The sequence below is a fragment of the Balaenoptera borealis genome, assembly GCF_965194805.1.
Source record: "Balaenoptera borealis genome assembly, chromosome: 3".
Lineage (NCBI taxonomy): Eukaryota > Metazoa > Chordata > Mammalia > Artiodactyla > Balaenopteridae > Balaenoptera > Balaenoptera borealis.
In genome coordinates, this window is record NC_138866.1 from 24,720,504 (window position 1) to 24,784,427 (window position 63,924).

The 63,924-nt window shown below is 43.5% G+C and overlaps 1 protein-coding gene across 2 annotated transcripts; it reads right to left on the reverse strand.

Moving 5' to 3' along the window:
• Positions 1 to 13,124: 13,124 nt before the first annotated feature.
• Positions 13,125 to 35,279, reverse strand: LOC309625347 (uncharacterized protein). Of its 2 annotated transcripts, none has more exons than XM_082384769.1 (4): positions 33,215 to 35,279; positions 23,892 to 24,001; positions 22,513 to 22,572; positions 13,125 to 21,742 (listed from the first exon to the last, which is right to left on the reverse strand). In XM_082384769.1, exons 1-4 carry the CDS (start codon positions 33,372 to 33,374, stop codon positions 21,734 to 21,736), a joined length of 339 nt encoding a protein of 112 aa, XP_082240895.1. In that variant the 5' UTR covers positions 33,375 to 35,279; the 3' UTR covers positions 13,125 to 21,733. The 2 variants fall into 2 exon arrangements, with proteins under 2 accessions (XP_082240895.1, XP_082240894.1); XM_082384768.1 differs by adding an exon at positions 22,694 to 22,824 and having other exon boundaries at positions 13,125 to 22,572.
• Positions 35,280 to 63,924: the final 28,645 nt, after the last annotated feature.

A 63,924-nucleotide genomic window follows, 5' to 3' on the forward strand; every position in this document is an offset into this window, starting at 1 on the left:
GTGAAGGAGGGAGGAAGGGAGGGAGAGATAGAGGGAGGAAAGGATGCTTTTATCCTCTCCCTTCTAACGGCAAAGAGAGTCCCAAGACAATATCTGTGTCCCCAGAGAGCCCAGAAGCATTTTATCCCTCACTGCTCACATCAAGCATCTCAAAGAACCCACTGCCCACCCAGCTCATGCTCCATCAAGGTAGACAGTCTCTAAGCATATGTAAACTTCCTTCATGGATCCCCTACTCCTCTGCCTCCTCTAATTCCAAAATCAGCAATAACAAAATGGACAGAATTCAATCTCCAAATTTCTAAAGAACATTGCCTTCTCAGCCCATACCCTGTAGACCAATGGAGGATGGGCATAGCCATGTTTCTGGGCTTTTCCTGATAGCTCCCACTTGGGAAGGCCTCCGGCAGGATGCTTTGGTGTTTTGAAGGATCCAAGGTCCTGACAGAAGCAGGAAACGTGATTATGGCCACTCTCTCCAGCCGATTCCTGGCTCGGGCACTCTAACAGCTCTTAGCAGAAATTACCTCTCCATCATGATGAAGACAGAAAGAGCAGGCCACTTCTGTTGCACATGGCCTGCAGAGTTAACCCTTGGGAGCCCACAGACTCTGACCCAGACCTCTAATAGGTGGAGAACCCCAGGGTCCTGAAAGGTGTTGGTATCCCCACCCCAGAGGATGCTCCCACAACCCTCACAGAAGAGCTGTGCACGTTCACTTGGGTCACTACCTCTGGTGTCCCTTCTAAAGCCACTCCTCCTCAGGCCAATTCCATGACCACAGGTTGAGGATCAGTTTTCCACTTACACTATAATTAAAACCCAAGGGGGTGTTTGAATCTACTTGGCACGCCCCACCTCCTTCTCCAGAATCAAAACATGTCCCCTATGCTCAGCTAGATTTTGTCCCAAGAAAGACACTCGCCTGCATTTTGGTTTATGGGACAAACATGAAATTAATCTGATACACACAGAGAGCAGGGAGCATATTAGTGGGGCGTGTTCAAACTGGAAGGTTTTTGCTCGAGTTGTAAGAGAAGGGGTTAAATGCTTAAATGACCCAAATTTGCATTGAAATGACCTCCAACACACAATCCCCAGCCCCAAGGCATGTGCACCACTGGTGTCCTGGAATCTCCAGCCAAGAGAGGCAGTATAGAGGAGTGGTTAAGAGCAGGTCTCTGGAATCAGGCAAACCCAGGTCCAGATGCTGACTCCGTCCCTTAATAGCTGTGGGTCTTGGGAGAGGATTTCTCCAAGCCTGATTACTCATCTGTCAGGTGTCTCTCTTTTTAGCCTCCCTCACCAGGAGTGGTAAATGATACGACATATAAATCACCCAGTGCCTTTTGTAGTAGCCATTATGGCTCCTGCCCCTAATGAATGGTTTTTGTGATCAGTCCAGAGGAACAATAAAAGCTGAGCCCAGAGCTTGCATTAACAACAGGATTGATCTGTGCCAGGTATTGTTCAGATGCTATACGTACACTGTATTAAATCATGTAATCCTCATAATAATCTTAAAACTATTATGCCTTCCATTTTATAGATGACCAAACCAAAGCACCATGATTTTAACATATTTTGCTCAAGGTCACACAGCTAATAAGCAATGGAATCAGGATTCAAATTCAGGTCACCTGGCTCCAAAATCCAGCTCTTAACTGCCACACCACTACCTCTAGTAGAATATACCAGCAACCTGTGTTTTCACAGTCATGTGGATATACACCCCGTACTCCTATCCCACAGATCGTTTGGTGGAAACAAGCTCACCAGCCAATGAACAGGTCTCCCTATATGGTCTCGCTACCGAGAAGTCAGGACTGGTTGGCATTTTTCTTGTTTTTTATGATGTGTGAGCCTACAGGACTCACTCTAACGTCTGGACCTTCCATAAGCTGTTCCCTTCCTGGCCTGCTCCTTCTGGGAAATTCCTTCAAGGCTTCAGGATTTAGCTCAAACGTCAGTCTCTTCTGAAAGCCTTTCCCAATTAACACCCTGACTCTGTGCTTTCCCAACACCCTGAACAAATATCTAACAAGAAGCATTTATTGCACAGCATTGTCATGCTTGGGGGATGTCTCTGTCATCCCTCTGAGATGCATGTCCCATGAGGATGGGGCCAGTGTCTTACCTCACCCAGTGATCCAGCCAACATGCTCTCCTTCCTCTAGCAGCACACAGTAAGCGCTCAAGAAACGTTGCATGATCAAATGAGAACTTTATCCTCCAGGGTCCCTAGTGTAGGGACTTCAGAAACACTGTGTTGATGGTAATTTTGCTGTATCATCCAGTCCAATATTTTAAAAACAAATCTTGATTGAGATCAACAATCAAATCTTTCTGTGTTCCTCACCAGATTAAAAGTGTACCTCTCCCCTCAGCTCCTCAAGAAGAGAGAAAGGTTAAAGGAAAAGGAGGAGAAATGTGGGAGAGGTATGTTACAATGTGTCAAATGTGAGTTCAGATACTTCATTTTAAAAGAAACCAGATATGAAAAGGAATGAAGTATCGTTACATGCTATAACATGCATGAACCTCAAAACTGTGCTCCAAAGAGTGACAGAAGCCAGACACTGTATGATTCCTTTTATATGAAATATCCAGAATAAGCAAATCCATAGAGACACAAAGAAGATTAGTGGTTTCCAGAGGCTGGAGGTAGGGGTGGGGAATGAGGAATGATTACTTAAGGGGTATGAAAAAGCTTTGAAACCAGAGAAAGAACATGGTGAATGCACAAAATGCCTCTGAATCGTACACTTTAAAGTGGTTAATTGTATGTTATATGAATTTCACCTCAATTTTTAAAAAATAAAAGAAATAGGGACTTCCCTGGTGGCGCAGTGGTTGAGAATCTGCCTGCCAATGCAGGGGACACGTGTTCGAGCCCTGGTCCGGGAAGATCCCACATGCCACGGAGCAACTAAGCCCGTGCGCCACAACTACTGAGGCTGCACTCTAGAGCCCACGTGCCACAACTACTGAAGCCTGCACGCTCTAGGGCCTGCATGCCGCAACTACTGAGCACGCTTTCTGCAACTACTGAAGCCCGCACACCTAGAGCCCGTGCAACAAGAGAAGCCACCGCAATGAGAAGCCCGCGCACCGCAACGAAGAGTAGCCCCCGCTCGCCGCAACTAGAGAAAGCCCGCACACAGCAACCAAGACCCAACGCAGCCAAAAATAATTAATTTTTTTTAAAAAAAGAAGCATTATCATCATTAAAAAAAAAAAGAAACAAATTATCTCTAGACCCACCCTGAGGAGGTTGTCCATACGACGGTCAGCTGTTGAGTACAGAGAGCCCGCCCTGTGCCTCATCACAGCCACAGTGTCTGGGGGAAGAGACAACACAGCACAACACTGGCACGGGAGAGAGAACAAGCCTGCAGTTTGCTAGCCCACAATCTATCTATGCCCAAGAGATAGGTTCAGAGACCCTCCGAAAGATATTTTCAAGGACTCCCATCTGGGATATGATCACCACAGCTGAGTAGAAGCATTATGTGTGGGAAGAACAGGGCCAGGGACAAAGCATTCTAAGTGCCCCAGCTTAATACAGACTTTGCTCAAGAATCTTAAAATCAATACAGCTGTCACTTAGCTCGCGAAGGATCACGCTCCTGGGACAAGACACATTCCTATGGGCCTAACACACCAGAAAGGAGAAGGGATTGCACCCAAGATATTTCAAAAAGATGCACTTCTCTGAATCTGTCCTGCCTTCCTTTCTTCACTCCTCTGACCCGAGAGACCCCAGCCCAGTGGGGACATGCCAACTTCTCCAAAGCCAGGAGCTTATATTGCAACTTAAAGACAGTGGTCTTGATTTCTCTTTCTGAGAACCTTCCAGAATGATCTGTTGTCACCGGCAAACCCCGTTAACAATTCATGGGAAATAAAAATAGAATCTGGGTAATAAGATAAAGTCTCACCTTTTTTTCCCCTTGGTGCTTAGTCTAGTTTCACTTGCTTATACGGTGCGGCGTGCAGAGACCTCCAATCCAGCGTTTCAGACCAGAGTTCCCCGTGAGAAGCGCCTGCCCCGACACCTCAGCTCAGGAGGGCCGTGTGCAGAAGCGCTGCACACGACACTGCGATTCAGGATGGTGGCTGCGGGCCGTGTGCAGAGACGCTGAGCCCGGCGCGGTGATCTGGAGCCACAGGCAGCACAGCTGTGCCCACCGGCGAGAACTCTGCCCCCCTCCCCGCTGCGGAAATCCCTATACAGCAGCCCCACTCATGGTCTGTAAGGAAAGGGGAGAGCATGTGCTCTAGAGCACAGAAAGAATAAAGCTTTCCTTGGCTTCCAAACTGAACTCGGTCTCATTCTATCGGCTTGAACGACACCAAGCAGGAGGACCCTTGTTGGGAACCTACTTGGGAGGGCTGGTAACACTGTGTCCCCGAGAGTCCAATATAATTCAAGGTCTTCTCCTACTTAGATGCCATTTAAGCTAGGGAGTTGGGAAAAGCGGGAAGAATGATTACAGACCCTAGAGGCCGGGACATCTACAGTGGATACTTGTTGTTTGTCCACAGTTGAACCACCAGACTCCTCTTTTCTCCCCCACCCTCAGTCCACATGACAGTAGTGGACTCCCAGTGTTCAACTAAAACTACCCTGGCCACAGTTGATTGAACCAAGGGTGAGCACATGACTTAAGCTAGTCCATCAGAGACCTTCCCGTGAGAAATACAGAACTGGGGCCATGAGAAAGAACTGGATCACTCCATGAAGCTGCGCATGTATGTATAAATGTGAGAACACAGGGACAGCGGTGCTTCCCGGCCTGGGATCTGGTCTGTGGTCAGCTACTCCTAAAATGGCTCCCAGTGGTCTACACCTCCTGGTATTCATGCCCATATATAATCCACCCCCCCACCCCCCGACTGTGGGCTGGAACTAGTGACTTGTTTCTAACAAATAGAATATGGAAAAAGTGATGTCACTTCTGAGATTAGGTTATAAAAAGCTGTGATTTCCATTTTGCTCCCTTTCACTCTGGGCCTTCACACTTGCTTGCTCTGATAAAGCACACTGCCACATATTGTGAGCTGCCCTATGGTGCAGCACACATGGCCAGGAACTAAGGATGGCTTCCCACCAAGAGCTAGCAAGGAATTGTGGCCCAGCACCTGTCCAGGAACTGAATCCTGCCAACAACCATGTGCTAGGTTAGAAAAATATCCTTTCCCAGTTGAGCCTTGAGGTGACTGCAGCTCTGGCTGACATCTTTGATTGTATCCTATGAGAAGAAGAAGGCCCCGCTAAGATGCACCAGGATGCCTGACCTGAAACTGTGATATAATAAATGATGTTTTAGGTCATTAAGTTTTGGGGTAATTTGTTACACAGCAATGTAATACATGGTGTGAGGAGAAGGAGAAAGGAAAGCCAGACTGAAGAAAGAGGAGAATGAAGCAGATACACATAGAGAAGGAGAAATGACAGAGGGAAACTTGGTAGTCAGAGATCCCCATGGATTGGAGTGGATGTGGGGAGAGCAATTAGAGGCAATTGGTGTTGTTCAGGCAAGAGGTGATGGTAGCTTAAAGTAGTGTGGATGCAGTGTCCTCTTCTGTGATGGAGGAAAACGTTCAGGGAGAAAATCACGAGATCAGTTTTCTTTTAACATACAATTAATATATGAGCTCATGACATAATTCAACTCAGCAAACACATATTGAACTGTGTTGGTGCTCTTCCAACGCTACAAACATGAGAAAGATGAGTCAAAGTGCTCAAAGGTGCTCAAGCGTCCCCAGGGTGCTCAAAGTTTGGGGGAGGAACGACAAGCATAATACAATGTATACAGTGTATATATTTGGCCTGTGAGCAGAGAGCTATATGTTGAAGAGGAAAGGGAGTGATTATTTGTGTCTGAGAAGACAGAGAGGCTCCTCAGAGGGGACATCAACATGTGCACTGATCACACCTATAGGAAAATGCATTTCTGTGCAGGAACAAGGACATAAAAAGAATTCAAAGTAATAAAAAGAATACATTTCTATGTTCCCTGTATTCCTCCTTGTCTTGAGGGTATAATAAAACAAGGCTTTCTTCCAGTTAGGGGAACATAAAGGACTTAGATCAAGGAGTGAAGGAGACGGTGTGAGGCACTTTGGGTGGTTCCTCTGCCTCACAGATGGTAGCCTCTGCCCACTTTGAAAAAACAGATCAAGGCACGAGCTTTTATGGAGAAAACAGTAGCCTTAACTTAGTCACAGTTATGAGTGGAGGCTCTGGAGATAGACAGACTTAGCTGATCTCAGTGTACCCAGACCCTGCCATTTATCAGCTATGAGACTGTGGCCAAGTTAATTAACCTCTCTCTCTAAGCCTCAGTTTCCTCATTGTGAAGTGAAGATAAGGATTAAATTAAATAATATTGCAGTGCTTCTCAAATGGGGATCCACAAATACATTTTCTGAGTCTAAAGAGTTTTCTAAAACTATATTTTGTAGTTCTCGATTGGATAGTAAGCAGAAAACTATAATATCAACATATTCCAGATTATCTGGTTGACTACCTCATAATTAAGTCCTGCTGGGAAAGCTCAGTATCCAAGTTTTTGATGCCATTTGCACAAGTGTTGGCACCAGTGACTACTATTGTAATGACTTTAGGCTGGTAAAGAAAGAGAGAGAGACAGAGAGAGACAGATAGACAGATGCAGAGACACTTAATATGTAAATGCTGCTTTGAGTTAAAGATGGGCCAAATGATGTCACATCACATTGTACACGTGGAAGCTTCAGGGTGGTGCAGTGGTTAAATAGAGAAATTCGTGGGAGAACTGAGTCATCACTCAGCACAAGGGAACAGTGATGTGACTAAAGAACCTGCACCAAAGTCATCCACTACAGTTCACAGTATGAACAGCTATTTAGTTTCAACAAACATCGTCATCTGTCACATTAAATAAATGATGTTGATTTAAATTATTGTGTTGTACTTTTGTTTGCATTTAATTTATAAATTTCATTTTGTTGGGCTTCTCTGGTGGCGCAGTGGTTGAGAATCTGCCTGCCAATGCAGGGGACACGGGTTCGAGCCCTGGTCTGGGAAGATCCCACATGCCGCGGAGCAACTGGGCCCGTGAGCCACAACTACTGAGCCTGTGCGTCTGGAGCCTGTGCTCCGCAACGGGAGAGGCCGTGACAGTGAGAGGCCCGCGCACCGCGATGAAGAGTGGCCCCCACTCGCCGCAACTGGAGAAAGCCCTCACACAGAAACGAAGACCCAACACAGCCAAAAATAAACATAATAAATAAATAATAAATAAAAAAATTTAAAAAAAAAAATTTCATTTTGTTTTATAGTTGCTTAAACACTGTAAGCCTAAGGATCTGAGACCTAGTTGTGTGTCAATACATATTTATGGAGCAAAATGATAAAAATAGCTTATTAACTCTAGGAGCCCATGAAAGAATATTTTTCCTTTAAAAGGAGGCCATCCGTTAGCCAGATTGTTAAAATGCAAAACAAGTGATGTGAGGTATTTAGCATGGTGTGTAGAAATGGTAATTATTATTAAATCTGAAAGAGAATACCGGGGTTCCAGTTCCAGGTAAGATGGAGTAAGTGCACTTAACCCTGTTTCTCCCATTGAAGGCAGCTGTAAATCTTGGGCAGAATGCATGGAGCAGCTATTTGAGAACTCTCAAAATTAAATAGTGTGTTTACCATTTTTTCCATCTGGTATCCACCAGTCTGAACTCAATGCAGCCCAAAACCCAGAAGGGGCACTGGGGCACATAGAGTAAGTTCCAGAAGAAGCCTCTAGCTCTGGCTTGGGGAACTCCTAAAGCTCAGAGAGAGTGCAAAAATCTCCTAGATTTTTTTTCTTCTTTTCCTCAATTCTCTCACACTCTAGCTCCCAAACAATGCTCTGGTAGCAATGAATCCCACAGGAGCAAAAACTCAGAAAGAGGGGAAACTTCCTCTATGACTGGAGGAGCTACGGTCCCAAAAGAATGGAGTGAACCTCTATTGCTTTTTTTCTCTTTGTCTTTCTACTCCTTGGACCCTGACATGGGCACGCTTGTGACAGTGGGTGGCAAAATTGTATAAATAAAATCTTAGATTTCTGACCGAAGAACAGAAAAACCCAAGGACCCAGAAAATAATAGGGAGATCATGGAGAGGAAGCAGCTTAGGAAAGTGACCCCATCTAACCGATTATGGGGTTGCCTCCAAGCTGTGCCTGCATGGATCTGATCCCAAACAGCATACCAAAGACTATGAGCAATGAACTAACATATAAATCACCCCCCAGGTCCCAGAGTAGCCACTGGGTGGCACACACATGGGAGAGATTCAAGTAGCATATATAAAGGATTTAGAAACCAAATTGACATGGAAACAGCCCACAGAAAGTGAATTAGAACTTGCAGCCTAAACCTGACCAGATCAGTTGCCTACTTGAATAAAAATATTAACATTATCCATAAGACTTTAAAAAGACCCTGAATCTCATAACAAAATATGAAAAGCATTCAGGGTACAACTCAAAATTACTTGACATGTGAAGAATCAGAAAATTTTCAGCTCACTTGGGAAAAGACAATCAACAGATGTCAACACCTAGACAACACAAAAGTTGGAATTAGCAGGTAAAGTATTTAAAGCAGCTACTATTAAAATGCTCCAATAAATAATTCCTAACACTCTGGAAATTAATGTAAATATAGAAACTCTGAGCAAAGAAATGGAAAAGGTCAAGAAGAACCAAAAGGAAAGTATAGAACTGAAGAATACAGTATGAGTTCAACGGCAGAATAGAGATTACATAGGAAGGAGTCAACCAACTGGTAGAGAATAAAATTATCCAAAATGAACAACAAAGATAAAGAAAATGAGAGGAAAAAAAAAAAAAGAACAGAGCCTTACCTGTGGGACACTAATTGAAGGTCTAATATTTGTGTTAATAGAGTCCCAGAGAGGGGCTTCCCTGGTGGCACAGTGGTTAAGAATCAGCCTGTCAATGCAGGGGACATGGGTTTGAGCCCTGGTCTGGGAAGATTCCACATGCTGCAGAGCAACTAAGCCCGTGCGCCACAACTACCGAGCCTGTGTGTCACAACTACTGAAGCCCGTGCACCTAGAGTCTATGCTCCACAACAATAGAAGCCACCGCAATGAGAAGCCAGCACCCCAACAAAGAGTAGCCCCTGCTGGCCACTACTAGAGAAAGCCTGCATGCAGCAACCAACACCCAGTGCAGCCATAAATAAATAAATAAATTTTTTTTTTTAAAAAATAGAGTCCCAGAGAGAAAAAACAGTACATTGCTGAAAATTTTTTGAAGAAATAATAGCTGAAAACCCTCCAAACCTGGAAAAAGAAATAAACATACAAATTCAAGAAGCTCAGCAAATCCAAAAAAAAGGATAAACCCAAAGAAACCCATGCCCAAATGCATCATAATCAAATTGCTATAAACTAAATACAAAATAAAAGTCATGAAAGCAACCAGAGAAAAACAACACATTAGCTATAGGAGAACAGTGATTCAGATGACTGTGGATTTGTCATGAGAAACCATGGAGACCAGAAGAAGTGGCACACCATTTTTAAGGTGCTGAAAATAAAGCACTATCAACCAGGATTTCATACTCGTCAAAAATATCCTTCAGAATTTAAGATAAAATAAAGACCTCCTCAGATGAAGAAAAACTAAGATGCCAGCAGACCTGCTCTAAAAGAATTGTTAAAAGAAATTCTTCAGACAGAAGGGAAATAATACCAGAAGAAAATCTGGAACAACAGAATGAAGGAAGAGCATCAGAAAGGGTAAATATCTGGTTAGGTATAATAAACTATTCTCATCTCTTAAGTTATTTAAAATGTGTTTGATGACTAAAAGCAGAATTATAACATCATCTGGTGAAGTTTTCAATGTATGCAGGTACACTATGTAAGATAATTACAACCTCAAATGGGACAATAGAGAGATTGATGTGGCAAGATTTCTCCATTCCACCTGAAGTGGGAAAATATTGACTCTAAGTAGTTTGTGAAAAGTTAAGATATATATTGTAATACCTATAGCAACCACTAAAAAAAAATGTACAAAGAGATAGACTCAAAAAATAAAGAAACGTGAGTGAAACACTAAAAATGATTTAAATAGTCTAAATAGAAAAAGAAATAAACATACACATTGAAGAAGCTCAGCAAATCCGAAAAAGAATAAACCCAAAGAAACCCATGCCCAAATGCATCATAATCAAATTGCTGTAAACTAGATACAAAATAAAACTACAAAAAAACATACTAAATAAAATAGAAAGGGGAATCAGAGGAACAAAAAGAGAGTACAACCTAGAAAACAAGTAATAAAATGGTAGACCTAAATCAAAACTTATTAATAATTACATTAAGTGAAAATGATCTAAACACACCAATTAAAAGACAAATGTTGTCAGAATACATTTTTTTAAACCACTGACACAACTATGTGCTGTTTACAAGAAACTTATTAAAAATAAAAAGAGGGGGAAAGGCATACAATGCAAACACTAAAAATAAAGTCACAGTGGCTATATTAATATCAGACCAAAAAGATTTCAGAAATGAGAAAATTACTGAGTCATTCACCAGAAGAAATAGCAATCCTAATTGTGTACCTAACAACAGAGCTTCAAAACACATGAAGCAAAAACTGATAAGAACTGAAAGGAGAAGCAGGCAACTCTATAATTATAGCTGGAGACTTCGACACTCTTAATAATTAGAACTAGTAAACAGAAAATCAGCAAGAATATAGAAGAACTAAACAACATCCTCAAACAACTGGATCTAATTGACATTTACACAGCATTTCACCCAACAACAGAAGAATACACATCGTTCTCAACACTGCACTCCATTCAAGAATAGCAGAATACGTGTTCTCGGAACATTCACAAAGATAGATCAAATAGTGGGTGAAAAAATAAACCAACAAGTTTAAAAGAACTGAAACCATGCAAAGAATGTTCTCTGACCATAATGGAATTAAACTAGATCAGTAACAGAAAAATAACAGAAAAATCTCCAAATACTTGGAAATTAAACAACAAACTTCTAAATAATTCATAGGCCAAAGAAGAGTCTCAAGGGAAATTAGGAAATATTTTTAACTAAACAAAAATGAAAATACAACACATCAAAATTTGTGAGATGTAGCTAAGGCCATAATTCTAGAGAAATATATAGCATTAAGTGATTATATTAGAAGACAATGAAGGTTTCAAGTCAATAATCCAAGTTTCCACTGTAAGAAAGTAAAAGAGAAGAACAAAGTAAACAGAGAGCAAGCAAATGGAAAGAAATAATAAAAATTGAAGAAATCAATGAAATTGAAAGCAGAAAAAAAAAAGGAAATCAATACAACCAAAAGCTAGTTATATGAAAAGATAAATAAAATTGAAATTTTTCTAGAAAGAAAAAGAAAAAAAAAGAAGAAATACAAAGTTTCAATAACAGGATTGAAAGAAGGGCTATCACTATAAACCCCACAGACATTAAAATGATAGTAAGGGAATACTATAAACAATTCTACACATGTAAATTTGGCAACTTAGATAAAATGACCACTTCTTCAAAAACCACAAACTACTCAAACTCTCACAGGATGAAATAGGTAACCCAAATAGTGCTACAACTATTAAATTATAGTTTAAAAATCTTCCCCCCAAAATAATCCCCAGGACTTTACTGGCAAATTCTACCATTTAAAGAAGAAATAATACAATTCTAGACAATCTCTTCCAGAAAATAGGAGGGAACGCTTAGTCTCAATTTATGAAGTTAGCATTACCCTAATGCCAAAAATCAAAGACAGTACTCCCCACCCAAAAAAAAAGAGAAAAGAAAGAAAGAAGTGAGAAGAAAAAAGAAAAGAAAACTGGAGACCAATATCCCTGATGAAAATAGATGCAAAATCTTCTAAATATATTAGCAAATTAAGTCCAGGAGAACATAGAAAGAATAATACACTACAAACAAGTGAAGTTTACTCTGGAAATTCAAGGATGGATCGATATTGGAAAATCAATCTATGCAAACCACTATATCAACAATCTAAAGAGAAAAACCTCATATCAGTTGATACAGAAAAGCATTGGACAAAATTCAATATATAATCACTTTTTTAAATCCCAGAAAACTAGGAATACAAGGGAATTTCCTCAACCTAACAAAAGACATCTATAAAAACCCTACAGCTAGCATCATACTTAATGGTGAAAGATTGAATTATTTTCCCCTAAGATTAGGAAGGAGGAGAACTAATTTCAAGATGGTGGAGGAGTGAGATGTGGAGATCACCTTCCTCCCAATAAATACATCAAAAATACATCTCCATATGGAACAACTCCTACAGAACACCTACTGAACACTGGCAGAAGACCTCAGACTTCCCAAAAGGTAAGAAACTCCCCCACGTACCTGGGTAGGGCAAAAGAAAAAACAGAGACAAAAGAATAGGGACAGGACTTGCACCTCTGGGAAGGAGCTGTGAAGGAGGAAAAGTTTCCACACACTAGGGAGTCCCTTCACTGGTGGGGATGGGGTGTGGGCAGGGGGGAAGCTTCAGAGCCATGAAGGAGAGTGCAGCAACAGGGGTGCAGAGGGCAAAGTGGAGAGATTCCAGCACAGAGGATCGGTGCCGACCAGCACTCACCAGCCTGAGAGGCTTCTCTGCTCACCCACCAGGATGGGTGGGGGCTGGGAGCTGAGGCTCGGGCTTTGGAAGTCAGACCCCAAGGAGAGGTCTGGGGTTGGCTGCGTGAACACAGCCTGAAGGGGGTTAGTGAGCCACAGCTAGCCGGGAGGGAGTCTGGGAAAAAGTCTGGACCTGCCAGAGAGGCAAGAGACCATCGTTTCTGGGTGTGCGAAGAGAGGGGATTCCTTCCCTGTGTGCCCACAGAAGGCAGAGCACTGCCTAAATGAGCTCCAGAGACAGGCGCGAGCAGCGGCTATCAGCACGGACACCAGAGACGGGAATGAAATGCTAAGGCTGCTGCTGCAGCCACCAAGAAGCCTGTGTGCAAGCACAGGTCACTATCCACACCTCCCCTCCCGGAAGCCTGTGCAGCCTGCCACTGCCAGGGTCCCGTGATCCAGGGACAACTTCCCTGGGAGAACACAGGGTGTGCCTCAGGCTGTCGCAATGTCAAGCCAGGCTCTGTCGCCTCAGGCTCACCCCGTATTCCAATTATGATTACTGTACCCCTCCCTCCCCCTGGCATGAGTGAGCAAGAGAGCCCTAATCAGCTGCTGCTTTAACCCCCTCCTGTCTGGGTGGGGAACAGACTCCTGAGGGTGGCCTACAGGCAGAGGTGGGGCCAAAACCAAAGCTGAACCCTGGGAGCTGTGCAAACAAAGAAGAGAAGGGAAATTTCTCCCAGCAGCCTCAGGAGCAGCAGATTAAATCCCCACAATCAACTTGATAAACCCTGCATCTGAAGAATACCTGAAGAGACAATGAATGTTCCCAAAATTGAGGTGGTGGACTTTGGGAGCAACTGTAGACTTGGGGCTTGCTTTCTGTGTCTAATTTGTTTCTGCTTTTATGCTTACCTTAGTTTAGTATTTAGTGCTTATTATCATTGGTGGATTTGTTTAGGGTTTGGTTGCTCTCTTCCTTTTTTCTTTTTATATACATTTTTTTTCCTCTTTTTGTGAGTGTCTATGTGTATGCTTCTTTGTGTGATTTTGTCTGTATAGCTTTGCTTTTACCATTTGTCGTAGGGCTCTGTCTGCTCATTTTGGTTTTGTTTTGTTTTGTTTCTTTCTTCTTTTTCTTCTGAGCTGTGTGGCTGTCAGGGTCTTGGTGCTCTGGCCACATATCGGGCCTGAGCCTCCAAGGTGGGAGAGCTGAGTCCAGGACACTGGACCACAAGAAACCACCCAGCCCCATGTAATATCAATCAGCAAGAGCTCTCCCAGAGATCTGCATCTCAACACTAAGACCCAGCTCCACCCAATGGCCAGCAAGCTCCAGTGCTGGACACCCCATGCCAAACAACTAGCAAGATAGGAGCACAACCCACCCATTAGCAGAGAGGCTGCCTAAAGTCATACTAAGTTCAAGACACTCCAAAACACAGCACTGGATGCAGCCCTGCCCACCAGAAGGAAAAGATACAGCCCCACCCACCAGAACACAGGCACCAGTCCCCTCCACCAGGAAGCCTACACAAGCCACTGAACCAACCTCACCTACTAGGGACAGACACCAAAAACAATGGGAGCTACGAACCTGCAGCCTGTGAAAAGGAGACCCTAAACAAAGTAAGTTAAACAAAATGAGAAGACAGAGAAATATGCAGCAGATGAAGGAGCAAGATGAAAACCCACCAGACCAAACAAATGAAGAGGAAATAAGCAGTCTACCTAAAAAAGAATTCAGAGTAATGACAGTAAAAATGATCCAAAATCATGGAAATAGAATGGAGAAAATACAAGAAACGTTTAACAAGGACCTAGAAGAACTAAAGAACAAACAAACAATGATGAACAACACAATAAATGAAATTTAAAATTCTCTAGAAGGAATCAATAGCACAATAACTGAAGCAGAAGAATGGATAAGTGACCTGGAAGATAAAATAGTGGAAATAACTGCCACAGAGCAGAATAAAGAAAAAAGAATGAAAAGAATTGAGAACAGTCTCAGAGACCACTGAGACAACATTAAATGCACCAACATTCGAATTATAGGGCTCCCAGAAGAAGAAGAGAAAAAGAAAGGGACTGAGAAAATATTTGAAGAGATTATAGTTGAAAACTTACCTAACATGGGAAAGGAAATAGTCAATCAAGTCCAGGAAGTGCAGGGAGTCCCATACAGGATAAATCCAAGGAGAAACACACCGACACATATTAATAAAATTATCAAAAATTAAATTCAAAGTAAAAAGATTAAAAGCAGCAAGGGAAAAGCAACAAATGACATACAAGGGAAACCCCATAAGGTAAAGAGCTGATCATTCAGCAGAAACTCTGCAAGCCAGAAGGGAGAGGCAGGACATATTTAAAGTGATGAAAGGGAAAAACCTACAACCAAGATTACTCTACCCAGCAAGGATCTCATTTGGATTCGATGGAGAAATTAAAACTTTTACAGGCAAGCAAAAGTTAAGAGAACTCAGCACCACCAAACCAGCTTTACAACAAATGCTAAAGGAACTTCTCTAGGCAGGAAACACAAGAGAAGGAAAAGAACTACGATAACAAACCCCAAACCATTAAGAAAATGGCAATAGGAGCATAAATATCAATAATTACCTTAAACGTAAATGGATTAAACATTCCAACCAAAAGACACAGACTGGCTGAATGGATACAAAAACAAGTCCCATATATATGCTCTCTACAAGAGACCCACTTCAGACCTAGGGACACATACAGACTGAAAGTGAGGGGATGGAAAAAGATATTCCATGCAAATGGAAATCAAAAGAAAGCTGGAGTACCAATACTCATATCAGACAAAATAGACTTTAAAATAAAGACTATTATAAGAGACAAAGAAGGACACTACATAATGATCAAGGGATCAATACAAGAAGAAGATATAACAATTGTAAATATTTATGCACCCAACAGAGGAGCACCTCAATACATAAGGCAAATGCTAACAGCCATAAAATGGAAAATCGACAGTGACACAATCATAGTAGGGGACTTTAACACCCCACTTTCACCAATGGACAGATCATCCAAAATGAAAATAAATAAGGAAACACAAGCTTAGACGACACATTAGACCAGATAGACTTAATTGATATTTATAGGACATTTTATCCAAAAACAACAGAATACACTTTCTTCTCAAATGCTCATGGAACATTCTCCAGGATAGATCATATCTTGGGTCACAAATCAAGCCTCGGTAAATTTAAGAAAATTGAAATCATATCAAGTATCTTTTCCGACCACAATGCTATGAGACTAGATATCAATTACAGGAAAAAAATCTGTAAAAAATACAAACACATGGAGGCTAAACAATATACTACTTAATAACCAAGAGATCACTGAAGAAATCAAAGAGGAAATCAAAAAATACCTAGAAACAAATGACAATGAAAACACGATGACTCAAAACCTATGGGATGCAGCAAAAGCAGTTCTAAGAAGGAAGTTTACAGCAATACAATCCTACATCAAGAAACAAGAAACATCTCAAATAAACAACCTAACCTTACACCTAAAGCAATTAGAGAAAGAAGAAAAAAAAACACCCCAAAGTTAGCAGAAAGAAAGAAATCATAAGGATCAGATCAGAAATAAATGAAAAAGAAATGAAGAAAGCAATAACAAAGATCAATAAAACTAAAAGCTGGTTCTTTGAGAATATAAACAAAACTGATAAACCATTAAACAGACTCACCAAGAAAAAAAGGGAGAAGACTCAAATCAATAAAACTAGAAATGAAAAAGGAGAAGTAACAAGTGACACTGCAGAAATACAAAGGATCATGAGAGATTACTACAAGCAACTATATGCCAATAAAATGGACAACCTGGAAGAAATGGACAAATTCTTAGAAAAGCACAACCTTCCAAAACTGAACCAGGAAGAAAGAGAAAATATAAGCTGACCAATCATAAGCATGGAAATTGAGACTGATTAAAAATCTTCCAACAAACAAAAGCCCAGGACCAAATGGCTTCACAGGTAAATTCTATCATTTAGAGAAGAGCTAATCCCTATCCTTCTCAAACTCTTCCAAAACATAGCAGAGGGAGGAACGTTCCCAAACTCAGTCTATGAAGCCACCATCACCCTGATACCAAAACCAGACAGAGATGTCACAAAAAAATTACAGACCAATATCACTGATGAACATACATGCAAAAATCTTCAACAAAATACTAGCAAACAGAATCCAACAGCACATTAAAAGGATCATACACCATGATCAAGTGGGGTTTATCCCAGGAATGCAAGGATTCTTCAATATACGCAAATCAATCAATGTGATACACCATATAAACAAACTGAAGGATAAAAACCATATGATCATCTCAATAGATGCAGAAAAAGCTTTTGACAAAATTCAACACCCATTTATGATAAAAACCCTCCAGAAAGTGGGCAGAGAGAGAACCTACCTCAATATGATAAAGGCCATATATGACAAACCCACAGCCAACATCGTTCTCAATGGTGAAAAACTGAAACCATTTCCTCTAAGATCAGGACCAAGACAAGGTTTCCCACTCTCACCGCTATTATTCAACATAGTTTTGGAAGTTTTAGCCACAGCAATCAGAGAAGAAAAAGAAATAAAAGGAATCCAAATCGGAAAAGAAGAAGTAAAGCTGTCTCTCTTTGCAGATGACATGATACTATACATAGAGAATCCTAAAGATGTTACCAGAAAACTACTAGAGCTAATCAATGAGTTTGGTAAAGTGGCAGGATACAAAATTAATGCACAGAAATCTCTTGAATTCTTATACACTAATAATGAAAAATCTGAAAGAGAAATTAAGGAAACAATCCTATTTACAATTGCAACAAAAAGAATAACATACCTAGGAATAAACCTACCTAAGGAGACAAAAGACCTGTATGCAGAAAACTATAAGACTCTGATGAAAGAAATTAAAGACGATACAAACAGATGGAGAGATATACCATGTTCTTGGATTGGAAGAATCAACATTGTGAAAATGACTATACTACCCAAAGCAATCTACAGATTCAATGCAATCCCCATCAAACTACTAATGTCATTTTTCACAGAACTAGAACAAAAAATTTTACAATTTGTATAGAAACACAAAAGACCCTGAACACCCAAAGCAATCTTGAGAAAGAAAAATGGAGCTGGAGGAATCAGACTCCCTGACTTCAGACTATACTACAAAGCTACAGTAATCAAGACAGTATGGTACTGGCACAAAAACAGAAATATAGATCAATGGAACAGGATAGAAAGCCCAGAGATAAACCCATGCACCTATGGTCAGCTAATCTATGACAAAGGAGGCAAGGATATACAATGGAGAAAAGACAGTCTCTTCAATAAGTGGTGCTGGGAAAACTGGACAGCTACATGAAAAAGAATGAAATTAGAACACTCCCTAACACCATGCACAAAAATAAACTCAAAATGGATTAAAGACCTAAATATAAGGCCAGACACTATAAAACTCTTAGAGGAAAACATAGGCAGAACACTCTATGACATAAATCACAGCAAGATCCTTTTTGACCCAACTCCTAGAGAAATGGAAATAAAAACAAAAATAAACAAATGGGACCTAAATGAAACTTAAAAGCTTTGGCACAGCAAAGGAAACCATAAACAAGATGAAAAGACAACCCTCAGAATGGGAGAAAATATTTGCAAATGAAGCAACTGACAAAGGCTTAATCTCCAAAATAAACAAGCAGCTCATGCAGCTCAATATAAAAAAAACAAACAACCCAATCCAAAAATGGGCAGAACACCTAAATAGACATTTCTCCAAAGAAGATATACAGCATGCCAACAAACACATGAAAGGATGCTCAACATCACTAATCACTAGAGAAATGCAAATCAAAACCACAGTGAGGTATCACCTCACATGGGTCAGAATGGCCATCAGCAAAATATTTACAAACAATAAATGCTAGAGAGGGTGTGGAGAAAAGGGAACCTTCTTGCACTGTTGGTGTGAATGTAAATTGGTACAGCCACTATGGAGAACAGTATGGAGTTTCCTTAAAAAAACTAAAAATAGAACTACCATACGACCCAGCAATCCCACTACTGGGCATATACCCTGAGAAAACCATAATTCATAAAGAGACATGTACCACAATGTTCACTGCAGTACTATTTACAGTAGCCAGGACATGGAAGCAACCTAAGTGTCCATCGACAGATGAATGGATAAAGAAGATGGGGCACATATATACAATGGAATATTACTCGGCCATAAAAACAAGTGAAATTTTGTTATTTGTAGTGAGGTGGATGGACCTAGAGTCTGTCATACAGAGAGAAGTAAGTCAGAAAGAGAAAAACAAATACCGTATGCTAACACATATATATGGAATCTAAAAAAAAAAAAAATGGTTCTGAAGAACCTAGGGGCAGGACAGGAATAAAGATGCAGATGTAGAGAATGGACTTGAGGACACAGAGAGGGGGAAGGGTAAGATGGGACGAAGTGAGAGAGTGGCACGGACATATATACACCACCAAATGTAAAATAGAAAGCTAGTGGGAAGCAGCCGCATAGCACAGGGAGATCAGCTCCGTGCTTTGCAATGACCTAGAGAGGTGGGATAGAGAGGGTGGGAGGGAAGTGCAAGAGGGAGGGGATATGGGGATATATGTATACATATAACTGATTCACTTTGTTATACAGCAGAAACTAACACAACATTGTAAAGCAATTATACTCCAATAAAGATGTTAAAAAAAAAAAAAGGAAGAAGACATACTCTCACTAGTCCAATCAACATCATACTGGAAATTGTAGTTAATGTAACTAGGCAAGAAAAAGAAATAAAATACCTACAGATTGGAAAGGAAGAAATAAAAATGTCTTTATTCACAAACATAATTTTCTAAATATACAGTCCTGAAAAATCAACAACAATAACAACAACAGCAAAATTCACAGGAACAGTAAGTGAGTTTAACAAGGTCACAGGCCTCCAGTTCAACGTTCAACACACAAAAATCAATCGTAGTTTTTTGTTTGTTTGTTTTTGGCTGTGTTGGGTCTTCATTGCTGTGCGCGGGCTTCCTCCAGTTGTGGCGAGCGGGGGCTACTCTTCATTGTGGTGTGCGGGCTTCTCATTGTGGTGGCTTCTCTTGTTGCGGAGCACAGGCTCTCGGCACGTGGGCTTCAGTAGTTGTGGCTAGCGGGGTCAGTAGTTGTGGCTCACAGGCTCTAGAGCACAGGCTCAGTAGTTGTGGTGCATGGGCTTTGTTGCTCCACGGCATGTGGGATTTTCCCGACCAGGGCTCAAACCCATTTCCCCTGCATTGGCAGGCAGATTCTTAACCACTGCGCCACCAGGGAAGCCCCAATCATAGTTTTAGACACTAGTAAAAATACATACCATTTTCATATTTCATATCCAAGAAAAATAAAATACTATGTATAAACCTAACAAAATATGCATGGGACCTGTGAGTTGAAAAACTACAAAATGCTGATGAAAGAATTCAAATTTGGCCTAAATAAATGACAAAACATACCATGCTCATAGACTGGAAAACTCAGTATAGTAAAGATATTCATTTTTCCCAGAGTGATCTATAGATTCATATAATTTCAATCAAAGTTCCAGCAGGATTTTTTTTTATGGAATTGGGCAAACTAATTCTAAAATTTATATGGAAAAGGAAAGAAACTAGAATAGTGCTACGGACTGAATGTTTGTGTACCCCTAAAATTCATATGCTGAAACCCTAATCCTCAGTGTGATGGTATTTGGAGATGGAGCTTTGGGGAGGTCATGAGAGTGCAGCCCTCATAATGGAATTACTGCCCTTATAAGAACAGGCAAGAGAGTTTGCTTCCTCTCTCTTTCTTTCATGTGAAGAATAGAGCAAGAAGGCAGCCAACTATGAACTAATAGGAGGGCTCTCACCAGAACCCAGCCATGTTGACACCCTGATCTCAAACTTCCTACCTCCAGAACTGAAAAATAAATGTTTGTTGTTTAAGTCACTCAGTCTGTGGCATTCTGTTTTAGCAGCCCAAACTGATGAAGACAAATAGCTAAACCAATCTTGGAAAATGAAGAGTAAGGTTGGAGAAGTCACACTACCCGAATTTTAATACTCTCTATAAAGCTACAGTAGTCAAGACATGGAATTAGCAAAGAAATAGACATGCACATATCAATGAAACAGAATAGAGTCCAAAAAGCCCCATACAAACATGACCAACTCATTTTTTTTTTTTTACAAAAGTGCAAAAGCCATTCAATGGGGAAAGGACAGTCTTTTCAGCAAATGGTACTGGAACAACTGGACATCCATACATATGCTAAAAAAAAACACCTGAACTTCAACTTAAATTTCACACCATATACAAAAATTAACTCAACTGGATCATATATCTAAATATAAAATATAAAACTACAAAACTTGTGGAAGACATGGGCAAAATCTTTGAGATCTAAAGTTAGGCAAAACATTCTTAGATATGACACGAAGTATAATGCATAAAAGAAAAAAACTGAAAATCACATTTCTTCAAAACTAGAAACTTTGGTCTGCAGAAGACACTATTAAGAGAATGAAAAGACAAGCTACAGACTGGAAGAAAATATTTTCAAATCACATGTTCAACAAAGGGCTTGTATCCAGAATATATAAAGAATTCTCAAAACTCAACAACAGGAAAACAAGTAGCACGATTTAAAAATGGGCAAAGGAGTGAAATAAACACTTCACCAAAGAGGATATATGGATGTCAAAAAAAGTTCAACATTATTAACCATTAGGAAAATGCAAATTAAAATCATAGTGACATACCGCTACACACATTAAATGGCTAAAATAAAATTTTAAATACCCAAAATGCCAAGTACTGATTAAAATATGGACTAACTAGAACTCTCCCACCTTGCTGGTAGGAATGCAAAATGGTGTGGCCACTCCAGAAAACAGTTTGGCAATTTCTTATAAAGTTAAACGTTTGGCAATTTCTTATAAAGTTAAACGCACACTTACCATATGACCCAGCAATCCAACTTCTAATTATTTACCCTAAAGAAATGAAAACCCAAGTTCACACAGAAACCTGAAAGCAAATGTTTATAGTGGCTTTATTCATTATTGCTGCAAACTGGAGGCAACGTAACTATCCTTCAAAAGGTGAATGGATAAACAAACTGTGGAACAACCATACAGTGGAATATCAACCACTCAGCAATAAAAATGAACAGATTTTAATACACACAACAATTTGAATGAATCTCTAAGGTATTATGCTGAATGAAAAAGCCAGTTTCAAAAGGTGATCTACTATATGATTCCCTTTATATGACATTCTCGAAAACACAAAACTATAGCGATGGCAAACAGACAAGTGAGTGGCAGGGGTTGGAGGTGAGAAAACAATGTGACTAGGAAGAGCTAGCATGAGGGAGCACTGTTTTAATTATGGTGGTGGTTACATAAATCCATATATGTGTCAAAATTAATAGAATCGTATACACACAAAACATTACTTTTACTATATAATAATTTTTAAATAAAATTTTTAAAGTAAATACTAACCTATGAGACAGACAAGCTATACCAACTCGAAGCTAAGAATACATTGTTTTGCAGTCCCTTCCCTGATCCTTGCAAATAGTTTGCAAGATTCTCTCAGGCTGTGAGCTACCACAATACGTTGAGCTTCAGGGTTCAGAAGCCAACCTGGGGCAGATTGCTACCCTATTTGAGAACCCAACTATTGGGTTCTCAAGAATTTTAGCAAATAAATTAATTGGAAGATGATTCTTAGCATTAAATAATGATTCTTCATTTACCAAAAGGTTCCTTTGCAAAGAGAACTGTCTAGTCCCCTTCAGTCTATATAGATTGCAGACCTAATGGCAAAGAAATAAAAAACCTAAAACAATGGGAACCACTGCTTATTGAACTGAAGTGATGCCCTACACAGTCCTAAAATTAGTAGGTAAAGCAATGAGAAAATTGGATGAAATTTACCAATATTTGAGGTACACAAAAATTTTAAAATCCAGCCATTGTCTGCAAGATGTATTCAATATCGCTTGACCCAGCATGCAACGAATTCCAGGCACAGTGGTAGGAGAATCATCATCTAAAGTCTGAATTGCCTTCTCCCCAAAACAGAAAGAGAAAAGTGGAGTTATCTCACTTCTCTGCTCCTTTTCCCAGCCTCTCTCTTTCATCATTATTCCCAAGGAGGATATATCACAAACCTACTGTCAAGACTCTGCAGAGAAACTGGAGAAGCTTTCAGGCCTCTGTCCAGAAGACCCTCTGACTATCTTATTTAATTCTCCCATCAAACCATGAAATAGGTACTTATATTGTTTAAGAATGCTTTTGGCTACAAGGAACAGAATAATCAATTCACAGCAACATTAACAAACAAGGGTTCATTTTTCTCACATGAAACTTGGGCAGTTAGGCTTTGTTTTAGCTGCTCCATGATGGAGGACCCTGAATAGGTGTCTCCACATTCTCCTGGTCTCTTGGGGATAAAACTGCTGCCAAAGCCATAGCATTAGTCAACAAATTTCCATTGTAGGAAGCAGGGGGCAGCATGAGCAGGGGGGGTTCCTCCCACCAACCAACTTCATGTCAAGAAGGAAGCAGGTGTCAGACAGAATAGAGAGATACTCTTTGTCTGCCTTCTCATATCAGGGAGGGAAAATGTCAGAACTACCCCCAAAATGTTCCCTTTTCATCTCATTGGCCAGAACTGATCACATGTTCACTCTAGGATCAGGACCTGGGCCCACCTCCCCAGAAATCATGGGAAGTGATACCTGAACAAAATTGATATTCTGTTGGCAAGGAAGAAAAGGAGGTAATAAACATTGCCTGCCATGGTACAGTTACTATTTCCTCCTTTTTACAGATGAGAAAACTGTGGCTTAGAAAAGATAAGAGACTTGCCCAAGGTCACCCAGCTGATAAGTGCAGAAGCCAGATTGCAAACCCAAAACTGTCTGGCTGCCAAGCCTGTGCTCTCAACCTCTGTTAGCACCTCTTTGGAATGCAGTTGATGTTGTGATCAATTCCTTCCCTCCCTGAGGCGGCAAGCCAGGAGGGCTAGTAGAGATTGCACTGCTAATGACAACGCAAGTCTTAGAAGAGAGAACAGAGCAAGAGTCTCACTGTGGGTCAGCATCTGGGTCATCCTGCACCTGCTTACCTGATGGCAGAGGAGAGCATGTCTATGAAATCTCCATCTTCCTGTGGCTCTGTCTTCCTTGGCCTCTCCCCACTGGCCTCCATCTTCCTCTTTGAAGAGGCCCTTAGAAACTATCCAGGGGAACAGAGCTGGGTAAGGGAGCTGGGTTGGAAATTCTGCCAATATATACTCTACTGCAGACTGTATTTATTTCAATGAGAAAACAAATTAGCAGGTAATAAATTGTCCCTCTTTTTCTGTGTTCCTAGTGGGCCCCGAAATTAGCAAGAACCAAATGTCACATTAATTTCACTGCCAGGGACCAGCACTAAGGGTGACATCATAGTGTTCACTAGCCTGGGTGGGAGGTAGGCACACCTGTGGCCCTGAAGTGGACCAGTGGGGAAAGGGAAGTGGACACTATTCATGAACAGGTCCCATGTCAAATCCTATTGTGTTTTTTTCTGGGCTGTTTCCCAAGAGGAGAGAGCTGGGTCTCTAAAAAGTTAAAGGCATTATGGTTTCGGACACAGGCACAAATAGATTTTCCAACACTGATTATGTTCTCAACACACTGCTGGCACCTCCATCCCTATTTCAGGAGGCCTGGTAGGGAAAGAGCATCTTGTTGTGTTTAAGTAATGGTCTCTCCGTTCCAAAAGAATTTCTGCAACATTATTGAGTGGGACAAGGAAGGATTAGCAAGTCCGCGGATTATCTGAGCAATAAAGATATACTGCCATAAGCCTTTTCATTTGGAACTCAGTCTTGGTCAATATCAACATCTTATGGCAAGTCGATAAATCCCGGTATCAACCGCTGTGGAAGAAGTGTCAATGCCTCCTGCCGGCAACTTAGTTTCTGGTGAATCAAGACCTCGAATGAGGCTTTAAATTTGTTGATGCCTTTTTCTGTGGGGTTTGGTTTGTCGCGGCTCACCCAGCCAGATCGATTCGATGTGTCGTGCTGGGGAAGAGGAAAAGGTTTGTGGCTCTCAGAGTATTAGCAAGTTCATTTCACACTGATGCTGTGACAGAGGCCAGGGGAGGGTTTACAGAGGCGGCATTCATCAAGCTGGCTGGTCGTCCACGACATCCCTCAGGCTTGGAGCAGAGAGACAGGGAAGGGGGGCGCTGATGGCTGGCAGTTCATAGGGAGAATTGTGGCGTTCTTTGAGAGAGGACATGTAGTGAAAAGGGGATGGGATCTGGAGGCTCTGATGACTCCCACGCAGGAAAGGAGCCAGCTCTCAGGAGCTGTTTGGGACTAAGGGCATTTTTCCCTTCCAGGAGAGTCTGTGGCAGACTGACTGCAAAAATGGCCCTAATTCTCCATCCTTCCCACACCACTTGCAATGTGACTTGGTAGTTCTTCTCATCAAGAAGTTGAAACTATTTCCCTGTTCTTTAAATCTAGGCTTCCTTGTAAGTTCCTCTGACCAACAGAATGTGGGCAGCAACATATCAGCTCCAAACTAGGCCTCTAGAGGCCTCACCTACTCCCCTCTCCCTCTCCCTCTCCCACTCTCCACAACCCCCCCTTCTCCCTCCCCTGTCATGACAACACCATCAGCTAGCCTTCTGGAGGGGAGAGAGCATGTGGAGAAGAGCCAAGTCGCCCCAGCTGAGGTCATTCTGAACCAATCAGCCTCCAGCCAACGTGACCACAGATGCTGAGCCCAGCTGAGCCCAGCCCAGATCAGCAGAGCCATAAGCCTGTGAGCAATGATAAATGGTTATTGTTTCAAGTCAGTGAGGTTTGGGGGATGGTTTTTTATGTAGCATTATTATGTCAATAGATAACTGATACATGGTTCATCCAATTGTTTTAGTAACCAAAGCAATGCCCAGGAGAAATCACCCCAGGCCCTGAACTTCAGGGCTCCTGACTCTCTGAGGACCAGACTTCTACAAACTGGTGCTAAAAACCTGAAGTCTGTACACTATGTACATGCAACAACAACCCCACAAAGCCAGTCCATGCCTTTCCCAAAAAAGACTGACAGCCAAAGGCCATACACATTTCCCCAATTTAACTTAATCTTAGGAGTAAATGTAATGATCTCCAAGACAACCAGGCCAGCTCTAGCTCCAGGACTCTGGACAACACTGCTTTTTCCTGGAATGGATAGACAAATACCAGCTAGCCTCCACCTCCCCACACAGCCTCCCTAAGTCAGTGAAATAGTTTGTGTAAAATGGTAAAATTTCTACTGCTCCTGTAATAAATTACCACAAATTTAGTGTCTTCAACAATATAAATATATTATCTGCTTGTGCTAGAGGTCAGAAGTCGGACATGGGTCTCAGTGAGCTAAAATCAATGTGGTGTCAGGGCTGCCTTCCCTTCTGGAAGTTCTAGGGGAGAATCTGTACCTTATCTTTCCAGCTTCTAGAGGTTGCCCTTATTCCTTGGCTCATGGCCCTTTCCCCCACCTTCAAAGTCAGCAACAATGGATTGAGTCCTTCTCATGTCACATCGCTCTGACCTAATCTCCTGCCTCCCTATTCTACCTTTAAGGACTCAGGTTATTAAATTGGACAATCCAATAATCCAAGATAATATCATCGTCTCAAAATCTTACCCTTAATCATATCTTCAAACTCCCATTTGCATTATAAAGTAATGTAGTTACAGTTTCCAGGGATTAGGACATGGACATCTTTGGGGGCCATTATTCTGCCTCCCATAATTTCACTGTGATTTTGTATAATAAAGATTGAAAGACAGGAAGCTTTTGTTTTTCTCAGACATCTCCATAGAACTGAGGGGTCTACACCTGGAATTCTATAAAATGGGATCATGTTAGAAAAGAAGGGAGAGATGGAAATGAACCAGGATCGACAGTATCCCCTAATTCATCCACAAAGAAGCAGGGCATCCTACCCTCCATGAAATGGTGATCTCACTACTGAGGAAGCAGTAATTCAAGGGCAGGGTTAGATAGCTTTATTCTACAAGGAACACAGCTCTTCATGATGTCATAACCCTGAACAGAACTGCCAGAAAACTGTTGACACCTCTCGTGGCAATTCCAGAGAGACCATTCAGGAGCCATGGCAGACTCTGAAACCAACGAGGTTCTATCCCCACTTACCGAACCCTGTGCTAATAGTTGAGGGGTTGCAGAGCTTCTGCCCGCAAAGGGATTACAGACTAGAGATTATACAGAACAGGCATTTAAATAAATGACGGTTTCAATTTTTAGAAAGAGAAAAGCATCACAAGAAATAAACAGATAAAATGTGATGAAAGTTCCGAGCAAGAGAAGATGGGAAGAGTGCAGAGTGGATAGGAAGAAGAGGAAGAAAAGAATAATCTGGGAAGACATTTTGGAAATATTTAAGGAAGCACAATATAAATTAAAGTTAGAAACTTTATGGTTTAAGCTGGGGTAGACAAACTTTTTCTGCAAAGGGGCAAATAGTAAATATTTTAGGCTTTGCCGGTCATATGGTCTCTGTTGCAACTACTTAACTCTTCTGATGTAGGGCAGAAGCAGCTAAGTAAGCATGTGAGCATGGCTGGGTTCCAATGAAACCTTATTTATAAAAAGAGATGGGCCAAATCTGGCAGATCCCCATTTTAAGCCATGCCATAGGCATCCAGTAGCATAATCACGAAAGGATTTATGGAAGATATAATGCTTTGGTTAAGCTTTGGTGAATGGATAGGACTTGAATGTGAAGGAAGAACAATCAAGAAGAAGGTAAAATTAACAATCTTTATGGGATATTGAAGAGACCAAGCCCTTAAGAGTTTCAAATAGAGGATTTTGTATGGGGGAAATACTTGAAACACAACTAGTTTGAGTAGGGGTATTTTATGGAGAGCCTAGATAGGCAAGTAAAGAAGTTTTGATGTAAGACGATGGGAATCAGGGAGCCACTGATAGGCTTTGACCTGGTAAATTATGCCATGCAAATATTTTTCAAATCACTAAGTTCGAGGATTGGCGTCTAGGGCCATACAAGCACACAAAGCAGAGGTCCTGAAGATTGTCCCCACAGGATTAAAAACTCGCCCTTTGATCCCCAGCCAACAATTGGTCATGATGCTACCTGTTTCCACACACAATTGGAGCTGGTCTGCACCTCACACAGAGCTGGGCCCGGATTCCCAGAAGATTCAAGGTGCCCATTAGGGTCTGAGCTTGGTTTCCCCGAAGCACTGGGCATTTCTGGCTTCCTGTCCTCTGCAAAGAAGGCTCTCGCTCCACCTCTTCCCCTGCTCTACTGCTCTGCCTCCTCCACCCCAGAGCCTCCTTGCTGCTGTGAATCGCAGGTTATAACAAATGAGTTACCGAAGGCTCCAACAAGCTGCTCATCGTCATCCCCAGCAGGAGAAAAGCAGCCACGACCTGGAGCTGGGACCTTGTTAGAGTTGGTAATGAGGTGACGGGAAAATATTTATGCCTGATTAGAATCCCTAATGAGCTGCCGACAACGGTGAGCAGAGAAAGGCCAGCTTCTAGCTCTCTCCCCATCCCCTCCCACACCTCTCCCTGCTCCCAAGCAGCGCTCCAGGCAGGAAAGGGTTCTTTGCCAGCAGTTAAAACCATAAAGAACAAACACAAAGCAGCCCCAGAAACTCCCTGTCCATCCCTCTTCTCGCTCTCCCTAGGAGGATATACCTCCATCTTATTCATTTTTCCATGCACACGGACCGCTGCCACCTGCTAACACCCTAACGATGCCACCTGGACCATATATAATTGGTCACAGGTGCCCCATGGGTCCTGGCAAGGTCCTCACTCAGAAAGAAATAGAAATGCAGGAGAATGCAGCATCTGACTAACCACTGGAAACATGAGGCCAGAGGCCAAATTCCCACAGCAACCGGTCAGAGCCAATTCTCCAATGCAAAGAATTTTGCTCGTGTTCAATTCAGAGAATATTCTGATATCCCCATTTTCTTCTAGTTGACTGATTTTAGAAAGCATCTGGATTAGTTCCAGAGTGAATTGATTCACCACAATAATGATTTTTAGAAGGAAATTAAAAACACAACATATTTTGGAGGTAGTTCACGGTTCAGTAAAAAATTAATATTTGGGTTCGGTTTGGGATTCAGGTTGTGCTTATGGTCAAGTTCTTGTGTCAGAGGGACTTGAATTTTTAAAGCTTACGAGATATTTATGTAGTCCTGGATTACGAATTCAAAGGAAGAGAAGATATGTTGCTGTAGTAAGAAAAGAAAGTATTCCAGGATTTGGTAAAATCCCCCTTGGGGTGCCTGTGAGTTCTGTTTGTGGGATACAGCCCAGTCTGGCCCCTCTACTGGGCAAGGCAGCTCCCACTTCATTTCTAAGGGACCCCACCACTACCAAGGTCCCTTTGCTGTGCACACAACAGAAGCAGGCTTTGGCTGTATTCTAAATCACAAAGCATCTGATGTTTTAGCTACCATTAAGCAAATCACACCAGAGCAGTGGTCCTCAAGCTTGGCTGTACATTGTTATCTCCCAGGGAGTTTTAAAAAATGAGGATGTCAGGGTCCACCCTCAGAGATGTTGACTTAATTGGTCTGGAGTATGGCTTGGGTGTTGGGACTTTTAAGTGTGCTTCTAGAGTTGAGAGCTACTGGTCTAGTGTACTGCTTCTCAAACTTCAATGTATATACAGATAGCCTGGGCTCTTGTTAAAATGAGGGTTCTGATTCAATAGGTCTTGGATAGACCTGAGATTCTACATTTCCAACAAGCTCCCATGCTGCTGGTCCTTGGACCACTTTGACTAGAAACAATCTAGCATATCATCCTGAAGTGCTATTCTATTTATTAGACACTATATTTGCCAGAACTCAGTCAACCACAATCAGTAGAAATCCAACTCAAACTGGAATAATCGAAAGGAGGAATTCATTGGTACAAATAAATGGGGAAATCCAAGGGTGGGGCTGGCTTTAGGCATGGATATATCCAGGAGCTCAAATTATGTCACTAGGACCTTCTGCTTCTATTTTTGCTTTCCCAGGCTTCCCTGGTGGTGTAGTGGTTAAGAGTCTGCCTGCCAACGCACGGGACATGAGTTCAAGCTCTGGTCTGGGAAGATCCCACATGCTGAGGAGCAACTAAGCCCGTGTGCCACAACTACTGAGCCTGCGCTCTAGAGCCCACGAGCCACAACTACTGAAGCCCGTGTGCCTAGAGCCCGTGCTCCACAACAAGAGAAGCCACCAAAATGAGAAGCCCGCACACCGCAATGAAGAGTAGCCCCCGCTCACCGCAAATAGAGAAAGCCCGCGCGCAGCAACGAAGACCCAGTGCAGCCAAAAATAAATAAATAAAATAAATTTTTTAAAAAATGTAAAATATTTTTGCTTTCCCTTTAGTGTGCTCCATTTTCAGGCAGGCTCTCTCCATGCGGCATCCAAGACGTTCCAAACAGTTCCAGACTTACCTCATCCACACAGTTAGCAAAGCCAGAGAAAAGAGCGTGCCACTGTCTCCTTCACCATCCACACTGGCCCCTGAAAATGACTCATGATCCCCACTGCTGGACAGGGACGGGCAGAGCTCCATAGTTAATAGCCTCACCTGAAACACAGGTATTGGGGAATGACAGTTTCCCAAGGGAGGGATGGAGAGCAAACCACAAAGGAGCTGATGTCCCCCACGAGCACCACAGTTATGTGCCAGAAGCTCTTCGGACGTTCTCCGCCACCTCCCCTGCTCTTGCTGTTGGCTCCCACCCACCATGACTCTTCTCTGCTCTTCGCAAATGGGAAGGGCCTCCCTATTCCTCAGCAATCTGTCCCTTATAGAGTCTCCCCAGTCAGATGCTCACAACTGGGTGAACAGAAGCCAAGAAGGAAGCCCTTACCACTCCAGCTTCCTGCATCCCTCCTGACCTCCAGGACCAGAACAGGAAGAGGGCCACAGAACAGACAGTGCTGTAGAGATAGAAAAAGCGTTCAGAGATCATGTTGAACCCCTCCATTTTACAGATGAGAACGCTGAGGCTCAGGGCGACTGAGTAACTTGTCTGAGAGCACTCAGGCAAAGACTGGCAGAGCCACAACCTAAATGCAGGTTTTCATTTCTGTCAGTCACCAGGAAACCGACCCAAGCTGTCAGAAACAGAGGGACTGGCCGCCAACTAATTCAGTATTGGGTTTGTGTTGATGCTAAATGTGCCACTGGCCAGACCCAGTCCACACCACCGCTCTCCGGGCCTCGGCGTCCGCGGGAGCGGCGACACTGGCAGGGATGCTGCATCCGCGGACGGCCTCACTCCCCGGGACCTCGCCCGCCAGTCTACCAGCCGCCGTGCCCCTGCCCTGGCAGAGGCTGCACCAGCTCTCCCGGCCGTAATGATCCGTGACTGCAGCCAGACTCCCGGGGACGCTCGACCTTCCTTTGCAAACACAAGGGCCTGGGGAGAGAGGGGGAGGGAAGCAGGCGGAGCCTGAGCCTGGCTGGGGGAGCCTCCCCCAACCCTGGCCCCCAGCAGGGCCCCCAGCAGTGCTGCCCCCTGCAGGCACCTGCCCAGGTGAGGCGGGCCAAGGAAGTGGGCAGCAGATAGCGTGTGGGAAAGGATGGACACACGGACACACACACACACACACACACACACACACACACAGAGTCTCGGCCATGACTTCGTCCCAGCCACCCGTCCTGCCAATCCACCGCCCTCCCCAGGTTGGAGGCAGCGGGAAGACTTGCCAACCTCCAGCTACCGCCCCTCATGCCAATCCCCAACTCCGAAAACCCCAGGCTGCTGGCCAGCAAGAAAGCAGAGGGTCCCCCATGGCAAATTTCTTATGGGAGTGGGGCTGCCCCTGCCTCCTACAAAGAGGCTGGGAATTGTGGCCAAGCGATGGGGCAGCTCTCAGCTCCGGAGTAGGTTCCAGGGGTGTGCAGTGCAGGGGGAGGCTGCCCAGCCCCTAAACTGTCACAGTCAGGCTGCTTTTACCTTCAAGTTTCCATCACCTCCATCCCGACCTTCACCCACCCTGTCCAGCCATCATTCAGCTAACCCTGTGTGGTTTTCTGCTTTGCACTTCTCACTGCCCAGTGTTATATATTTGTTTGTTGTCTCTCCCTCACCTGACCCCACTCACTGCTACATACTCAGCACCTACAATGGTACCTGGCCTGCAAAAGACAATAATTGTGACGGACGCCGTGATAGCAATTGCCTCAGCTGAAGAGAGCTGCCCTTCCCAGGTTGGCCCACATCCCTGGACTGATGGAGGTCCAGCATCTAGGCCCGACCCAGGACAACTCTGAAGGTCAGGTCTAGCTCCAGAGCGCCCTGTGGGGTTGACTGCGGCTGTGTGGTTCTCCTTTGCCCACTCCTGTGTCTGTTCCCTCCTTTCCACAGGTGTTGGTGCAAGGACACTCCTTACCATCATGCTCGATAAACTCATCCTCAGTGTCCGCTTCCCAGGGAGCCAGAGCACAGCAGTGCATGTTTACGGAATGAAAATGGACAGAGAGAGAGGAAAAAAGAAAGAGCTTTGACTTTTTACTGTTGTTCACCATCCATATCCCAAAGGTACCTCAAATCTGCCTATCTCTCTCCCCGTCCAATGCCACCACCATAATTAAAGCCACCACTCTCTCTTGTTTGGAGCCCTGTACCTCCTCTGGAACAGACGCTGTGAGGCCCACCCCAGACCCTCTAGCATCCCCTGAATACAGCTGCAGCCGTGGTGCAGGGTTGCCGAGAGGCCGGCAGCTTCCCTCCTCAAGCAGCTCCCCCGCTTTCTCCCAGGGCTTTCTGATAGCGCAGCAGCTTGCTCAGCCCAGAGCAGGACAGCCCGGAGTGTTAGGGATCTTATGGCCCCCCAGGGACACTCCGCAAGAATCACAGATGACTACCCATCCCCACCCCTCGGGAGGACAATGCTGAGGCATATTCCACAAGATTCCTCAGAGGTCCCCAGTGGGATTCAGCCCCTCCATTCACTCCCCCAACTTTATCGGCTTTTCTCTTCTTCTCAGTTCCCCCCATTCCCTCACTTGTACTTCCCAAGTAAAAACTAGCAGCACCGGACTTCCCTGGTGGCGCAGTGGTTGGGAATCTGCCTGCTAATGCAGGGGACACGGGTTCGAGCCCTGCTCTGGGAAGATCCCACATGCCGCGGAGCAGCTGGGCCCGTGAGCCACAACTACTGAGCCTGCGCGTCTGGAGCCTGTGCTCCCCAACAAGAGAGGCCGCGACAGTGAGAGGCCCGCGCACCGCGATGAAGAGTGGCCCCCGCTCGCCGCAACTGGAGAGAGCCCTAGCACAGAAATGAAGACCCAACATAGCAATCAATCAATCAATCAATCGATAAAATAAATCTTTAAAAAAAAAAAAAAACTAGCAGCACCTAAATCCTTGTCTCAGTACCTGCTTTGGGGGGAATCCGAACTGGGTGAGCCTCCTGACTGACTCCTGGACTTCCACTCTTGCTGCTTTCAGCTTCTAAAGACAGCACTGCAGAGAACCAGCCTTCCAGGTTCCTCCAGGCCACAGGGACTTTGCTGTGTGGCTCAGTCTGTTCTTTCATTCAGCAACTCTTTGTTGAGTGCCTACTGCTTCAGACACTGGGGTACACAGCAAACCAAAGTCAAAACTCCTCGCCCTCCTGGAGCTGACATGCCTCCCGCTCCTCCCCCACTCCCCTCTCACCAGATGCTTGCTTCTCTTGCCTCCCTCCTACTCACCATTTAAGTCTCAGCTCAATGTCCCGCCCTCAAAGAGATCTTGCCTGCCTGTTCCCTTCCCTGTCGAATTTCTCCCCAAGAACTGCCCTCCCAGAGCCTGTTCCTTTCTTATTACACCTGTCACCAGGCCTGTGTCGTCCACCGTCACGCTCACAAGCACAAGACTATGCCTGCTTCACTCTCACGGTAGCCTCTGCCCTTAGCACTGGGCCTGGCACCTAGTGAATGAATGAATGAACAAATGAATGACCAAGTGGCACCATTGTTGTGAGTGGAGGGTAAGAAGGAAAATGAGAAACTCATCCTCATGGATGGGCAGGGAGAGGCAGATAAGGAGAAAAATGTCACAGCCACCAATACTGGTGACTGAGATGACCACAAATTTTGGTGTCCTAGACCATCAAGTGGCAACAAGAATGCCCCTGGGACCCAGAGACAGTGGCAAAGGGGAGAAACAGTGAGATGCAGTAAGGCCAGGCCCCCAAAAACAAACGATTTCTTCCTCTTTCACAATCTCCCAGTCACAGAATGTCAGCAATGGAAGGTGTCTCAGAGACCATCTAGTCTCTCGTTTTACAGGTGAGAAAACCAAGACCCAGAGCGGTGCCTTGGCTTAGTGAAGGTCCCACAATTAGTGACAAGCCTCCAAACGCAGAGCTCATTGCTCTTGCTTGTTAAAATCTGAGCCTCAGTGTGGCCCATCCCAGGCTGTAGGCATGGCTTCCCACGCCACTGCCCTCAACGATGCGCAGCCTATTGTCCTGTGAGAGACAGCTTCCAGCAAGCAGGGGTTTGTAGGATGGTCAAAGCCCTCTCCTTGTAGCCTGGCACTCCCACCTTCCTGCCTCTCACCAAAGGTCTGCTCTGGTTAGACCACCCAGACTCCCGCTTTCTAGAACTCGGGCTTTGGATTCCAACAGCCTCTCTCAGGGTTGACCACGTGCCTTATTCCTGCATGTTCAGGACTCAAAGAAGCTCAGCATCCACAGGATGCTCCGAGCATCCCAGATGTGACTCAGATGGTAAAGGCAAGCCTCCCTGATTGACAGTGTACTACGCTCTGCTTGCTGTCCTAGTGACAAGCTGAATGGTAGACCGTGAATGATGACTAGGAATTGTCCCGACCAAAGTCTTTTTATACTGTCTTCTGTTTGTTAGAAGCATGAGCAAACATACAGAAAAAATAATGGCTCACATTTACTGAAGGTTTATTATGCGCCAAGAGCTATGGTAAGCACTATATTGGTTTTAATACAACAAATCTATAAGGCAGAAACTTTTATTATCAACCCATTTATTTATGAAGAAACTGAGGCTCAGTGAGGTCAAGTGACTTTCCCAAGGCCACACAGCTAATAAGTGATAGAAATGGAGTTCAAGCCCAGTGCATCTGACCCCAAGCCCTCCACTTCCTCCCTCCACCAAACCACTCATTCTTTCCTGGAGAACAACGGGGTCTCAGACACCAAAAGGGAGGCCAATGTAAGCCAGGCACCATTCCATCAGAAAATAGCATCCCAGAGCCAAGCAGTTATCAAAGGACAATAAGGCCTGATGACACACAGGTCAGGAGAAATGGTGACTATTACCACACATGACACAGAATCGCCACCCTCAGATGACCCCATACTTGCCTCTGAGCCTTGCTCTTGGGCCCAAATCAAAACTGTGAGGCTTTGGAGCACTCAGCCTCCCTTCTCTACCCCATGCCCTTCCTAACAGCCCTATCCCACATCCCCCCACCATACACACACACACACACACACACACACACACACACACACACACACACACAAGCAGGTCCATATCACACCTGGCCAGCCTCCACCATTACGTAGAGAAGTCGAGAGGGAGTCAGTGAAATGTTATCCTTTGAGAGCATTTGCAGTTTTAAAGTGGATTTAGAAAGAGGCGGTACTGAAACAAAGGAATAGTTGGTTCTCTACCTTAGTGTGTCTCAATCAGTTGTAAGGTAATTTGTTACTAATAACACTGAGACTACTAAAATTTGTGACTTAGCTACTTTTTGGAAAATTAGAGTAAATTCAGTTTCTTCCCTAAAACAACATCACAGTCCCTTGAATTTGAATTTGAAATGTATCCTTGAGTGGAAGAGAGAGGATGGCCTGACAGCTAGTTCACTGGTAACTGCATAAAGTCACAACCCATTTTGGACATGGCACAATCCAAGTGAATAATTAGGACCTGTGTATTCTTAGTAGGTGTGGCATTTAGAAATTATCATAGTACTTTACTTTCTCCCACCCAATTTTTTTAGACTTTATCAAAACCTGAATACCCAGGAGAGTATATTCCCTGACATGGGAAGAAATGCTGTAGAGAAGCTGCAGGCAGGGGAGGGAGTGCGCTGGGACACAGAGGAAGCCCCAGCAGCTTGTAAAGCACGCCCTGGGTTCATTCAGGAAGGTCTCCAAACCCTGCCTTCTCCATGCACTCTTCCTCCACCAGGGTGAGAGAGCTCCCCTGCCCTACTCCAGGGCCAGGTGCACCACCTGTCTTAGTCTGCTTGGCTGTCATACGAAATACTATAGACTGTGTGGCTTAAACAACAGAAGTTTATCTCTCACAGTTCCAGAGGCTTGGAGAATCCAAGATCAAGGTGCCAGCAGATTGGCTTCCTGGGGAGAGCTTACTTCCTCTATGTCCTCATGTGGTCTTTCCTCAGTGTGTGCAAGCTTCTTCTTCTTATAAGACCACCAATCCCATCATGACTCTAATTATCCCCCAAAGGTCCCATCTTCACATACCATCCCATTGTGAGCTAGAGGCTTCAACATATGAATTTGAGGAGGACACAGATATTGAGTCCATAACACCAGTGATGAGAATGGTCAGTATAAGAGATTGGTCCTCAGATGACTGAGGCAAAAACTGAATCATTTGGGCTTAAAGACTGAAATATAAGACATGATACCATAAGACTCCTAGAAAAGAACGTAAGCAAAACATTCTCTGACATAAATCATACCCATGTTTTCTTAGCTCAGTCTCCCAAGGCAATAGAAAGAAAAACAAAGGTAAATAAATGGGACCTAATCAAACTTATAAGCTTTTGCACAGCAAAAGGAAACCATAAACAAAACTAAAAGACAACCTACAGACTGGGAGAAAAATATTTGCCAATGATGTGACCGACAAGGTCTTAATTTGCAAAATATACAAACAGTTCATACAAGTCAATAACAAAAAAACCAACAACCCAATCTGAAAAATGGGCAGAAGACTTAAATAGACATTTCTACAAAGAAGACATACAGATGGCCAAGAGGCACATGAAAAGACACTCAACATCACTAATTATTAGAGAAATGCAAATCAAAACTACAATGAGATATCACCTCACACCAGTCAGAATGGCCATCATCCAAAATACTACTATATTTAAAATAGATAACCAACAAGGACCTACTGTATAGCACAGGAAACTCTGCTCAGTATCTTGTAATAACCTACATGGGAAAAGAATTTGAAAAAGAATAGATACATGTAAATGTATAACTGAATCACTTTGCTGTACACAAGAAACTAACACAGCATTGCTAATCAACTATAATCCAATTTAAAAAATGTCTACAAATGACAAATGCTGGAGGGAGTGTGCAGAAAAAGTAACCCTCCTACACTGTTGGTGGGAATGTAAATTGGTACAGACACTATGGAGAAGAGTACGGATGTTAGTTAAGAAACCAAAAATAGAGCTGCCATATGATTCAGCAAATCCACTCCTGGGCATATATCCAGAGAAAAACATGGTTTGAAAGGATACATGTACCCCAATGTTCACTGCAGTGCTGTTTACAATAGCCAAGACATGGAAGCAACCTAAATGTCCATCGACAGACAAATGGATAAAGAAGATGTGGTACATATATACAATGGAATATTACTCAGCCATTAAAAAGAATGAAATAACGCCATTTGCAGCAACATGGATGGACCTGGAGATTATCATACTAAGTGAAATAAATCAGACAGAGAAAGACAAATATCATATGATGTCTCTTATATGCAGAATCTGAAAAAAATGATACAAATGAACTTATTTACAACACAGAAACAGACTCATAGACTTAGAGAAGGAACTTATGGTTACCAGGGGGGAAGGGTAGGGGGTAGGGATAGACTGGGAGTTTGGGATTGACATGTACACACTACTATTTTTAAAATAGATAACCAACGAAGACCTACTGTAGAGCACAGGGAACTCTGCTCAATATCCTGTGATAACCTAAATGGGAAAAGAATTTGAAAAAGAATAGATATATGTATATGTATAACTGAATCACTTTGCTGTACACATGAAACTAACACAGCATTGTTAATCAACTATACTCCAATTAAAAAAAAGTCTACAAATGACAAATGTTGGAGGGAGTGTGGAGAAAAGGGAACCCTCCTACACTGTTGGTGGGAATGTAAATTGGTGCAGCCACTGTGGAAAACAGTACGGAGGTTCCTCAAAAAACTAAAAATAGAGTTGCCATATGATCCAGCAATCCCACTCCTGGGCATATATCTGGACAAAACAAAATTTGAAAAGATACATGCACCCCTATGCTCATAGCAGCACTATTTACAAGAGCCAAGACATGGAAACAACCTACAATAGATGTCCATCAACAACTGAACAGATAAAGAAAATGTGGTATATACAATATATACAATGGAATATTACTCAGCCATTTTCAGCAACATGGATGAACCTAGAGATTATCAGACTAAGTGAAGTAAGTCAAAAAGAGAGACAAATACCATATGATATCACTTATATGTGGAATCTAAAATATGACACAAATGAACATATCTACAAAACAAACAGACTCACAGACATAAGAGAACAGCCTTGTGGTTGCCATAGGGGAGGGAGTGTGGGGGAGGGGAGGACTGGGAGTTTGGGGTCAGCAGATGCAGACTATTATGTATAGAATGGATAAACAACAAGGTCTTACTGTATAGCACAGGGAACTATATTCAGTATCCTGTGATAAACCATAATGGAAAAGAATATATACATGTATAACTGAATCACTTTGCTGTATAGCAGAAGTTAACATAACATTGTAAATCAACTATACATCAATAAAATTTTTAAAAACTGCACCATTCATTCATCCATTAAACTGACATTTATTAGTACTTACTATATACCAGGCATGTACTGATATTTATTAGCACTTACTATCTACCAGTACTCTGCATTGAGATTCCAGTGTTGATTCAAGTAAATTTAGCTCCTGCCTTCATAAATATTACAGTCTTCAAGATATGACAACCAGAGGTTGTGGGGAAGAGAGCGCCAGATGTCAGTGCAGGTCTCTGCAGAGTTCAGTCATTCATTCAACAAACATTTGGTGAGTTTGACTGTGTGCCAGGACACAGGGAGAAATCACAGTCACTGCCCTCACAAGGCTCACAATCCAGGAGGTATAGGCAGATTGCAAATACAACATGGTAAGTTCTACAGAGTTGAGTCATGACATATGTGCCTGCAACATTTGTTCATGTAATTATACAGCAAAAAGAGAGAGAGAAAATAATCAGAGAAATAACACAGTGGTTCATCCACCATTCCTGCCACTAAGCAATGCCCCAGCGTCAGCACAAGATGATAAAGAGAAGCTATTAGACCTTCAGTTTGTTCCACTCCCTATTGCCTTTCTTGGTGTGATCATTGCCCACCTCACTGACATCCATTTATCATTAAAAACACGTTCTTCTTCACTCAAGGTCCCTAAACTAAAGCCAACTACTTCATCTGGTCATCAGTCAAAGAGGTGGGATCACTTTCATCACTGGCTGGGCTGGACTTCTTAAGGTGTCTGATGTAATTTGTGGGTGGGTTGACCAGACAATTTATCATCCAAACCAGGACACCGCTGAGAGTGAAGTGAGGTGATAATGACAATTATTCCAGAGAAAGAGGCATAAATTGGGACTGTCTGGGCAAGCCAGGCATATGGCATCTCTATTTATGGGTGACTTAGGGGATTTTTATTTATTTTTTATCTGAAAAGAGTTTTTTTAGCAAACAATATGTTTTGTTATACAAGTATTAATTATAAGAATGTTTTCTAGCTTTTATTTTCATTTTATTTTTAATAGATTAAGAGTTCTGAATAATTATTCAGAAGGAACACAGTAAAAAGTCTCCCTCTCATTCTGTCCTCAGCCGTTCAGTTGCCCCCAGAGGCAACCAATGGCATATTTTTCTTTTTTAACACAAATAATAGCATGGTATTCACACTCTTCTGCACTTACTTTTTTCTCTTAACAATATACCTTAGAGATAATTCCATGTCAATACGACAAGCTTCCTCCTAATATACAGTGCTTACTATTTCACTGCATGGATGTACATAATTTATTCAACCAGTCTCCACTGATGAGCATAAAGACTGCTTCTCATCTTTTGCTGCAATGAATGACCTTGACCATACATCATTTTGCAAATGTGCCAGTGTATCTGTAGGACAAATTCCTGGAAGTGGAACTGCTGAGTCAAAGGGCATATCAGTTAAGATTCTGTTTGGTTGCTCACAACAGAAAAGCCAAAAAAAACAGTCACTTAAACAAGAAAGATATTTATTTCTCCCTTAAATAAAAGGAGTCTGGAGATGGGCCATCCAGAGCTGCCATGGGCTTCTAAGTGTCATAGAGACCAGAATTCTATATTTTTGCTCTGACATCTCCTGTCTAAAGCTTATACCATTGTGCAGGTGTTCTTTAAGTAAAAGAACACAAAATTACAAATAATTATTTAGAATGAGGGAAAAAATCATAATGCATTATAAATTTTTAAAAGCTGAAATAACACAAACATCACTAGACCCAGGAAAAATAATTATTCACCTTCCCAACATATCTTTATAACAGGTTTTTTTTCTACTTTTTTTGTGCTACATGATCTTTGATCACTTTTCCATAAGATTTTGTAATATCTAATGGAAAATAAATAAAAAGATAATTGAATTTTTCTTTCAGCATGGTTCATTAAAATTTATTTTTATTGTTGATAGTTGACATGCATAAAACATATGAAACATACTATTTGTAGTACTACTGCAGGTTTTGCCCTACAAATACAGGAATTCTGATAAACTCTATGATTCATAATGCCCATCAAAAAGTATTTGGTGTTTGTAAACGTGTAAGCTAAGTTATTGAGCATGTTCCTGATAGGAGAAATCTTCCATTTTACTAGGCACCAGTGAGTACCAAATTCTCCACTTACAATTTTATACATCTGGTAAGTGGAAGAATATTACACAGACTAGCTTCTGGCTTTGTACATTTCAGCCTTTTTTTCTCCTCCACCACTGCTAAATACTTCTGAGGATGGGCATAGGACACATTCACATCATGATATGACCTCTGGCCCTGCACCTTGATATCATAAAGCCCAGGGAGTTGGCACAGGGAGCAGTAGGTGTCTTCATGGAAGCCACTCCTACAACAGGACAACTTGGAATTGACCGCAAACCACAGAAGCAGATACAGTCAAACACCAACTACATGCACCCACAGTTCAACTTCCTCTTAGCTGGATCCCCAAAATTCCCATGGCCATTCCAATACCATCCAACACAACACATGGTCATCCAATACCATGACACAAGGAAAATCAGAGTCAAAATAGCAATCTTAACTATTTTCAGTTGACATATCTTACTTCTGCAAAGATGGTTGCAAAAGCATATGACCCCATGAACACATTGCTAAGGCCCTTCTGGGGTCTTGGAAGATGCCTATGCAAATGAGGGGCTCTGAGGCTTAAGCTCCATTACCTGCATGGTAGGATGCCCCTGGCCAGCAGGGTTCTAGATTCATCTGGTCAATCACATACCCATGATTCGTGGAAGGGAGGCAAAAGCCCTTCTTCCTTTGCCAGTGGCAGTTGCTGAAGCGCCAGTTTCAGCAGGTATGAATTTTTTTTTTTTTTTTTTTTAGAAATTCACGTTCTTTTATTTATTTATTTATTTATTTATGACTGTATTGGGTCTTCGTTTCTGTGCGAGGGCTTTCTCTAGTTGTGGCAAGTGGGGACCACTCTTCATCGCGGTGTGCGGGCCACTCACCATCGCGGCCTCTCTTGTTGTGGAGCACAGGCTCCAGACGCGCAGGCTCAGTAATTGTGGCTCACGGGCCCAGTTGCTCCGTGGCATGTGGGATCTTCCCAGACCAGGGCTCGAACCCGTGTCTCCTGCACTGGCAGGCAGACTCTCAACCACTGCGCCACCAGGGAAACCCCAGCAGGTATGAATTTTTGCTGTGGCCATTAGGCTCTATATTCTATGGTCTATCACCCACTTTGGGTCTGCAGGCTGTGTAGGGCAGCTATATGGATCCGGCAGCAGCTTCCTCCTGTTTTTTGTTTGCCTGTTTCAATGTAATTTTAATTCTAATTTCATACACGCAGGAAAGAAAAGAAAACAATAAACGCCCATATACCATCTACCTAGTTCTAACCATTATTAATATTTTGCCTTTTTTTGCCTCATAACTGGATCATTTCTTAGTAAATTAAAAACATCATGACACTTAATCCCTAAATATTTAACATGTATCTCCAAAGAGTAGGGATACTTCTCCAATTAACAATACCAATATTGTATGTAACAAAAATAGCAGTAATTCCCTAATATCACCTAAAACTCACTTCATATTCAAATTTCTATAACTGTCCTAAAAAAAATTTATACCTGTTTCTTTGAAACCAGGATCCAGTAAGTTTCACACAATAAATTTATTATGGCTCTTAAGTCTTATCTCATCTAGGACAATTCCCCCTCATGACATTGACCCTTTGAAGAGGTCAGGCCAGCTGTCATATAGAATGTCCCAAATTCTAAATATGTCTATCTCCTTATGCTGTCATTTAATGCCTAGAATTTCCCACGAAATGAGGTAGATCTAAAGGTTTGGGTTTCTTTTTTTTATTTTTGGCTCAGTCAAGCTGACACATAAATTTAATCATTACGTGCTAACTTGGCATCCACATGCATCTCCTAAACCCATACTTAATCTCCAAATAAAGACAATAACAAGGTTGTAATTCTTCCTAACATGTTATAGCTATCTTGCATACAACTAAAAACGCACTAAACCCTCCTCCAGAAAAGGAGGTAAAATCCTTAAGTGATACTTTTCTCCTTGATATCTCATAGCTTAAATACTATGATGTAAAATTAATACTTAAATACTATAATAAAAAGTCAGTACATCTTATGTTACATATGGGAAAAGAAAGGGAAGAAAACATAAACACGCATATACACGTAAACATATGCATAACAAAATGAGGAGATATTCATGACAATTACTTTCCTGTAACTGGTCACATGGTCATAGCTGGTATTTATAACTACCCTCTTCCACTACCCATTCTGTATTCCTTTTGCCTTCAGCAGGCACTCAGATGATCATAGTGCTTTACCTGTTGTGATGCAAACCTTCATTCCTGGGCCATTAGCAGACTAAGATTCAATGAAATATTTGTTATATATTACATGCTATGCATAATTTTGGGATCTCTTTACATTTTGCTCTGTGCCATTTATTTATTTTTTTAAAGACACTTTTTAAAAAAAGTATTTATTTATTGTCTGCGTTGGGTCTTCGCTGCTGCGCGCGGGCTTTCTCTAGTTGTGGCGAGCGGGGACTACTCTTTGTTGCAGTACACGAGCTTCTCATTGTGGTGGCTTCTCTTTGCTGTGGAGCATGGACTCTAGGCGCACAGGCTTCAGTAGTTGTGGCACACGGGCTCAGTAGTTGTGGCTCGCAGGCTCTAGAGCTCAGGCTCAGTAGTTGTGGCGCACGGGCTTAGTTGCTCCACGGTACGTGGGATCGTCCCGGACCAGGGCTCGAACTCGTGTTCCCTGCATTTGCAGGCGGATTCTTAACCACTGCACCACCAGGGAAGTCCCAGCTCTGTGCCATTTATTAGTTTCTACAGACATTTGTCTATAGGTACTGTGGTTCGTCTGATATAATTAATTCCCATGTGGTGTAACTAGAACTAAAATCCACGTTTCCTGATTCTTCATCCAGTAATCTTTCAAAGGATAAAGGAAAATAAAATAGCTTGCTAGGATAATATGATTTATTTTCTTTCTTTTGCATTTTATCTGGGTAATTTTTTATTTTTTGTTATATCTCAACTCCGAACTGAGCTTGAATAACCTCTTCTGCTTGAAGACGAGACAGTTCTGATTCAAAACTTGCCAAATCCTGAGTTCAGAATTTTGTTTTCTTTCCAGAGATGAATATAAAAGCACCTACAAGTCAAGGAAAACGTTCTTCCTCACACGGGCCAGCAGAAGTACTTGAGCGCCAGGGGGCCGGCCCTCCCCCTGGCTCAAAGGCCAGATAGCCTCGATGCACCTCACTCCGCCATCTTTGCTTCTTCTCAAGTCCAAAGCTTGGGTTTCTTAAAGCCATATTTATTGAGGTATAATTTATATCTGTAAAACATCATCTTTTTTACTTTACAGTTCTATGTGTTTTGACAAATGCAAATAGTCGTAATCTAAAAGCTTGGTTTGATTCAGATTTAACACATAAAGTCAAAATACTTTAAAAGGATGCTTTGAATTTCCTATTGAACTTATTTATCACATCTGCAGGCAAATGATGTCTAGTTGTCCCACAATTAATGATACTAATTTTGAACATTGGGTTCCTATAGCTTTCTGCATATCTATGTCCTTTAGTAAAAGTTAATGGAAAACTACAGCAATACAAGAAGAACCACCAAGAGAGCACACCCTTCAGGAAGGAAGGCTTGGGTCATTCTACCAGATAGAGAACCCTGAACAGCTGAATGCTGGCTGAGAACAAAAGGAACAAGGGATAGATGGCAGAAGAAGGAAGTTACAATAATCAACAGAGGCTGGTTGCAAAAATGTAGTAAATATGCATATATTCTTCCTTGCTTTATTAGGTCTTTTCTTCCTCTTTCTTTCCCCTATTATTTTATACAAGGAGTGTTAGTGGCAGCTAATCTTATAATTTAGTCTTTAGAATATCAAATGAGATGATGAGAGAAGTAGAAGGGAGAAAAACATCAGTCAGAGATGGACACGATGACTGATGAGACTTTGGGTCTTTCCTCTTGGGGGAGAGGGTGGCTATCTTCTCATTTGCATTATTTTATGTAACTATGCTTTCTTTTAGATGGAAGCATGTTGTCCTTATTGATGCTGTTGGAAATTTAAATATGGACAAAAGGGTATGTATGGATGCTGAGAGGCCAAAGGGCTAAGCCATATTAGATCCTATCCACTGGCACTCAGGGAACCTTTTCTGTTCCCTTCTATGCTCTCCCATGGGAAATATGATGTAGAATCACAGGGACTAGAAACTTGAGACTTCCTTCCCAACTGGGCTATGAATACAGTTAGTTTTTGCCAGTGAGATGTGCTCACATGAAATGTGAAAGACTGAAGGGGGTGGAAGACATTCATACAAGCTTTGGCCACTGTGAGTTTTTGTAGTAACCAGCCAATCAGTGGCCTCAAACTGTAAGGAGCTATGACTTCCTAGTCTCTGAGTGGCAGCAATAGCTTTTCAGACCTCTTGATCACAGCTTGGGGCAGTGTGATCAAAAAGAAAAAGAAAAAAAAATAATGGCATAATCCTATAATCCTAACTTTTGCTCTTCCAGTCCCGCCAGTGGTTTTTACCATCTCACTATCTTAAATCCCTTTCCGCTTGAAATGCCTAAAATGGTTTCTGATTCCCTGAACTGATCTCCGATATACTCTTCCAGAGTTTGTACCAATTTGCATTCCCATCAGCAAAGCTGGAGAGTGCCTGTTTCCTTCCGACCCTAAATAACACAGTGTGGGGCTTCCCTGGTAGCGCAGTGGATGAGAATCTGCCTGCCAATGCAGGGGACACGGGTTCGAGCCCTGGTCTGGGAAGATCCCACGTGCCGCGGAGCAGCTGGGCCCGTGAGCCACAATTACTGAGCCTGCGCATCTGGAGCCTGTGCTCCGCAACAAGAGAGGCCACGATAGTGAGAGGCCCGCTCACCGTGATGAAGAGTGGCCCCCGCTTGCCACAACTAGAGAAAGCCCTCGCACAGAAACGAAGACCCAACACAGCCGTAAATAAATAAATAAACAAATAATTAAAAAAAAATAACACTGTGTTATTAAATTTTTTATTATTATTAGTCTTCTGACTAATCTGATAGGTGAAAAAGGTATCTTAGTGTAGTTTTGGTTTGCATTTCATTCATTATCAGTGAGGGTGAACACCTTTCCATATGTTTAGAAATTATGTGAATCTCTTTTTCTGTGCATTATGCCACTAGCTTGCTATGTCACCCCACTGCAACCACAAGGCTTGGACCCTAGGTGATGTCAGGTCACCAAAGACCTCCACGTTGCCAAATCCAATGATCAATCTTTGATTATTTTATTTATATTACTAGCAATATTTAACAAAGATGGCCAGGGCTCTTCAGACACTTACTGTGCTTGACTTCCAGGACCCATACTCTCCTAGTTTTCCTTTTGTATGTTCCATCTCATTTCCCCACCTCTGTAGCATTGGGCTGCCTCAGGCCTCAGTCCTGGGACCTTCTCCATTGACACCCATTCACATGTGCTTTCGTCTAGTTTCAGGGCTTTCAACCATTTCTACACCGAGGGTCCCAAACTTGTATCTCCAGCTCCAACCTCTCCCTTATTCAAAATCCCCACTTGGATGTATAAAAGTCATCTCAAACTAACCATGTCCAAATCAAAACTCAATGCCTCCCTTCCAAAAAAAATAAAACCTCCTGCCACGGTCTTCTCTATCTCAGTTAATAGCACAACACTGTGTCGCCAGTTGCCTGGGCCAAAAACCTAGCAGTCGTCCTTGACTCCTCTCTCTATCTCGGCACTTCCTCATCTAATCCTCGGCAACCTACCAGCTCTACTTTAAAAATTCATCTAGAACACCATGTCCACAGCCCCGTCATGGTCCCTAGCTTATTGGAGTGGCCTCCAAATGACTTCCCTGCTCCCTACCATCTACTGGCGGTATGCCTACCGGAATGATCCCATTAAAACATAAGTCCTATCAAGTCACTCCAATCAAAACACTCCATTGGATTCCCATATTACTCTAAGTAACATTCAGCTCTTACAATAGTCTACAAAGCCCTTTCTGATCAGCCCTCTTGGCCAGTACTTCTCCAATCTTATCTCTACTACTTCCCTTTCATATACTCTACTCCAGTCATACAGGCTTCCTGTACCTCAAACAGACCAAGCACATTCCAGCCTTAGGGATTTTGGTATTTGCTGGTCCCTCAGCCAGGAATAATCTCCTAGATAGCCAAGCTGCTGGTCCCTTATCTCCTTGGTGTTCAAATGCCATCTCATCAAGGAGGCCTTTCTTATTTAAATAGTAACGTCTACCCTCTCTCCAGAACTCCCTGTCCCCTTTTCCTGCTTTCTTGTCACAGCACATATCATGACTTGAGATACTGTCCACCACCACCCCCACTAGGATTATAAGCTCCCTGAGGACAAGGATTTGAAGCTATTTTATTTATTCCTAAATCCCTAGCACCTAGAAAGTTATTGGCACATAACAGGCACTCAGTAAATATCTATATGACTAAATCAATGAATGAAGCTAATATAAGACCTGTGGGACTTTCATGTAAACGGGACCAGAAGATGTAAATCTGGGGAGCAATGGGAGTGGATGAAACTACCTTAAAGGAGGTAAAGCTGTAGATGGGAAATACTAGGTCACAAGTCTTATTAAGAGTTAAGTATCTAGTCAACTATATTTCAATTGAAAAAAGTTAAGTGTCTAAACTGGAGATGAAGAGTTTAGTGAGAACAAGATGAAAATGTTGTAGGCAGGTGAGGGTCAATAGTAAGAGCCAACACATAAGATATGTCAGGCACTTTATATGTATTAATTTACAGCAACTGTAAGGGTTCAATACTATTACTATTTCCAATTTACTGGTAACTAAATGAGCAGAGAGCATTTGAGACTCGGCCAGGGCCATTTGGCAAAGCTGCAGTTAGAAACTGGGCTTTTAGTCTTCGTGTTTTTCCCACTGCACTGTGACTGCCTTGATAAGAGCTTATTAGGACTGCACCAAGATTGTGGAGGGCCCCATCTCCAGTCCCCATCACTGTGCTCAACAAGAACTGCAGGAAGAGCACACTTAGAGTGAGCCAAAGTGGTCCATGAGGGCTGAAACTCATTACCAGAAAGAGCTTTGGGTGGAGGACCAGGAGACATGGGTTCTCATCCTGACTTTGCCACTAACTCTCAGGAACCGGGGACTAGTTAACTGCCCGCTCTGACCATCCCCTTCCTCATTCTGCAAAGAGGAAGCCAACTCATACAATCTCACATTCCTTTCAGTTTGGAAATTCCAGTCTATAAACAAGCACCAACTCCATTAGCAAGTGCGAGTAGCACATACCATAGACGCACCTTTCCTGTAACACCAGGTACAAGGTGTTAGGGGAAAATCAACAAATAATTGGCAGTTAGTAGAAAGACATTTTCTGATGGAATCAAAAGCTCTAAGAAGCTTACTAGGAACCATAACTTGGAAAGGCAGTGTGATGGAGAGGACTGGGCAACTGAAATGTCCCTATACATTGGCACTGCACAACGTGGAGGTGTATTTGTAAACGGAGTTCTTCCTATCATTATTATAATGATGAGCAAAAAATGGAAACTCTGCAACATGTCAAGGGAGAAGCTAGGAATAAAATTTAATTCCTGAAGACCTGGATAGAACCTTATAGCAGCCATGATCCTAAAAGGAGGAGTTATTATGCATATACATAGATCTATAAATAACTGGAAGTTTGTGTTGACTCTACACATACCTGCCCACATCCTGTGTTTTGTGTACATGCGTATATACACATCACATGTGCACACCTAAGAGTACATGTGTATCTATATATACCCACAGGAGTGGCCAGATCTATATTTATATATTAGAGCCTGGCTTAAAATGGGGGATAATGACACTGAAAATTATTCTAAGCTTTTCAAAGACATAAATGACCAAAATGCCTCCTGACTCCTGAATTACATTACCCAGAAAGAACTTAATAACATGTTATTATCGCTTCTCCTCACTGACAGGATTTCAGGGCTGAAAAGACAAATAAGAAATGCGTTCAAAAAGAAAAAAAAAAGAAATGCGTTCATAATCACCAGCACAGTCACCTCTGCCGAGCTGTGGCCACTGCTAATTCCAGGTAGGTGCTGTTGGGTGGAAGAAAGCCTGGGGCTGGTAATGTGACTTGGTGCTTTGTAATTGTCACCAGTTCAGTTGGACTGTCACCATCTGAGAGGGCGTGGCTATGGGGAGCTCATGGAACAAACAGAGAATCCCATGGGTGAAGGTCAGAGGAGAGAGAATGCATTATGGGAACCAAAACAGAGTTTCTCGGTTCAACTGACATAATGGAGGTGAAATTCCTTGTACACTGTAAAGTGCTTCACAAATGTGACTGTGAATGGGAAGGGCTATCATTAATGGGTCCTGTCTGAGTTATCAAGGCTGCTGTGTACAGCTGTACAGGCTGTGCATTGCTCAACTTCTGAGAATGTCATTAGTTTATGTGAATGGTGCCCCCTGGAGTTGTACATTGTGGCAGCCTTGTTGGTGGAAGTGGGGCTAAGTTGGTTGACAAAGACCAATATGGGGGCTGATGTTCCCCTCCTGGACAATGCTTGAGCCCCAGTGATGAACAATCCAGAGAGCTGGTCAACAATTCTAACAGCAACATGCTAATGGTTTGGAAAATTTGCTGCAGGGTAATTAAAAGGCAATTACAAATAAGATCCTTGAGGGCAGGAGCCATGTCTTATTCACTTAGTATCCTGAGTCTTACAACATGTTTGGTATATGATAAATGTTCAGAAAATGTTTGTCAAATGTAAGAATGGATGGATATTGAATGAATGAAAGATGGAGACCCATCAGGGTCAGCTCCCGGGGAGAACTGGTTGTAGTGATTGCAAAAAGCATGTTTAGCGCAGCAGATGTGACTGCACACTCTGCCCCATGTCTCATCTCCCATGATTCGGGTTATGACAAGCCTTTTGTGAAGTGCCATGGGCAGGTCATGAGTTCAGCAAGGGTTTGTTCAAGATTTATGATATGCCTCACCCGATGCTGGGTGCTATGGGCCTGTGTAGTGGTGATGACAGTGGAGCCAGCAAACAGATCACAATCCCTGCCATCAAGGATCTTACAATTGAAATGGTTTAGTCAGATGTAAGGCCATGGAGAAATGAAATAATGCTATACGTGATATGAGCCCAAATGCCAATGAACAGCAAAGATGGTAAGTAGTATAGAAGTTCAGGACAAAAAGCACAGATTTCTGCTCTGCCACTTGCTGTATGCTCATGAGAAATTTACTTACCTATTCTCAGACTCCCTTTTCCAGTTTGTAAGACTGAGGTAATCATGCCTACCATGCAAGGCCCTTAAAAAGAAGATTAAAACAGATAATGTATTTAAAATGCATAGCACAGTGCCTGGCACATGGTAGAAATTTCCAGAATGTTGGTTCTTGTATAAGGACTCTCCAATCAAAAGTGACAGAATCCCAGATGATCCCAACTTAAGAAAGAAAAAAAAAAAAAGGTATGTGTGTGGGGTTGGTGTGTATATATAACCCCAAAGTGAAGCAGTATGAAGGCTTCTGGCATAGGGGGATCCAGGAGCTCAATCAATATCACTAGGGTTCTGCCTGTATTTCCATTTCTCATACAAACTTTCTCTAGAGCTTTTCTAGGGTAGGAACAGCTGCCAGCACCCAGAGTCCAGCTTAGCCTCAGAAAGAAGAGCTCTCCTCCCAGAAATTAGGAATAGGAAAGTCTCAGGGAGCACTCTGATTGGTCCAGCACCACCCATGAAACCATCCCTTATCCAATGGCTGTGGCCAGAATAATCTGATTGGCGAGGCCTGAGTTGTTCCCACTCCTGAGCTTATGGGAGCGGTGAGGGGGGGAGGGTGTTTAGCCCTATCCAAACCTTGTGGAATGACTTTCTGAGTGAAAAAGTGTTGCCTATTTCTTCTATATACTCGGAAGAAATAAATAAAAGACACAGCCGCGTGTGTTTAGAAAAAAAAAATAGGAGAGCTAGTTATTTCTTGACAGAAGCAAAAAAAAAACAAAAAAAAAAGATTCCTATTAGATAAATATACAAACACCAGGTGTATGTGTGTAAATTCCCTTGGCCCCTGGACTCAGAAATGGTACCCACTCAGCTGGGGTAAGCGAGCCAGGACTTTGCGACCCCTGGTGAGCAGGCACGAATGCTACAGTTACACTCCGAAAAGCAGGAGGCAGGAAAGCCAATTCGGGTGGGGTCACGAGAGGCTGTGCGAGACCAAAAGCTGAGCTTTGGTTTGTGGGGAGATGGTGGCATAGGAAGGGGAGGGAGACAGTGACAAGCCCCGTCTGGCTGACCTCCTGGCCCCTTCTGCAGGACCCAGGGACGGGCTCCAGAGTCAGCGTTGATCTAAGTGCCTATTCCAGACACGCACGGGGCAGGGACGTCCTGGCGCCCAGGGAGGAGCCGCTCGTGGTTACAGCAGCGCAGAGGGTCCCCCCGGCCATGACAGCGGGAGGGGGCCGGGCCGGGTGGCCGCACAGCCTCTGCACAGGCCAGTCAGCCACTCTGAGACGCCGAGAAGCCTCCTTCCCTAATGTTCTGTTCCATTTTCTTGTCTTGAAAAAAAAAAAAAAAAAAAAGAGTGGGGAGGGGGGGATTGTTTACTGAAACATCCTGTAACTGTGGCCTTGAGTAACCAAGCATTTAATGTCAGAGAGCAGAAGGGAGGGAAGGGAGAGAGAGGAGCCGGAGACAGAAAGAGAGAGAACATGCAGCACATGCATAAAACTTGCCATCACTATCGTCATTTTAAATCACTTATCATGCATTTGTTTGTCACTGCATATTTTTCTAAATTCAATTTAGGACAGGAGTTAGAGCAGGCCCCAGAGTCAAAACACACCGGTTCATATCCCAGCCCCCTCTGTAAAATGCAGTAGTTGTGAGAATTAGAATAAAGGATGTTAAAGTACTGAAGAGCACCTGGCATACAGAAACTACCATGGTCATTGACTTTACGGTGCTTTAGTCAGGGACTGCCCTCAGTAAGGTCCCCACCTTCTTTTAGTTTATATCAACTCGAATGTAGAAACCCAGTTTGGAGTTTCTACTTGTTATGATATCTACCGAGCTGAAAGAGATGTTCTGTGATAGACTGAATTCTAAGAGGGCCCCTGAGACTCCCACCCCCTCAACTCCCACACACAACCCTATACATCTTGTATAATCCCCTCCCTTTAAATGTGGGTGAGACTGAATATGATGGGATGCCACTCCGTGATTTGGTTATGTTACTTGGCAAAGGTGGAAGGATTTTGCAGCATCCTTGAGTTGGAGATAACCAAAATGGAGCTTATCCTGGGTGGGCCTGGCTTAATCAGGTGAGCCCTTAAAAGAGGGACTAGGTCCTTCCTGAGGTTAGAGACACACTCTCCTGCTGGCCTTGAAGAAGCAAAGCCATGTTGTGAACTGCCTGTGGAAAGGGGCAGCCTTTGAGAGCTGAGGGCCTCCATGCTACAACCACAAGGACCTGAATTCTGCCAACAACCTCACTGAACTTGAAAGAGGGTCTCAAGCCTCAGAAAAGAACACAACCAGGCTGACTCTGTGTTCAGCCTTGATCATAACCTTGTGAGACCCTGGGCAGAGGACCCAGCTAAGATGTGGGACTCCTGACCTACAAAAGTGTGAGAGAAATGTGTGCTGTTGGAAGTGACTAAGTCTGTGATATTGTTACACAGCAACAGAAAACTAATATATATTCTATGTCTGCTTAAAGCCTTGTTGAACCCCGTTTTAAAACGGGGTCTTCCTGAGTGTGTGTGTGTGTGTGTGTGTGTGTGTGAGGAAGAGAGAGAGAAATGATTTAAAACATGGCCCCAGGGACTTCCCTGGTGGCACAGTGGTTAAGAATCCGCCTGCTAATGCAGGGAACACGGGTTCGGGCCCTGGTCCGGGAAGATCCCACATGCCGTGGCCCATGCGCCACAACTAATGAGCCTGTCAAAAATAATAAATAAATAAAAAACAAACAATAAAAACCCCCAAAAAAAACAAAAACAAAAAAACATGGCCCCATTATTTTTGTTATAGTTGAAAATATGGAGTATCATTCATTCAACAAGTATTTACCGAGTACATACTTACTATATGCAAGGCAATGGACCAGGAACTTAATCAGGATCAGAAACCAAAGCTGGAAACTTGTCACTGCTGCTTCCTAAGAGAATTAAAGGGAAAATGTTTAATGTTGAAACATGTCTTCTTAAACCACTGTTATCAGAGCTTATGTTTGTCAAGGATGAGTTTCTTTGAGATAGTGAATGAATAATAATAATAGTAGTAGTAGTAGTAATGATAATAATAGCTAATGTTATTAAGGGCCTAGCATGCCCCAAGCCTCTTCCCATTCAATCCTCATAACGCTAAGAGGTAGGAAGTTGGTATCTTTATTATTTTTGTATTATAGAGGAAGATACGGAAGAATAGAAAGGTAAATGACTTGTCCAAGGACCCACACAGCTGGTAGAAAGCAAAGCCAGAGTTAACCCAGCTCTGTCTGGCAAATTCCATGCAAACAAACTTTTGTTGATCACCTACTATCCTGTGGGATCTTAAATGGTTCTTTTTGCTTCTTATCCCCTTCGCCACCCACCTTCCAGAGGATGCCTCTCCCTTCCATTTTACTGAGACAATGGTGGCTACCCATGTCTGTCTCCCCAGATTTGCTCCAGAAACAATAGAGAACAAGAAGAAAAATTAAAGCTACACAAAAACCACACCCTCAGCATGGCTGGAAGACAGAGAATGCCTAAACTTCAAAATCACTGTAAGTCAAAAAAGAAGGGACTTCCCTAGTGGCGCAGTGGTTAAGAATCCACCTGCCAATGCAGGGGACACGGGTTCAAGCCCTGGTCCGGGAAGATCCCACATGCCGCGGAGCAACTAAGCCCGTGCGTCACAACTACTGAGCCTGCGCTCTAGAGCCCGCGAGCCACAACTACTGAGCCCACGTGCTGCAACTACTGAAGCCCACGCGCCTAGAGCCCGTGCTCCTCAACAAGAGGAGCCACCGCAATGAGAAGCCCGCGCACTGCAAGGAAGAGTAGCCCCCACTTGCAGCAACTAGAGAAAGCCCGCGTGCAGCAACAAAGACCCAACACAGCCAAAAATACATTTTTAAAAATAAAAAAAATAAAAAATTCCCACTGAGTGAACTTTCACATTCCTGCTTCACCACCAGAGCTCCAGTGAGCTCAGGGAAACCTGCAGGCATGTATTCTGGGGGAGAAACAGGGCCAAAGGAAGGGAGAGGCGTCCTTTGGCAGTGGGCTGGTCCTGCAATTCAAAAGAGAACTGAAAGATCAGAAGTATCTCATTATGCATCCTTTACCAAATGGAAGACTCGGTATATTGTGACAGATTAAGATTTTTGCACTCTTCAGTGCTGGGACCCTCCCCTCCCCATTTGCTGTTCCTGCCCTTTTCCGCATCCCCACTATCAAGCAGCAACAAGCCTTCTCCCTTTTACTGGCTGGGAAGAGATAAGACTGCAAAATGGCAGGGTGGGGGGGCCTTTACTAGCTTTTGATTCAAAAAGCTAGCTATTTGGATTTTTCTTTAGGGCATGGAATAGGCTCAAAACTTAAGCAAAGGATCTGGGAGAAAACATTAGGATAAAGAGCAAGATTCCCTCCTCCCCCCGCACCCTCCAACATGTCCCCCAATCCGACCCCAACGACAAAAAAAATTTTTTCCCCAGAGGTGGTAAGAGGGGAGATAGAGGAACCTGATGAAAGCTGAGGCATCACTGGGTCCCAGAGAAGGAGCCCTACATCCTCTACTGTACTCCTATTTTAGGTCTCAGGAGTCCAGAGGGGTGTGTGGTCAGAGCACACGTGTGAGCATTTCCTAGGTAGAGCTGCCTCTGGACTGGAGAATGGTCACCTAGTGTCTCTACTTTTACGGTCTCAGCGCTTCCCTGTGCCCCAGTGTGGCTCAGGACAGTGGTCCGTCTGGTGACTGCTGTGCCCAGAAGTCACGACGAAGTTGCCCTGAGAGGGTGGAGAAGAGAGGAATGAGGGTCATTCTGGCAAACATGGTGTTAGAGGTTCACAAGGTAAATGTCTCCAGGAAAGGTAAGCAGTAGCCGAGGACTGGTCCAGCCCAGCGAATGCCTGCATGGTCAGACAGCATCAGGGGCACGTCGGCCCCTGGGGATGCTTTGGCCCCATGGAAACCCTCAGAACTCAGAAACGGGGGAGAAATGACTATGATGAAACCTCTCCCTCCTGGATGAATGGGTTTCAGGCTGAATTGCAGAGACCCAGTGGCCTTCCTGACCCCCGCCTCCTTTGTGAGAGAGGTAGAGCATGGCTGTGGAGCACTGCTTGGGGAGCCGAGGCAGGCAGAGGCTGAGCCAGGAGGAGAAGGCGGTCCCACAGCTCAGGGATTCTCAGGCTGATGAGACATCATCAGACCTGCTGCAACGACAACAGACATGATTACAGCTCTTCCTCTTTGAGAAACAGCCAATGGCCAACACCCCTTTCCCTTTCTGATTGCCCAGCAACGGGGTGTTACTGGAAACTGAGGAGGAGGGGTGGAGGACAAGGAGAAATGCAGAGGCGAGTGGAAGGAGACTGAGGTAAAGGACTCTGGGAGTGGAGGCTTTCCATTTGACCAGCTGGTTCCCAGATGACCCTCCGACTCAGGTTCCCAAGTGGACCAGGCTGCTCGCATCCCTGGTAAAGTGGACATACAATCGTCCTGATGCCAGGGCACAGCTGGTCCTTAGCGTCCCCTGGAACAGAGCGCCACACAGGTTGCTGCACATGGGGTACTGATCACATTGTAAGACCATGTGTTTGTTTGCTTGCCTGCCTTTCCCACCCCAAGGGATATCTTTCTTTTTACCTCTGTCTCTCCTTTTTCTATAGGACCCAGCTCCTCCAAGGTGGACACGAAGTATTCGGTGAATTAATCACTTCACAAATGCCTAACAACCTCTGGGACGTGTCACCTTTGTCACCACCTCTGAACTCACCTAGTGAGCTACTTAATACAGCCACTACCAGGAGAAATAAGAACACATGCCCCATAAAGAAACACAGCGGACAAGGAGGAAGTAACCCCAGTGCAATTGGAGAGTAACTGTCCCGCTCTGGGAGACCCCTGACTGCAGTTAGGTGTCATAACTTTGCTTTGGCTTCTCCCTCAAGGAGAAGGAATGTCAGCACCTGAAAGGAGGGTAACCCGGTGATCCTGGCACCTTGCGACTCAACGTGTGGTCCCTAGACTGGCAGCATCAGCGTCACCTGGGGGCTTGTTGGAAATGCAGGACCTCAGGCCCCACCCAGACCTGCTGAATCAGAGTTTGCATTTAACAAGAATACGGATTCAGGTTTGAGTAGCAAGGCCTTTGATTACAGAGAAAGGGTTAGGAGTGGGGAGACCAGTGAGGTGATGCAACTAATTATTATTCAACAGTCAAAAGAAAACCAAAGAGACCTAGAGCACAACGTGTGACATCCCATGCCAAAACCAGCCTGCCTGATCCCAGCATGGCCGTTGTGAGATTTTTAGCCTGTGAATATTCACAACTGAACTAGAAGGCCAGTGGGTTGTACGCACCTGCCACTTCCCCAGCAAAGCCTTGGCCACTACCCCTTGTCAGTAGCAGGCCTGTCTTGACAACCCTAACCCCCCTCTAACCCCTCTCCTCAGGATAAATTGACCATTTCCTACTTTATTCCCAGCACAAAGTAGGCACTCAATAATTGTGTGCCAAATAATGAAAGTGTTGTGCTAGCAGGCTTGGATCAATTAGTGATTGTAATTGAAGCTGAATGTAATTAATTATATAATTTTGGGCTGTTCAAGTTTACTTCTACTAAAATTACATCATGAGAATGGGGCATGAGGAAGGATTACAGAGAGAAGGAGGGGAGGTAAGTTTCCACGTACGATAGTTGCCCATGGAGTCAGACACCCTGCCGACAGTCAAAGATGCATGTGGCTGTGTATGTAACTAGGACATTCTGATCCTGAATCCCATCTGGACACAGAGTCCAAAATCAAAGACTTCACCCCAGTACCAGGGTTCTGTGGCAGTGGGCACTCTCAGCCACAGACTCTGCTCAATTAGGGGACATCAATCCTTGCCTTGATCCATTGCTACTGCTGCATGTTTTCCATTATTCATGCCAAGTGAGTCTCCTCTCTACTCACACTCAGAGGATGTCAGAGCTAAAAAGGCTCTTTGGGGATCTCTAGACCAGTGCTTTTTAGCCCAATCAGACCTAATGCACCCTTTTTACAACAAATATTTTGCAATGCCGCTAACCATCCTGAAATAAAATCCATAGAAACTATAATCTATCTATGTATATATAAAATTAATCTACTTGCATAATTTTTGAAAGTCAGACTGATGCAGGTACACTGGCCATTCAAATGCAGGCTCTGCATTGTCATTGGTTATGTGCTTTCCCAGAAGAGTGACCAATAATTCCTAAAGAAACAAATCACCCCTCAACGCTCATGGTAATTGCATTCCTGGAAAATTCAACAGGTATTAATACCGTGAAAAAAAAAAAAAGGGTTTGCCTTTATATGTAAAACAGAGTTAGGCTGTAGATTCAGTTCAGTCGGGATTTTTACCACATGAATACCCTGGACACCACACTGGTCAAAGGACAATTCTTCGTTGGGTAAAGCTGCCCTGCCCATAAGAAGATGTCTAGCGTCCCTGACCCAACCCGATCGGTGCCAGTAGCAATCCCCTGGTCATTATGATAACCAAAAATGTCCTCACACATTTCCAGAAAGTGCCTGGGGATAGTAGCACCCCCATGGAGAACCACTCATTTAGCCCAGTCTCCTTAATTTGCAGGTAAGAAATCAGAGGATTAGGGAGGAGAAGATTTGCCCTAAGTGACCAGCTGGTCAGCACCCACCGGTCTCCGGACTCCCATTCCAGGATCCCTCCTAGCTCCACACTGCAGCTTCCAAGCTGAACCCTGCGGGAGGAGATCAGGCTTTTGGCCGGAACTCCTTTGGTTCCCATGCACAGATTCGTTATTGCTCCCCACACCCCCAGAAGACCAAAGTCCCTACAAAGGAAAACACAGCCATACAGTGTCGAATAAAGTCCTCTAAGCTAGGGAATGACATCTCAATGCCTTTCAATTAATCTACCCAAATGAGCCCAAGATGTCTCCTCCCCACCACCAGAAAGCTAACTTGATCGTCCTCCTGTCTTCAGTTATGAGAGCTCTGAAACTCTCCCAGGTAAAGAAAGGATCCTACTTTGAGGCCCAAAACAGCACTTAGGCATTACATGCCAACACTGCTCAATCAGGAGCAGTTGACGTGTGTGCTGTGTTAAGAAGGATTCTGGAGCCATATCCCAGTTCAACATGAGAGGATACAATGATCAACTTGTGGAGTTTGCATTGGCCATGGTAGGGGCCAGGTGTTTGTTATGTCTGTCTTAGAACCCTAGACAAATCCAATCTATTTTCCTAGGTCAAAAGCTTTGCCAATGACAGTCTATTTTATACCACTGGCTTCTCTGTTTAAAACTTGAGGCAAATGTCTCCTTCCTGATGGTTGACACAGTTGAGTCATGAGACAAATTGCTTTGCTACAAATGGCAGTACTAGACTCTCATCTCAGAATCTCACTCATTCACTCAGGACCTGTGAGTTGAGCATACACTATGCATCAGTCATTGGCAGTGGGGAGATGTAGCAAACCTGTCATATTGCATGTAAGAATCATCCTTTTCCAAGGTCTCTAATTCATAAAATAGTATGCACCACACAAAACTCAGCATTAATACCCACCATTTTCCATCTGAAATTGATGTACCCTTAGTTAAGGGATCAAGATGACACAGTGCAATATACCCTGAGAAAACCATAATTCAAAAAGAGACATGTACCACAATGTTCACTGCAGCACTATTTACAATAGCCAGGACATGGAAGCAACCTAAGTGTCCATCGACAGATGAATGATAAAGAAGATGTGGCACATATATACAGTGGAATACTACTCAGCTATAAAAAGAAACGAAATTGAGTTATTTGTAGTGAGGTGGATGGACCTAGAGTCTGTCATACAGAGTGAAGTAAGTCAGAAAGAGAAAAACAAATACCGTATGCTAACACATACATATGGAATCTAAAAAAAAAACAAAACCAAAAACAGGTTCTCATGAACCTACAGGCAGGACAGGAATAAAGACACAGACATAGAGAATGGACATGAGGACACAGGGAGGGGGAAGAGTAAGCTGGGACAAAGTAAGAGAGTAGCATTGACATATATACACTACCAAATGTAAAACAGATAGCTAGTGGGAAGCAGCTGCATGGCACAGGGAGACCAGCTCAGTGCTTTGCGACCACCTAGAGGGGTGGGATAAGGAGGGTGGGAGGGAGACACAAGAGGGAGGGGATATGGGGATATATGTATATATATAGCTGATTCACTTTGTTATACAGCAGAAACTAAGACAACACTGTAAGGCAGTTATACTCCAATAAAGATGTTAAAAAAAAAAAAAAGATGACACAGTGCATAGCAATTGATTATAATTAATGCCTTGAATATTTTTTTTTTTTGCTAGGACAGCCATATTTTAAGGAAAGTATCTTTAGAAAAAATGGCTAAATATTGGCTATCTTTAAAGTTAATGAAAATAGGTAATCTAGAAAAAGATGTCCATAGGAATACAAAATAATCATTCAAAGAGCTGCCTGTTTAATAAATACTTATTAGAAATACAAAATTAAGTCAAATACTCTTGCAGGAATTGGTTTTAAAAATCTTTAAAGTAAAAAAAAAAGGCAAGAAATAATAGGAAGGTTAAATGGATCTGAAAACATCCAAGAATACTTAATTTGAGGTAAACTGGTCTTTGGGAGAATCGATCCTTGGGCAAACAGGTTTTTGGCCACATAAAGCCAGGCAAGTTGGCTTTAGGTGAATTGAACAAGAGCCAGTTTGGTGGGACATGTTGGGAGGCTAGGAGACCGATGAGGGGATCAGATCTGAACCAGGATGCTGGTGGTAGAGTGGGAGAGGAAAGGATACAGGACATACAAGGTGATATAGTTTATGGGGCATTCCTATGAAGGTCAAGACCCTCACTTCAAAGGCTGACTCCTGGCTTTTGCACCTGGGTGACTGCTGGTGGCACCAACCACTAAGACAGTGAATGCAGGTCCCTTGGTAAAAATGAAATTTGGCGAAATACTGGCCCCGAAGAGAGATAGAGAAGGTCTCATCAAATCCTGCTTCCAGGTAGAGCTGCTGACTGGCATCACTGGTCCCCAAGAGTTGTTTCAACCCTTTTCTCTCCTCCCAGACCACAGACCTCCTGGCTCACCACTGCCCCCACCAGCAGGAGGCTCTCTCCTTACCCAAAGCCAGCTGCTCTTGTGAAAGATACCCCAGTTCCTTAAAGGCAGGCGTCATGTCTGATTCATCTTGTCTCTCCACTCCCCTCCCCGACAAAAGGGCACTGAAGGAATGCATGTGACATACATGAATCGAGGCATGTGTAAATGGCCACGTGATGACCAATGAAAGGCTTACTATGGCCTCCACTGTCCTGGTGTCAAAGAGCATGCAAGAGACAAAGAAGTGGCCCTTGCCCTCCAAGGACTGCACAGGGCAGGTAGACAGTTGAGTGTGGATGGTGGGGGTAGAGAGACATATCAAGAGAACTGGGAGGAGGAGGAGGAGCTCAACAAGGGCAGTGATCTTGGGAAGTTCCCTATAGAAGGCAGGACTTGAGAGCTGTCATGAATATAGAAAGCAGAGGGCTTGGATATAAGGAAAAGCAGAGAGAGGCAGAGTGAACACCCAGAGCAAGACCATGGAGATGGGGTGAGCCTGATGTCTATAAGACATCAAGATCAGCCTGTTTTGGAATCTCACAACCCAGACAGGCAGGGAGAGGCGACAACCCTCACATGAGCTCTCATCTCACTCAACCGGACGTGTGAAGTAGGAAAAGCAGAAGAAAGAGAAGCTTCCACACACACAGTCCAGTTCCCAAACTCATCCTTGGTTAAGCATGGGCTCTGTGAACTGGCCAGCTCAGCTCTCAGGCCAATGCGGAGCACCTACGTGAGGCTGTCTTTATCTTAAATGCTCCCAGGATGTCTCTTTCGAACTAATACTGTGATTAAAGAAAGAGCTCCTGCCAGCTCTCTGGTGGTAACCTGGGTGGAGAGCAACTAGCAGAATCAATAAGAGAAATTAAGCCTATTTCAGCCAAAAAGCCAGTTTCTAAATACCCTGTGGATCATCAGAAAATAGCTGTGACTATTATAGAAAGTGTGTCCATACAACTGGTATCCAGCCAGAATGGCATGGCCTTTGTGTTGGTTTTGACCAGAAAATAACATATAAGGTAACCAATCAGCAGCCCTCACTCTCATTTTCCCAACAACAGCAGTAACAATAAGACCTTACTGTAATTTAACTCTGTTTTCTCTTGCTCAGCTCTCTGGAGAGTGTCCAGTCTATAATTGTCTCTTTATTTCCTATCCCTGTAGACATGTCTATTATTCTCCTCTAGACTTCCTCTGGGCTCTCCACATCTTCCAAACGTGGGTCCAGGGCCCTTAAAGATAATAGCTGCAATGATAAGGGCACTTTTGGTTAAAATGCAAATACCCAATTTAAAGTAACACACAAAAAAAGGGAGAGGCAGATTTATTGGCTCATGTAAATGAAAAACCAAGGTGGATCTGGCCTGCAGGAATGGCTGGATCTAGGAGTTCAAAAGAGAGGCAGGCAAGATAGCCACTGGAACTTAGTAACCAATGGAAAGATAGTCATCCTCCATAGTCTTTGCTGAAAGTCACAGGAATGCCCTTGGAGTCATGAGCCCATACTGGAAACAATGTCTGTGGCCAGAGAGATGGCCATCTGTCTACCCCCACGGCGTGTGGGAGACACTGGATCAGCATACTCGCAGGAATGGGTGCCGCTACAGGAGAAGGGAGTTCTGTTAAAGCTGCAAGGGATGCTGGGTAGATAAACTGTTCACTTGCACGCTGTGTATCTGTAAGTTTCTGAGTGTTGCTTTTCCCTGTCGCTTTCACTGGCACTATCTGTTCACATTCATCAGTCCTCCAAGAAAGGCAACCTATGGACAACCACTCCATTTCACAGCAGGGGAAGCAGAGGCTCAGAAGCCAGAACAACCTGCCCAGTGATAGCAGAATTAGGTTGATGGGCCTGACCTCCAGCTGCCCGGCTCAGTGTAGGCGACACTGGCCCCTGTCCAGAGAATACGGTCCAGGACAAAGGTAGGAAAAAGATCAGAGCCTACTCTGGACACATTGTGCCATCTGATTATTATGGACATAAGCTGTTACAAGTCAGAACTCACTTCTCATCAGCTCATTATAACATCCTGAATGTTCCTGGTTTCTCTCCTAAATCCCACGTCAGTCATCACTTTTCCCTGCATACCTGAGGGGAGGCAGGAGGGAGAGGAAGAAGTGAAAAAGGCAGAACCTCCTCTACATTCCTACTTACCATGGGGCAAAATTGAATCTCTGCCAATGTCAACTTCCCTTATAAGGATTTCCCTAGAAGGGGATGCATTCCAGCATCCAGAGCTGCCCAAGAGGCTTGATGTGAGGCCTCGCTGGCTGGGTGAGCCCTGGGCCATACAGGCCCACCCTCTGCAGAGAAATGACTACTCCTAGGGTGCCACTGACCAGCTGCACTCACTGCAGGAAGCACAGAAGCCCACCACTGCAGGAACCCACTAGCTCCAGACTGAGGAGGCTGCAGGAAGGCAGGACGGGTCCAACCTCTAGCAGGCTCAGTGGAAGCAGTCCACTCCAGCAGAGGAAAATGGAAAGTCAGGAGTTGAGAGCCGAAGCTCTGGCTGCAGACTACCTTGGCTCAAAGCCTGGCTCCACCATTCACTGCTTGTGTGCCTCTAGCAAGCAACCTAAGCCTCTGTGCCTCAGTTTACTCACCTGTACCCAGAGGATAATAGTGGTCCCTAGACTTCATAGGGTTGTCATGTGCCTGGGAGGAGTGATGTCCAGCATGCAGCAGAGGTTGCTACACGCCCAAATAAAACATCAATTTGTACCTACCACCTCAAGATCACAAAACGGCTGCTAAAGTTCCAGACATCCAAAACCACACACCAGTCTCCACTGCTGGAATGAAGAAGAAGGGGTAATACTAACAAACTATACCTTTATCAATATCTAAAAAAAAAACTTCCCAGAATCGCTCCAAAAGATTCCTCTTCACCTGCCATGTCATATGCCACCACCAGCTTCAAGGGAAGCTGGGAAACCAAGACCTCACTTTTTCAGCCTCTCAAGTAGAGGGCAGGGTTAAGAAAAGGCATTGGGAATACGGTCTGCCATGGGGGCTAATCATAAATATAAGTGACATTTATTGAGCACTTGCTATGGTTTCTCTTCTCTAAGCATTTCTGCAAGTACATTGCATATATTATCTAACTTCATCCTCCCAATGACCCTGTGAGGTAGGTACTATTATTCCCACTATTCAAATCTAGGAATTGAAGCCCAGAGAAGTTGTGTTGCTTGCCCAAGATCATACAGAACACTGAGGGCAACAGGATTTGAACTCAGGCCAACTGTAGAGCCCAGGCCCTTGGGCTGGAGGGCATCACCTCCATGATGGCAGCAGCCGCTGTCAACAGATGTTTGTAGATACTCTGATGTGCACATGCTTACATTTGGCACAAAAAGGAGCAAGCACCCAGGGGCCAGGGAAGAAGACCCCCACCTATACACAGCCCTGGAAACTCCAAGAGGGCAAGGAATACCCAGAGCCCCTGACCTCTGTCCCCAGTTCATCAACCTGGAAGGACTTCATGTCCCACCCAGTGTCCCCTTGGAGGGAGGAAAGTCCTGCTGCTGGCACACCATCCTCCAGCCTTCCCTCTCTGTTATTACTCACCTAGAGGAAGGATCACCAAGCACTTCCGTCATTCATGGCTTGGGCAGTCAGTCGTGGGCTAGAAACAGTCGGCCACCAGCCCAGCTGAGGCTCTGACTTCCCCTCTGGGCACTGGGAGGTGGCTGCCAGGCCAGGCTAATGCAGAGGACACCAGGCCCACCACTCAGGGGTGACTGGCCAGAGGGCTCCCTGCCAACCTCCCGCTAGTGATTTCCATGTCTAGGACTGCAAACACACCTGGAAAACAAAATTGCTAGTGCCAGGCCTAT

Excerpts from the sequence above, each read along its gene's own strand:
- LOC309625347 (XM_082384768.1), bottom strand. The coding sequence starts at position 33,374 with ATGAAAGAACAGACTGAGCCACACAGCAAAGTCCCTGTGGCCTGGAGG. Across the intron at positions 24,002-33,214 it reads TCGGATTCCCCCCAAAGCAG|TTTCTAAGGGCCTCTTCAAA; the intron begins GTACTGAGACAA and ends TCCCCTGGATAG. Across the intron at positions 22,825-23,891 it reads ATGCTCTCCTCTGCCATCAG|GCAATTCAGACTTTAGATGA; the intron begins GTAAGCAGGTGC and ends TTTGGGGAGAAG.